The sequence below is a fragment of the Salarias fasciatus genome, chromosome 16, assembly GCF_902148845.1.
Source record: "Salarias fasciatus chromosome 16, fSalaFa1.1, whole genome shotgun sequence".
NCBI lineage: Eukaryota > Metazoa > Chordata > Actinopteri > Blenniiformes > Blenniidae > Salarias > Salarias fasciatus.
Window position 1 is genome coordinate 6,853,024 of NC_043760.1, and position 72,089 is coordinate 6,925,112.

Sequence of the window (72,089 nt, forward strand, 5' to 3'; positions counted from 1 at the left end):
CCCGCGGCCCGCGGGCCGCATGCGGCCCGCAAGCTGTAACGGTGCGGCCCACGGCTGATTGTAAGCAGTGAAAAAAAAATCGACTTTTAATGAGGAAAAAAACGTTTCTGATATGCGGACACCAGAGGGCAGTGTGTTTGACCTCCTGACAACAGGCAGATAAGTGTTGCAATTGTGGGGCTGTACCAGTTGGTGGCGGTAATGCGCCAATAGGCTGTTTGCTCACTGCCGAAAACAAAAGACTCAAAGAAGACTGATGGAAGTGGAGTTCATGGCTGCCGCCGGTAAAGTTAAACTAAAGTTATGTGATGAACACAGGAAAGTTCAACCGTCATGGGAGGAAGAATTTGCTTTTCTGGAGGTAAATAGCAAGCCAGTGTGCCTTCTTTGCCTAAAACCGTCCATTCCTAAACGAGCGAATCTTCAGCGTCGCCACGACAGCTGTCAGGAATTTATTACAGTAGGACTGCACCACTCAACCTGTGACAACACTGACTCTGTTCTGTCACTGAGACACTTCCGAAAGTTTTGTTTTTCTTATTATAAATCCTACGTGTATTGGACTTTGCTAAGAAATGTGATACATCGTCCTGATTTCAGGTGAGGGTAATTGTTTTAGCTGTGACCTTCTGTAGGGCTGCTGTTGTGCACAATTTCTGTGAGTAATGCACCCCTGTGTTTTTCTTCTGTCATTGTTCTCCAAAAAGTAAGTCACCTGCAGAGCTATGCTTTACAATGATTGTTTTTTTTTTTTTTTTTTGCCACCGGTGATCTTTTTTTGTGATGCACAAGATTTAATTTTTACTTCATTTATTTTTTGCAGGAGTAGGCCAATTATTTTTGTAAAGAATCCCTTCATTTATTTACTTTTTTGTGGAAAAAGACCTGCTTTTTTGTTGTAATTTAGTGAATTTCTCAAACGCATTGCTTGAAAAATATTTAAAATACTTATGTTTTGTTGCAAAAATTGCTAATATGTGTAGTAAGTATATTCATATTTTGTGAATAAAGCCTCATTTTATAATTTGATATCTGACTTTTTTTAAATGTCATGCCATTTCACCTTTTTGCTTTTTATTGGAAATGCAGAAAACAGCCACAAATAGATCTATAAGGCTTAGTGTAATATATTTTCAACAAAGTCTTATTTTAGTTTTACAAAAGACTAATGCAGTTGTCTTTCTATTGTAATGCATTTAAAATTTCATTATTGAATATTATTTACATTATTTAAATGTCTTTTACATAATTCAGTCATATAAATTAGCAAACCTAGGTTGCGGCCCACGCAAACAGAAATGTTTTTCTATGTGGCCCTCGAGCAACAGTAAGTTGAGTAGCCCTGCCCTAGATCCACGTATGCTATAAACTTTTGTCGTCATTTGTCACTCTGGGCACATCAAAGCTCCGGGCAGTGAGGTCTGTGCACGCTGGTACCTCTTTGAAATTGCACATTTTATTGTTTCCCCACCTGGCGCGTCCGGAATGTCGACGTAAATTGTCTATAAAACCCACGCTCCTGAGCCTTCTCAAAATTTATTGCTTTACAACAAAGCGGATTATCGTTAAGATTTTATAGTTTTCCAAAAGTGGAAAAGACAAATGTGAAAAACTTTTACTAAAAAGAGGATTATCCGATCAGGATATGCCGAGCCTGTAGCAGCTGTGAAATGATTAGCAGTCTGAGAGTAGTGGGCCTGGAAAACGCCCCCGACCTCTGCCTGCATGTGCAGCTGTAGCCTGGCTGACACACTCGGTGTCTCCGAGTCCTAGCTCGGGATCTTTGCCGTCTTATCTCAGGCTTCAGCGATAGCAAATGCCAAACAAAATTCCAGAGTAGTTCTGTTTTGATGCTGAGAGTTTAACGCAGAAAACCCAAGATTCCCGAAGGTCTGGTTTCGACATGTCTGCTGAGGAGTGACGGTGTCGCCATGAAACTGTGTGATCGCCACACATAACCAACAGATCTAAGCATTCATTTATCCATTAGTCCACTGATGTATTCAGTTATTCATTTGTCCATCCTTTCATCCACCCATTCATTCCTCCTCCATCAAGCTTCAGATTTATTCATCTTTTCATTACGAATATCAATCAATCAATCAATCAATTTATTTTTATTTTTGTATAGCCCAGTATCACAACAACAGTTGCCTCAGAGGGCTTCAAGATGTTACATTTGTCGGTAAAAGTAAAAACAGTGAATAAGCATAATGGTAATATGTCAATATTTACAGTAACGAGACAGAACGAAGCAACCACCGCCTTCGACCCTCACATCCGGCAAGAAAAAACTCCAAAAACCCAGTGGGAAAAGAAGAAATCTTGGGGAGAACCACAGTATGGAGGGATCCCTCTCCCAGGGACGGACAGCTTTGGCAACAGCTAGCATGAGACAATAAGAAGTAAAGCCTAGGACTATGTTGAGAACAGTCCGTTGGACGGTCCAGCACAAGAACCACGGATCCCAGCAGTAGAACCGAAGCCAGTCCACGGGCAGGACCGACAGGGGTGTCCTCCCGGTCCGGACGGAGCTTGTTCATAGGCCTTCGTAATAGTGGAGTCAGCAACTGAAACTGGAGAAGACTCCCCCTCGAAGGGGGGGACAACAGGTGAAAAGCAATGAACGGACTAAAGGGAATAACATTCAGACATTAGAGGAGGACAGGGCTCAGTGCACCGTACTTCCCACAGCATTCTAGCTCCTGGGGCAGCTTTGTGGATACTTAACTGTTTAAACTAGTATTTAGTTAGTATAGTTTAGTTTAGTTTAATTTATTTTGGTTTAGTTTAATTTTGTTTAGTGTAATTTGGTTTGGTTTGGTTTAGTTTAATTTAATTTAATTTAATTTAGTTTAGTTTAGTTTAGTTTTGTTTAGTTTAGTTTGGTTTACTGTAGTTTGGTTTGGTTTACTTTAGTTTGGTTTGTTTTAGTTTAGTTTAGTTTAGTTTAGTTTAGTTTAGTTTAGTTTAGTTTAGTTTGGTTTACTGTAGTTTGGTTTGGTTTGTTTTAGTTTAGTTTAGTTTAGCTTGGTTTACTTTAGTTTGGTTTGGTTTGTTTTAGTTTAGTTTAGTTTAGTTTAGAATCCCTAGCTGACCTGATCATAGGCTGCATCGAAGAGAAACGTCTTGAGCCTAACCTTAAATGTGGAGACTGTGTCTGCCTCTTTGACACCACTTGGAAGCTGGTTCCATAAAAATGGTGCCTGATAGCTAAAGGCTCTTCCACCTAGTGTCCATTTAGAGACTCTAGGAGTCACCAGTAACCCTGCATTTTGAGAGCGAAGTGCTCTGATTGGTTGATAAGGCGTTAAAGCATCTTGGAGATAGGTTGGAGCCATCCCATTTAGGATTTTGTAAGTGAGGAGAAGGATTTTAAATCTAATATCCATCCATTGTTATCCTATTGATAGTGAATCTTCTCATTGACCGATTCATCCCTTCATCATCCATCGATCCACTAATCCATCAATCTATTTATTAATTTATCAATCATCAATAACTTATATAACTAGCTGTTCTTCCATTAATCTATTGATACATTAATTTTCTTATTAATTTCTACAAAATCCATGCATCTGTCACTTTCACACTCATCCACACATCCATCTACTTTATTTATCAATTTATCCATCACAATTCATTCATTTATCCATTAATTCATCTCTCCATCCACCCAGTCATTTCTCATCCATGCCTCATCTATTTGTTCATTCGTCCATCTTTTGTAGTCTCTTCCATTGAGTGATTTGTGAGCGGCGGAGTAAAGTGAGTTCTGCAATTTTCTTTGTTGCACACTGTTCCGACAGTCTTTAAAAACTGGTGCAGGTAAAGTTACTCTATAAAGGAGCAGCACCAGCTCATTAGGCAGAGCGAGTAGAGATATTCTGTTTTGGTTCCGTCCCGTGACCATCCATGTGCAGATGGACAACACAGTGGTAACGCCCACTGACCTTGTAAAGTGTGCTGGGACTGTTAAACACTGTGTAAAGAGTTTATATGCGGGAACAGTTCAATTATAGACGAGAGCCAGGACAACGGAACATCATCAGGTTTTTACATTAACAAGACTGCTGACAGAGAAAATCCAGACTTGAAGAAGAAAGTCCAAAAAGGGCTGAATACGAGCTTTCAGTACCCTTTGGTCTTTGCTCATTGTACCTCCACCTCAATCGTGGGCTCGTGGTTAGTGAGGAAGACATGGGACCAGAACGTCTCTGGTTTGAGCCCCGCAGTGTCCCTATGGGTGATCAGCTCCATGGAGCAATTTATTATGAAGAAAAGGTATTTCCTCAAGATAATATAAATATTTAAATGAAAGCAGAGCAGTGCAGCCACTAGAAAAGTGGCAGGTGTCAGCAGTCATCTGGGAAATTTTCACCATAGTTCAGGAAAAAAATATCTTTTTGATCCTCTTTATTTGGTCCTCCATTGAATAAAATATGTCGCTCATCAGATGTGCCTCTGTCAGTATTATGGGTGGCACAAGTAGTCCAGCTGTACATTTACTGTTATGTTGTGATCACCGGCCTCGGTCACTACCACCTCATGTTGAATCTGGATGCAGGTGAAGCCACTGCAGGTGTCATCCAAGTCACACCAATACTGAAGTCTTAGTGTTTTGGTTTTCAAGAAACAAGCTCACCTTTTGTGCTTTGGTCTTGTTGAGTTTTTTTCTTCTGACTGTACAGAGTGAGTGTTTCTACTGATGAATGTAATAATCTATCACTTTCCATTTCCTGTCTGAAAAATAACAAAAACCCCAATAAAATAAGGATACCTTGGAGGTGATTCTTATGAATGTTGTGCAGAGAAAGCGTACCTGATGTCCTCCATAATGGACGTATGCAGGCATCCCTCCCCGCTGCCAGTACATTGTGATGATGCTGCACAGCATAACTGTCCAATAAAGTTTTAAGACCCATGGGGTCTTAAAACTGTAAAAGGTACAAGTTGTGGCACAATAATTTTTCATATTTCATGATTCTTCTTTTATAGGTAGCAGCTCCTGAACACTGACCCCATAAAAAATTAAGTATTGGTTAATTTTTGATTTCTTTTTCGTCTGATTTCCTCCCTCCCAGTCGTATCGGGCTGCCACAGTGTAGACATGAAGAGCAGCAGGCAGGACACTCCTTCCACCGTCTCTGCTGGATATCAGGGAGGAACTGGGGACGTGTCTGATCAGTGAGGAAGCTACCTCCCAGCCGGGAAGACACTCAGAATCCCAATGTCTGTACTGCGAGCAGCAAAGATGGCCACCTGCGACGCCACCACCATGGTCTGCTTGGGCACCGACTGTCTCGTACCTCCCAGCAACTACAATCAGACCCTCAGTACGGTGCTGAGCACCGTGCTCACCGTCATGATGGCCATTGTCATGTTCTCCATGGGCTGCACGGTGGACGCCAGGAACCTGTGGGGCCACTTGAAGAGACCCTGGGGCATCATCATCGGCTTCCTCTGCCAGTTTGGCCTCATGCCCTTAATCGCGTTCCTCTTGGCGCTCGCCTTCGACGTGCTGCCAGTGCAGGCGATTGTGATCATCATCATGGGCTGCTGTCCTGGTGGTTCGGGGTCGAACATCATCTGCTACTGGCTGGACGGAGACATGGACCTCAGGTAAGAGTTTCAGCTCGAATCCAGAGAAGCATTTAGAGTTTTGACAGCTCAGAGGTGAGTTTTCTGCTGCTTCTGTTCTTGGATTTCAGTACTGCTATAAACTGACAAATGAAAACTTGCCGCTTTTTCACTTCAGTTAATTTTGTAGCCACAAGGAATCTAAGATCTTGTACGCAGGAGAACTGTCGATTAGAGAACAGTAAATATCCGCGTTCTCCAGATTGCGAAGTTCGAGTCTCAGCCATGCATACGGGTCATGCTGCAGCCTGAAATCCGTATTTTCTCCCGGTATCAGTCTTTGGTGTGTTACGTCAAGACTGTCCACTTGATTTGACAACACAACAATATCCCGACACTCCTTATCAGACTTGGTATTTTAAGTTATTATAAATCATATTTGATGAACTGTAAAATTATTAGTGTAAAATTATGCTTCTTGCAAAATTCTTGCAAAAAAAAAAATAAAAAATTTCCCTGTCCCCGACTGGGGGCAGGATGATTCTTACAGAGTACTTTTGAATTCATTATTGTATTTTGTGCATTAATGCGATTAATCGCAGAAAAATTATGCAATTAATCGCGATTAAGAAATTTAATCGTTGCCCAGCACTAGTTTGTCTAGATTCAAGTCAAACTATCCCAAACTTCTTTTTAGACACAATAATATTTGGAATTAAAGAGTTGAAGCCTGTTGTAACATGCTGACTGGGGTTGGTTTGTAATTCATCATCCATTGTCAGGATTCAGGCTGATCACTTTCCTGGAGACAGCTTCACATTTTCTCACAGTGTTTCTCACAATTTCTTCTGAGGTGAGAGACCATGTTAATGCAAAAATGCTTGGGCAAAAGGACAGTGGAAAGGTAAAAATAAAAACCTGTGCACACACATCCACCAGTCAACATGAGGATGAGGGGGGTGGTGGTCGTGTTCCATGGATCCATCAGTTCTTGTGAGTCACAGTGCAAACAGCCACTAGATATGTGGAATAAAATCAGCACAGCAGAGTTGGGAGAAGGCATGGGGACAAGAAAGGCCACCCCCAAGCCAAGAAGGGTCTGCTGAGAGGGCCAACACTGGCCAATACCAATTAAAATATGCCACACGCTACGTTGCTTGCTTCATGTATTGTAGAGGAAAAAGATGTGAGGATGATGGCGTTCCAATGTCTGTTTGTTCCACAGTCCTTTGGCTGTCAGGCCACTTTGAAACCGCTCAGTTCTCCACCGCTCGTCAGCAGTTACTGTGCATGCGCGTTCTGGTACAGAAGGTCAGGACAGCTTCACAGGCTGGCTCTGGTACCAGGTGAACCACTACTTCCTGTTTCAACTGTCTCACCCATCCAGGAAACCTGATTGAAGAGGATGTGTTCACACCCAGATAGCACCAGATTATCAGCTGTATGTGTGCCATGTTGTTCAGGTACAAGGAAGCAGAAGGGATGGACCCCACACACTCTTACTTTCTGTGTATTTTGGTGGTTATTAAAGTTTGAGTGGAGGAAAGCTATCCACCTTTTCTCCAGCATGTTAAGCCTCCATTGCTGAAAAACTGAAACCCAAATATTTTAAAGATGAATTCCACATAGAATCAATATTTCTAACCTTTATTTCTTGTTATATGGATGGTTGTGGCGTACAGATAATAGAAACTGAAAACCCACTGTCTCAGAAAATTAGAATATTGTGAAAAGTTCAATATTGGAAAGTCGTGGTCCAGCCATCCATCCATTCATCTTCTCCCGCTTATCCGGGACCAGGTCGTGGGGGCAGCAGTCTGTATGTAGGTAGGTAGTAGTACCTAATCAGTTAATAAACTCAAAACAAAACACCTGCAAAGGTCCAAACAGTTTGTCGGAGTTGAACTGACTTCAGAAAATAAGCTGAGGTAGCTAACTTGAGTTGAAAATGTCAAAATGCTAATTAGTTTTCTTCATTTATCAGAATATGACTGTTTTCACCATAACAGTAAGACCACTGACATCTGTCTGTCTGTCAGTGGTGGTGCTGTATCAGGAAGCAGGTGGTCTTCAGAGCTTTATTTGCTGGAAGTAGAAATATCTGAGGATGGAGCCAGAGCGTCTCCACACTGCAGGTGTTTTGTGGGGCTTTCACACTCTGCAGTGGTCCAAGGAAGCGAAGGAGTCCAGGTGGCCTGGGAGCTCAAACTGCTGCAGAAACCCTCGCCGACATATGAAATAGATCACATTTTACAGCATCAGCAGCAAAAAAACAGTTTACACAATGTCAGACACTGCAGAAGAAAAAAAGAGATTTAAACAAAAACGATCGCAGGAAGAGATAAAGTGCGAGGACTCATATGAAGTAGGACTGTTTTAGTCCGTGTGTTTAAAGGAATCTAATCCTAAACATTAAAAAATAAACAAAAACATTTTCTTGTTGCATCCACAGCAGTTAGATCAAACATTTTAAAGAAATCACTGATAGCAAGAAGAACACCCAGGAAAAACAGTCCCTCAGAAAGCGCGGAGGAACGTCAGCTTAAATATTAAGATAAGAATAAATTAAAGGGTGGGGTGGGGGTCCTCATGTCCAAACACAAAGGCTGTGTCGGTCAGTCCCACCCTCAATGGCGTTAACAGTCTTCAGGCCAGAATCCTTGACAAGGAGGTGCACAGCGGTCCTGGGGCCTGCAGGGGGCGCTGTGAGTTCAGTCTTTCTGTCGTCTGGGTCTGCAGGCTCACATCATGGTGCTCTTATCGATGCTCTTCACGCTGACCTTGTCCATCTCCTGGTCGTCGAAGCCGTAATTATCCTGAGCGCGGCTCTTATTTTTCTGCATGTCGTCTTGAGCTTCGCCGTCCTCGCTGACCGAATCGCCCGCATTGCGCGAGCAGCGCTTCTTGTACCACTGGTAACCTGAAGACAACATGAAGCTTGGAATCAGAAAGACTGACAATTTAAAACACACATGAAAGACACTGTGCTGTCCAAGTGACAACCAGTCCAGTAAAACTTCAGTGAGGTCAAAAATAGCAATGCTATATGGTAAGACATGTAAAATATTATTAAATAAAAGACAATATAATAATAATATTTTTGTTTAAAAAAAAAAACACCTGTAAAAAATGGCTGTTTCCTGTCATCTGGACTCCAAAAAAGCTTCAGGATCATTAACGTACCTGAACATAATTTGTTAGCTGACATGACACAAAGGGTGTTTAACTTTTCATAATAGCAACAGTTAGCGTGACCTTGCAGTAACACATGTTAAGCTAGCTACTGTGACAGAAACCTTTTACATCTTCAGGACAGAGCTTGCCAAGACCCTCAAAGCCGAGATCAATACATTAAAGACAAAGTCAACTACTCAAAGCAGATTCCAGTCTGGTTGGTCCTGGGTTCCGTTAGATAACAAGTATTCAGATGGATGGACGAATGAATGGATGGATGATGTCCACGTGTGCGTCTTACCTCCTACTGCCAAGATGGCGACCACGATCTGGAAGATGCTGTAGATGAGTGGGAATGAAAACATGAGTTCCAGGTCCTCGGCGCTGAAGGACAGCTGGACGATGGTGCTGCAGAGCGAGGAGTTCTGGATGCCCGTTTCCAGAGCAATGGTCCGACACCTGAACAAACCATGCAGTGACAAACAACCGTGTGAATCATTTAGTATAAAAGGAAAGATTCTTTCAGACCATCTCGAATGCTCACCTGTGCAAAGGCTGACCCACAATCCAGGCCAGGAGGAACCCCAGGCCGAACCCGAAAAAGGGGTAGATCGTTCCGATAATCCACAGCGCCGGAGCAATGTCCCAAGACGACTGGTAGAGGACTCCTCCAACCACAGCGATGATAACGATGAGCAAAAAGCCGAAAATGGACCCGATCTGTGCACAGCAGGAACACAAGCATTTCAGTAAAACCAAGGCGCAGGATTCGTACTGCCTGAGGAAGCCGAGTTAGGAGAATTCAAACAACGACTCATGAAATTTTGTAGAACATGTTAATCATTCCAACCTTGAGGATCTTTTTTGCGAAGTTGGGAAACTTGTTTTTCACATATATCCCCACAGCAATTGGGATAAGAAGGGATGCAAGCGTGATGCCTGTGGACACAGGTTTCACAAGTGTAAGGTGTGGTCAAACATCAAAACTAATAGACGACATGCAAATCAACCAATCCGGAAAAAATAAATCACTCCGTACACATGGTGTCGTAGGGGATGGCGATGGAGCCACCGCTGGTCCAGACGGTGGTGTAAATGAGCAGACAGAGGGGCATCATCCCCAAAGCCAGGATGGAGGAGCAGGCCGTCATACTGATACTGAGGAGGAGAGAAAACACACTGTGTTGGTGCAACCACCTCTCAAGCAGCACATGAAGAAACGTCAGTGAGAGTCTGTATTCATGGAGGCTTTCCAAGAAAACAGGCGACGTCGTGTCACTGAGGCAGTGAGATGTGTCTGCTGTGGAGGCTGGAAATGTGTCTCTTGTTCAATGAACAGATTCATGGAGAAAACTAGAAAATTATTTCTCAACATGTGGGATTTGTTAAGATACTCTACGGAAATCTTTTAGGAACGGCCGGAAAATAAACAAAACCATGATGAGTTTATATCACATCAAATCAGATCACACTGCATATTGTGTCGTCTCACAATATATCTTGTACTCAAACGTTCCAAATGGTATTGTAGAGAATTATAAAACGCATTGCATCATAATGACACACTGAGTTACTCTAACCATCGTTTCGGGGGCCATGTTGTTGTTCCGGATGGTGTCATGTAGCATTCTGTAGTAGCTCATGGTACTATGCTCAGTGTCCCATCATATCGGCCTGGATTCATTTGCGTCACATCTTTCATCAGAACACAGCGTGTTGTCCTTCATGGCATGATTTCATCAGCGCTGGGCAAGTAAATTTTACTTTCCCAACGCTGCCGATAGGGTGTGGCAGAATTTTATGATGAATCACATTCAATTTATTATTGAACTGAATTATATTGTGAAGCATTGCTCTGTACTTCATGTTGTATCACTGCAGGAGCAATCAGGGTCACAGGGGAAAGATCCTCGACCAGGACAATTAACTGAGTTCAATCACTGTTGTTTCTGTAATTAAATCACACATTTTGTCACTAAGATTGATGTCAGTGTAATAAAGAAACAGTAAAAAGATGACGTGCAGCAACAGTTACAAATCTCCAATTAAAAACGTCATACTGCCATCAGGAGAGTTATGTATTTTACTGAAGTCATTTTTCTATTTGTGAAAAATCTTAAGGAATCTGACCCTCAGATTGAAAATTTGGAGATGTTATGGAGAAACATAGGATAGCGTGTTGTAGTGATATTACACTGCATTATGTTGCTGGGGTGTTTTCTAAACCAGATTTACTAGTCTTAGTTTCCAATCTTGTTGGGTGATTCTGAATCACATGAAGCACATCTGAAAAAGTGGTTACAAAACTAACTGAAGTAAAAAAATGGCAAGTTTTCATTTGTCAGTTTGTGACGGTACTGAAAGACAAGAACAGAAGCAGCAGAAAACTCACCTCTGAGCTGTCAAAACTCTAAATGCTTCTCTAGATTCGAGCTGAAACTCTTACCTGAGGTCCATGTCTCCGTCCAGCCAGTAGCAGATGATGTTCGACCCCGAACCTCCAGGACAGCAGCCCATGATGATGATCACAATCGCCTGCACTGGCAGCACGTCGAAGGCCAGCGCCAAGAGGAACGCGATTAAGGGCATGAGGCCAAACTGGCAGAGGAAGCCGATGATGATGCCCCAGGGTCTCTTCAAGTGGCCCCACAGGTTCCTGGCGTCCACCGTGCAGCCCATGGAGAACATGACAATGGCCATCATGACGGTGAGCACGGTGCTCAGCACCGTACTGAGGGTCTGATTGTAGTTGCTGGGAGGTACGAGACAGTCGGTGCCCGAGCAGATCGTGGCGGCTCCTTCGCAGGTGGCCATCTTTGCTGCTCGCAGTACAGACATTGGGATTCTGAGTGTCTTCCCGGCTGGGAGGTAGCTTCCTCACTGATTGTGTCTCTCAGACTCCAAGACACTTCCCCAGTTCCTCCCTGATATCCAGCAGAGACGGTGGAAGGAGTGTCCTGCCTGCTGCTCTTTATGTCTACACTGTGGCAGCCCGATACGACTGGGAGGGAGGAAATCAGATGAAAAAAAAAAATAAAAAATTAACCAATACTTAATGTTTTATGGGGTCAGTGTTCAGGCGCTGCTGCATATAAAAGAAGAATCATGTTGAAATATGAAAAGTTATTGCACTACAACTTGTACCTTTTACAACCCCATGGGTCTTAAAACTTTATTGGACAGTTATGCTATGCAGCATCATCACAATGTACTGGCAGCAGGGAGGGATGCCTGCATACGTCCATTATCGAGGACATCAGGTACGCTTTCTCTGCACAACATTCATAAAAATCACCTCCACGGTATCCTTATTTTATTGGGGTTTTTGTTATTTTTCAGACAGGAAATGGCAAATTAATGGATTTTTACATACATCAATGGAAACACTCACTCTGTACAGTCATAAGAAAAAACAAAACACGACAACACCAAAGCACAAAAGGTGAGCTTCTTTCTTGAAAACCAAAACACTAAGACTTCAGTATTGGTGTGACTTGGATGACACCTGCAGTGGCTTCACCTGCATCCAGATTCAACATGAGGTGGTAGTGACCGAGGCCGGTGATCACAACATAACAGTAAATGTACAGCTGGACTACTTGTGCCACCCATAATACTGACAGAGGCACATCTGATGAGCGACGTATTTTATTCAATGGAGGACCAAATAAAGAGGATCAAAAAGATATTTTTTTCCTGAAATATGGTGAAAATTTCCCAGATGACTGCTGACACCTGTGACTTTTCTAGCGGCTGCACTGCTCTGCTTTCATTTAAATATTTATATTATCTTGGGGAAATTCCTTTTCTTCAAAATAAAGTGCTCCATGGAGCTGATCACCCATAGGGACACTGCGGGTCTCAAACCAGAGACGTTCTGGTCCCATGTCTTCCTCACTAACCACGAGCCCACGATTGAGGTGGAGGTACAACGAGCAAGGACCAAAGGGTACTGAAAGCTCGTATTCAGCCCTTTTTGGACTTTCTTCTTCAAGTCTGGATTTTTTCTATCTGCAGTCTTGTTTATGTAAAAACCTGATCCTGGTTCCATCGTCCTGGATCTCGTCCATTTACACCGATGTTATCAATTATAATTGAACTATTCCAGCATATAAACTCTTTACACAGTGTTTAACAGTCCCAGCACACTTTACAAGGTCAGTGGACGTTACCACTGTGTTGTCCATCTGTACATGGATGGTCCTGGGACGGAACCAAAACAGAATATCTCTACTCGCTCTGCCTAATGAGCTGGTGTTGCTCCTTTATAGAGTAACTTTACCTGCACCAGTTTTTAAAGACTGTCGGAACAGTGTGCAACAAAGAACATCGCAGAACTCACTTCACTCCGCCGCTCACAAATCACTCACTGGAAGAGACTACAAAGGATGGACGGATGAACGGATAGATGAGGGATGGATGAGAAATGACTGGGTGGATGGAGAGATGAATTAATGGATAAATGAATGAATTGTGATGGATAAATTGATACATACAGTGAATGGGTGCATGGATGAGGGCAGAAGTGACGGATGCATGGACTTTTGTAGAAATTAATAGGAAAATAAATGAAAATGAATGGATGAATGGAAGGACAGATAATCCATGGAGAGATAAGTTATTGATGGATGGATTGATGACTGATAAATTAATAGATAGATTGACAGATTGATGGATGAAGGGATGAATCGCTCCATGAGAAGATGGAGTAATACTACAATAAAATATGATAATATATTATGATAATTGGAATGAAAACATGAATAAATCAGTGAAGATTGATGGAGGAGGAATGAATGGGTGGATGAAAGGATGGACAAATGAATAACTAAATACATCAGTGAACTAATGGATAAATGAATGCTTTGATCTGTTGGTTATGTGTGGCGATCACACAGTCCAGACCTCTGATGGTGTCTCTCAGGAAGCATTTCATGGCGACACCGTCACTCCTCAGCAGACATGTCGAAAGCAGGCCGTCGGTAATCTTCGGCTTTCTGTGTTAAACTCTCAGCATCAAAACACAACTGCTCTAGAATTTTGTTTGGCATTTGCTATCACGGAAGCCTGAGATAAGATGGCGAAGATCCCAAGCTCAGAGGTCAGGTCAGTGCAGCCGTCGGGAGAAAGCAGTAAGTATGAGCAGCGATGAAGAGGAAGGACTCAGAGGCACCGAGTGCGTCAGCCAGGCCACAGCTGCTCATGCCCAAGGCAGAGGTCGGGGGCGTTTTTCAGGCCCACCACTCTCAGACTGCTGATCACTTCACAACTGCTGCAGGCTCGGCATATCCTGATCGGATAATCCTCTTTTTAGTAAAAGTTTTTCACATTTGTCTTTTCCACTTTTTCAAAACTATAAAATCTTAACGTTAATCCGCTTTGTTGTAAAGCAATAAATTTTGAGAAGGCTCAGGAGGGCGTGCGTGTGTTTTATAGACACTGTACGTCGACATTCCGGACGCGCCAGGTGGGGAAACAATAAAATGTGCAATTTCAAAGAGGTACCAGCGTGCACAGACCTCACTGCCCGAAGCTTTGATGTGCCCAGAGTCAAGGACAGAGTGACAAATGACCACAAAAGTTTATTGTGTGTCATTCAGACTCACATCTGCAATCAGATCTATAATCTGTGGTTGCATAATGATCTCAAACAAAGAGAAATTTGAAGCTGTCACTGACCTGTGTGTTTGCAGATCCACGTCTTGTCAGCATATGTTACACAGAGGGAATGTCTGCTCTGAGTTTAGGGAGTTAATGGAGAACCAACACACACTAACCAGAGTGTCAGAGGAACTGAAAAGAAACCCGCTCAGTGTAATCAGAATAGCAAATCTGATTCGTCCTCTTATGTGAAGGGAGAAACGTCGGACGCAGGTTACAGAGCCAAGCTGCTGTTGACGTTTAACCATTTTAAAGTACTTAAAAGCACAACACAATCAGCAAATCAGGCATTGAGCTATTGGAAATAATGTTTTTGTCAATACTGACCAATGAAGAAACGGACGTAAACATGGTGTTTATGACTCAACCTTTTGCTATTTGCAAGCTGTAAACATTATTAGGACAAAAGACAGTGGAAAGGTGATAATAGAAACCTGTGCACGCACACATTCACCAGTCAACATGAGGATGAGGGGGGTGGTGGTAGTGGTCCATGGATCCATCAGTTCTTGTGAGTCACAGTGCAAACAGCCACTAGATATGTGGAATAAAATCAGCACAGCAGAGTTGGGAGAAGACATGGGGACAAGAAAGCCCCCCCCCAAGCCAAGAAAGGTCTGCCGTGAAAATACACTTTGTGTGTATTTTCGTAGTTATTAAAGTTTCAGTAGTGGAAAGCTACCCACTTTTTCTCCAGCATGTTAAGCCTCTATCGCTTAAAAACTAAAACCCAAATATTATAAAGATTCTTTCCACATAGAATGAATATTTCAAACCATCAGTTTTTGAACTATGGATGATTGCGGCTCACAGATAATGAAAACTCAAAACTCACTGTTTCAGAAAAATAGAATATTATGGAAAAAGTTGAATGTTGGAAAGTCATGGTGTCACATCCTAATCAGCTAATAAACTCAAAACACCTGCAGACGTTTCTTGAGCCTTTAAATGATCTCAGTTTGGGTCTGTAGGCTACATGGGGGAGGCTGCTGACTTAACAGATATTCAGAAGATAGTCACTGATACCCTCAATAAATCCACAAAAGGCCATAGCTAAAGAAGCTGGTCATTCAGAGTGCTGTGTCCAGGCATATTGATAGAAAGTTGAATAGAAAGAAAGAGTGAGGCAGGAAAAGGTTCACCAGCAGAAGGGTCAACCACAGTCTTGAGAGGACTGTAAAGCAAAATCCATTCAAGAGTTTGTGGGAGCTTCACCAGGGGTAGAGTGAGGCTGGGATCAGCGCACCAAGAGCCACTAAACCAAGATGGATTCCTACACATGGGATACATGTGTTGCATACCCGCCCAAAGGTACCAAAGACTGGTTCAGTGTCTTGAATTCTGATGATCACATCTTAATACTTACGAACAAAACCAGTGGAATATGTCCACGAGTTGGGATTTATGATCAAAACAGACAGCTGGACAAGTTTATTGCGTCGTCGCTGTGAGTGGAGGCCTTCAGAGGATTCCTGGCAGAGATCCACAGCTAAGCCAGGTTTTATCATCCAAACACAATAATCTGTGACACGTCGGGCTGTCTCCTCATTAAAAAAGTGGCCCTTTGGTCGCACTCGTTAAAAAGCAGTTGACACAGGCGGGCCGGGCCGTTACCGTGGTTATGCTGTGTTTTGGATGGGCGATAACACACAGCAGTGGAAACTCCTGTTGGGAGTTAATGGTAAAACTGAATAACCTGCACGGTTTCTGCACATTTTACTCTCTGTTGTGAGTTTCGCTGTGAAACACCTCAGGGGAAAAAAAAAAAAAAAACCCACGTGTTTCCTTCTGCAGACATGGAACAAAGTCACACCATGTTTCTTCAGTGGATCAAATCCCTTTCTAATGACTGCTAACGACATGTCTCGCCGTTCATCACGCAGCAGACAAAGGACAGAGTGTGCAGTGTTTTTTCAGCAGGTCATGCCTTTGTAGTTTTCATTATTTTTGTTTTGGTTCCATGTGTTTGAAATGAAGCCAGCTCACTCATTAAAATCACTTTCCCATGAACGCTTACATGAGACAGTGCTCCAAGTACAAAGGACAGAACATCAATGTATAATTTTTGGTTCAATAAGTCTGTGATGAAAAATAAGGAAAGAAAAAAAAATTACAGGGTAGGAACACACTATTAAAAAAGAGGATGTGCAGTTTTACTCCATTGGTTTGGCTTGTTCAAAAAACAGAAATTAGGTTCTCAAAACAACATGGACAAATCTCCAAACTACTTGGCAAATCCTTGACAACAGGATGGCGTTTCTCATTCAATTCATCAAACTGCAAATATCTCAGATCATTTCTCAATGTCTCAAATCATAAAGTATAGTAGCCGAGAGAAGGCAGAGTTTGCAAACATTTAGTAAGTTAATAGATCGTGTTGATCTAAACTGATTAGTCTAACAGTTGTTCTCACCAAAACATGACAGCATCATTTAATTTAATCAGTCATCACATACATAATCACCTGTTCAACTGTCATAATGAGTCAAGAACATACTGCAGTACAGTGAAAAGGATATACCTGAGCGGAGAGGGAGGCTGAGGACAGCAGCCAGTGAAGACGTGAGCTGTGAAACTCAGCTTTTTGCTGTTTAGATTCCAGTATGTTGCTCTGATGCATGAAAGTTACCTTGTGTGAGAATGAAAGTAATTATAATGTCCTTGTCAGAATGAGGGCAATGTATGAAGTTAAAGTGGTGCAGTCGTATATAGAATTGTATTCTGTTAGATAAACAACAACACATACTAGCACAGTAACCACTGTGAGTGAAGGAGGGGGCCATGGTGAAAACACATCTGAACATTTTGACTTGCAGTTCTTACACCATGCCAAAGGAATGATGCATTCTCGAGCCAGTTACTATTTTTAAGGGAAAGGAATTTAGCTTTGAAGCATGACTGAACAATTTTGGGAAAGATATGAGCGTTTTCCAAGTGAGCTATGAGGTGCTGAACTGTGAGATTGTTTTACGGGTTTGAGAATGTAATTTCTGTTTGAAGAAATGAGTGAGTTAGTTAGTTAGTTAATCAGTTATTTCAGGCAATGACATTACAGGTTACATAAACACAATTGGCATAACAACAATAACTGAAAAAAGGAACAATGTATATTTACACACAAAAAAAAAACCAGAACAAAAATAGTGCCTGAAAAGGAGTGGGAAGAAGAAAAAACTTATTTAATCCCACCCCAATTTACGTCAGTATTAAACATAACTCTCATGTCACATCCTGTACATTTCTGCGACACAGTGGAAGCAAAGCGGTTATCACTGAAAGGATCTATATAAATACGGCTGATATAATTAACAATGACAGAAGTGTTTGAACGTGGTGATGTTACCATAGGCAACAGATGATTATTACATTGCAATATTACTTACCAACAATGGTAAGGGGTTATGAACAATACCAACAATGGTAAAAAAGACTATACCAGCAATGGTAATGGACAATATACCGATCAGGTAAGGAAACACACATATGAAACTGATGCAACAAGGTAGAGTTGTCAATTTAGGATCCACTTTTTTTTATATTGTGACCAGATCATGTGTTTATAGAGAATTTTAAATCTATGAATATTTTGGCATTGCTTGTGTTGGGTATCCAATTTGTTCCAAAGTTTCACTCCACATACAGACACAAAAAAACGTTTGCGTTGAGTTTGAGAGAGTGTGAAATTCCCATATCCTCTCAAATTAAGAATGTATTTTTTCCTTATGAAGAATTGCTGTAAGTTAGATGGCAGTAAATTATTGAAATCCTTATATAGCGTGATTAAGGTATTATATTTTACCAGATCATTGAATTTGAGCAGCTTAGACTGAATAAACAGATTGTGAGTGTGTTCCCGAAATCCAACCTTGTGAATAATCCGCACTGCTCGTTTCTGTAACTTAACTATACTATACTATACACTGGTAGTTATTTCCCCATACTTCAACACAATACATGAAGTATGGGAGTACCAAAGTGCAATATAAAGTACGGAGTGCATTTTCTTCAAGGTAAAATTTCACTCTGTTTATAATTGAAATACTTTTAGAAATTTTTGTTTTTATGTGTTTGATGTGAGCTTTCCATGATAGTTTATTGTCAATCATAATTCCTAGAAAGGCATTCTCTTTTACAGTTTCAATTTGGACACCATCAATAATTAATTCTAGTTCTAAATTACTATCAAAAGTACTAAACATCATTACTTTAGTTTTGTTTAAGTTTAAAGATAGTTTATTTATATCTAACCAGTGTTTTATTGTTCATTTCCTCATTTACTGTATTCACCAGCTCATAATTTTCACTACTACAGAATATTGTCGTGTCATCTGCAAAGAGAATGACTTTCAAGGATTGGGATACATAAAAAAAAAAATAAATAAAATAAATAATATATATATATACACACACACACACACACACACATATGTGTGTGTGTATATATGTATATATTTATGTTTTATAGTTTATATTTATTTATATATTTATATATATGAGTCAAACCAATGAAGAAACACTTTAACATGCTTTTGCTTCCTCATACTCATTTACCAGCATATTGTGCCTTTATAGCATTTGTTAGTTTTATTTTAGTTCCATGTGGTTGAAATAAAACCAATTCTCACTGATTCAATGTACTCACTTTGTTTTTGTCATGAAAAGTTTCCTTGCGTTTTAGTTCTGCCTTTATTTAGTATCGATAGGACGGCTTTTACATTCTTATAAGCGACACTAAGGAACTTTTCAACCTTAATAAAACATTTTAATATCTTTTGTGATGATACATCGACTTACTACTAGTTGAATGACCCTCTGTCACGGGCTGAGGGCGTCAGTATTGCTTTCACTTGGACTAAGCAACTGTGAGGAGGGTGGTAGGAACCCTGCTCACTAAAAAACTCCAAATGTCCAGACTGCTTTACGGCACGCGACATGTCTGTGGTCTCCGAGGGGGGGAAAGCGGTACAAAAACGAAGTTACGTTTACCAAAGTTAAACGTTTATTTTCAGCATCATGATATAACATTGTTTAGCCAGCATTAGATTCATTACCTCGTCGCTATCCGTCCTTCACACAGCCAGTGGAAACAAATGTAGGTGAGTTCAGTCCGACAGCATGCCACCGGGAGCAGCATTTTACGGCGTCACGGACTAGCCCTCATGGGACTGTAGTATTCGTTCAGACAAAACACTACTGCTTTTGTCCACTGGCCCCGCCAAAATCAACAAAAACTAAGTTCCTTAGTGTCGCTTTAACTCCATTTTTTAATTTTCAGATAAACATTGAACATTTAGATTTAATACAATTCTATACTGAAAGGGAAGGAGAAGCACACATGACCTGTTGGCGCCGCCCTCTGTCTCCATGATTGTTTTAGCTGGAGCCTTCTCCAGCTCCCTGTGTGGACGGATGGAGTGTGAGCGGCTGTAGAGCCGAGCGGTTCCTGGATAACCCGTATTGAGTCAACTCTCTTAATCAGACATCAGGAGTCAGAAGTCTCTGTGAAACCTTTATTTTGGTTTGGTAGATGGTGAACAGTTCTGTAGATCCTTTGATCAAATGTTTCTTCTGTTCGTCACTTCTGAGCCACAGGTGGCTGATGGGAATGTCTGTCATTTAGGAAGACTCGCGATGCTGGTTGAACTCCCAATCCTTCGCCTGTAAGATCCTTTATTCGCCCTCCTCCCACTCAGTGCCACAATATAAGGCCAAACAGGTTGAATGTAAAGTCCACTGGCTTAATGCTAAAGTAAGCAGGAAATCCCATATATAGGCTAACAAATTAGCATTAAAATCTTGAACATTAAAATGTTGTGGTCACATTGCAGGAAGAAGAACCATATTTTTAGCAGTAACTCTGAGTAATGTGTTTATGCCAGTCACATGACCAACCATAGCAGCTACTCATGAAAATACACCAAAACAAACCACCTGGGATGAAGAGATGACACGCTGTTCCCACAGGTGAGACTCAGATGTGACCAATAATCCTGAATATACAATAAACATCTTTGGACATTTGTATATTAAAGCTAGGGTTGGCGATCTTGGAAAACTAGCATGTAGCACGAATGTAGCATCTCCCCAAGGCTCCGCCTAGCTCCGCCCAGCTCCCACCCCATTGGAGGAGCTCCCGTTGGGAGCTCGGATGCACCCGCTTACATGCACAAGCACCGCTGTGTCCTCAGCACTTCGTTTCTTCGTTTTTCTTTATTTGCACTACGCCAAGTTATGGCGCACTCAAAGGGAAGTAAACCCCCAAACATTCTTCTCCGCCATTCTGCAATGACGCTCCGTCCTTCTACACACACACTGAACCAGGGTCAATGCACAACATTGACATGTACGCGCAGGGGGCAGGTCGAACGGCGAAGGGATTTAATTGGTTTAAAAAAAAAAGGTGTCCCGGCAAGACTATTGGTCGCTGTTTTTCCCGTTTTACTCCTGCTGTAGATAGCGGATATTTTCCAAACTACTTTCAAAACACGCTATGAATTGCTTCCCATCGGGTCATAAAGATAATTTTAAACAGTATTTTAAAAAATGTATCTCATTCAGATTGCCAACCCTAGCTTTAAGAGATACAAAACACTGAGTAGAAGCCTCAGGACCCAGCGGACATGAGTGGAACCACGAACTCCTGCCTGTCTTCAGTCACGGTAAAGAGAAGCTTCCCAGCTAATCATTAAACACGTTTCACTGAAGCAGGAATGTTTCAGGCTTGAGTGGATAAAGTCAAAAGTACAGCAGCGGTGTGGGGGTTGGATTGGTGGTGGGGGGGGGGGGGGGGGGGGGGGGTTGAGATGATTCGCACAGCACTTCAGACTGGTATGAAGGTTGTATGAATGGAATAGCTGGGGAGGTTACAATAGAGAACATCCAACTTCCCAAATCAGCTCAACAAAACCATACAAAGTCGACGACTTTCCGGCTTGGCAGCGGGGCCTTCAGACTCGTGCTGGACTCATGTCGGGGGGTCTGGGACTGTCTTATCAGTCTTTATCTGTCAGACTCGTCCTTCGCTTGTTCTGCAGTAAACTGTCAAGGATCTTTGAGCTCCTGCTGTGTGAATGAACGTGTGAGAGCTTCATCATGGTCGTTATCCTTCCAGACGAGGCTCCAGATAAGAGCCTGAACTCAGGCCAACAGGAACGATCCCCAATAAGAACACAAGGCAGATTTTCTCTCCCTGAACCAGGAGCAGAGGAGGATTGATAGAAGGCGTCTCGGAGTTTGACCTTGACCTGCAGCAGAGTTGCTTCTATAAAAACTCTTTATGGACATATGCTCATTGGCCTGCTGTGTTTTTAATCCTTAACCTCACATTATGATCACATCTTTCAATGTGCAGCGTCTCCAGAGGTCATCCGGTCCATGTGCGGCATATTCCCAAAGGACTCTGAACCGACCCCGGCGACGGAGAAACACACCAAGAAACATTTTCCAGCCACAAATAAGGACGTTCAAAGGGTTTTCTGAGCTGCATGACTTTTATATATATAAATATATACACACACAAGGTAGCACATTCTGTGTAGACACAGTAAACCAAGCAACATCGTTATCTTATCTGAAATCAGTGGTTGTCAAAGTGTGGGGTGGGGCCCGAAAGGGGGTCATAATGACTTTTTTCCATCACCTTTCAAATTTTGGAAGAAATCTTAAAGAGGTTAAACGCAAAATAACTTCATGAAAATCTTACATGAGTAATTTCTATGGCTGAAACCAATAAAACAGTCCTTTAAAAGTCTTTGGAGTGACAACAGGAGCAAACAGTCAATCTCTGGGCAGAAGCTAAAATGTTTCATTTGTCTCTACACGTTCGCTGCCATCTGACCTGATCCGGCCGGTAATGTTACTTTGGGTCAAGCCAGCCTCGTTCAGTTATGCGGACAAATGACTGCAGAGAGCGAGCATGACAGGAAATCCAGTCATCGGCCTGATAACAATCTGCCCCGTCAAGCTTCACACTTTCCACAGTCTCGGGATTACGATGCGTTTGCACGTCGTCTTCAAAATGGAAACAGGAAACGTTTCTCTCGCTGAAAAAAAGTTACATAAGTGCAACATTTTCAAAATGAAGCAATGTCAGGGCAAATACTGGTACTTTCTGCACATGTTCAAGCAGATCCACAAGTAACAGTGAAGGACTCAGAGTGTTAGAATTCAACAGCTCTTTTCCAACAAAGTGAGCAGAGGCGGAAACACAGATGAAGATGATATGAAGCATTTGAGGCAAAAGCTTCAAAACATAAATGTCTTCATGAGGCTGAATGGCAGCGTATGGGCGAGCCCTCACACCTCACACGGAGACCTTCCCCTCTGATACTTGCTTCCCCTCCATCGTCCATTTCTGCCCGGTGGCTCTAATGTGACTGAAATGTAAAAAAACAGCCCTCTCTGAGTACGGTCCGTGTTTGCTGACATGCAGTCATGTTCGAGGCCTGTTGGCTCAACTCCTTCCTCTAGTTTTCTGGGCCACAGCCTGACCTCCTCTCCACACTCCCACATGTCACCACCTTCTCCTGGAATTCTTATTTTGTCGAACACAGAGGTCACTTTGACCTCTACTGTCTTTCCCAGATCCTTCAACTTGTTGCTCTTCCACGAATGTCTCGTTTGTGCCGGGTGGGCGTCGCTGCAGCCGCCCTCACAGAGCCTCTCTGAACCGGTCCGAGCCAGACCGGGTCAGCTCTTACAGGTGTCCTTTAACGTCACGCTGCCCGTCACATGAGCGATGAAGCACCGCAGCAGGTAGATCCCACTGAAGTGCAGCGAGCTGTGGCAGAAAGACAATGAACCGTCCGTTACCCTGCTGGGTATCTGTGTGTTTTCCCTTCCTGCCTGAGGGGGGCGCTGTTTTCCTGCAGAAAATTCTTCAGGTGTGCAGATTGAATGTTTCCTTCCTTTGAGCTCAGAATGCTGCTAAAGACAATAAACACCATGACTGTGTGGTTTTCCTTTTATTGCAGTTTTATCGTCTTTTTAACTCTTTATGAAGCAGTAATTTAAATATGTGAGATGGAACCTATAAAAAGTTTGTTTTTTTTAAAACTTGGAAAATAAAAAAATAAAATGACAATAAAGAAAATTGAAAAGAAAAACAAAACAGCTTAAAATAAACCTACATTTACAAGATTTTTATCTCTTATTTTGCAAAATCAATCATCATCGTTTGTAACCGTTGGAAGGACAGTCACTAAAATACTTTAAAACTTTTGGAATAGTTCACGTTAGAACATTAGAACTAAAAAAAGGATACATTTATTAATATTTTGTGAGAAAAAAACACTGAATAGTGTAAATTTAAGTTTATATATACTTTTTAAAACTTAGATTTACATTAAAAACCAAAAACAGTCCAAATGGGAGACATTTCTCCTCAGAGATTCTTACAACTGTTTGACAAATCTCATTCAGAATCCTCTTTAATGATGTATTAATTATAATATCTGATAAACAAGCCGTCAGTCTTTCTATTCTCTCTTGTTTTATGGGGAAAGTTTCACAGAGCAGCACGAAGGGGCGCATATTTCAGGCAGAACTTCAATGCTTCTGTTTATAAACCAGAAGTTTAAAGCAGAAGCATCATATTTTGTCTTTATTTACATGGATTCGACAGCAGTCACAGATTTTATTGCGTTACTGTATTTTCACATCTTATAAGATTGTAGTCAACTAAAACAAAGATCCTGAAGAATTAAGAAGAGATGAGACCAGTTTTCCAATCGGATGTTGGAAATGAACAGTAAGCTCCACTGTGGACTGATCTGATTTTGTTCGTTCGAGTCGGGGGAACAATGCGAGTTTGACGTTTATACTAGTTTCTCTAATTGTGGGTCATCTTATGTTGGATCAACCGCTGGTTTTGGGTCTGATGATCTTAAGCAGTGAAAGCTCTGCAGGGAGGAGTGTTTAGGGGGGAATCACCTGATGAGGAACGGCTGCGGGAAGCAGCTGCTGGTCTGAGTTTCCACCACGCGCTGAAGATTCAGCAGGTTCGTCAGCAGAACCCCGACGCCACACTTGTCCATCTTCGTCACGACGACCTGCGACGCCGAACAAGACGGAAAAAAAAGACATTTCAACCATCAACCCACAAGTGGAGCAAGTTGATGTTGGGAGGATTCCACTTCCTGTTGAGAAATTGCTTGTTAAAATACTTTTTTTTATGTTTAAAGCGTAATAAAGCACGATAAAGCAAACAAGCCAACACAAGGTCAAAAACCTCTGAGTAATGCACGCATAAAAACGGCCGTCAATGCAACACAAATTTACGACAGACGTTGTGAAATGTTCCAGAGAGAACCACGTTTCTCAGATTGCTTTCTTTGTTGACTTTGTAAATCGCTCAATAAAAAAAAGATTATCTCCAAGAAGAGCTGCAGGTTTATTCAAGCTGTCCTGTTTCCTATAACCACCAAACATGTTGAAGTCGCATTTCTGCAAGTAGAAGAAGAACAGAGAGACGGCATATGGCAGAACCAGACTCAGAGGAGACTTCCTGCTGTCCTGGTTTTAGGTTTGAGAACAGAGAATAAACCAACTGTTGTGAAATTGGCTGCAGATTTTGGGGAGTGATTAAAATCCCGGTTTGGGTCGAGTTTCAAACCGTGGTTCCAGTCCTGGGGTCGGATTCTAACCCTGGTTAACCCGACACAAGTAAAAGCAACAGACAGAATGTCATAACAAAGCCGAACCTGTGATTTAAGTCGGAATCTCAGTATTTTCTTTCACATGCCGGCTTTTGTTGGTCCTCCTGGCGTCTCTTCTGCGATGCTTCGGGAAGGCTTGCTTATTGCACGGGGAAAAACTTCCACAATGAACCAACTGTGGGACTGAGGCATCATTAACACTGCTCATGTTTTATCTGACATGACTTGAACTGAACTACAGCCACTTTAAATGAACTTCAGCTGCAAACTCAAATAACAACCGATCAGTGTCGGAGTGGAAAAGGTACCGGGCATCTGTGAAGACACCACATCTGTGGTGGACCTGAGCTGTGACCTCCATCACTCTGCTTCTGCTTTCCAGTCACATATGGCATTAAACTGGACCCCAAAGTAAAATAAGGCACAAAGTGAGATCAAGACTGTGATTAAACTTTCTCTCTCTACACAAGAGGATAAGATGACTTAGTGGGGTCGTTATTCTGGAGGTGTGACGTTCACAAACGAGTCGGCCGCTTTCTTCACGTCTCCTGTGAGCCTGATGAATCCGAGCCGCCAACGTTGCCTTCATGTGAACGAGTGACGACAGTTTCAGTTTTCCACAGCACGCTCCAGTCACCTTAACGCAGCAGCCAACAAGCAGAGGAGGAGGGACTGGAGAAGGAACCGGGGTTTCGGACTGACTGGTTTCCCTGTTAACTGGTGACCGATGTGTCTTTCGCTTTACTCGTTTCTGGCAGATGTTAGAAACCAGACAAAAGCTGTGTCGGACCTTTGATGAGTCTGATTTCAACATTTGTTACTAGCAGCAGCAGAAGCGGTGGCTAATGCTAAAGGACATTAATCACCAGTTAACAAGGAAACCAGTTCATTCATAACACCATATTGCTTGCGTTAGCAAAGAGGAGATTTTAGCAACGAACACAAAAAAACCCCAAAATACTTCATCAAAGGAAACGTAGCTACTGGGAACGACAAGTCAAGAAAGGTGAAGCACCATGTAATATGTGTCAGAGAAACATCTCTTTCAAATTCAGTTCAACAAACAACTTAAATCACTAAATGAAAACTCAGAACCAGACAGTAACCCCTACTGCCCCGCTGTGGCGGCGGCGCGGTGTGGCTGCGTCACATCCTCCACAGCGGCGTTCTGCCAATCCTCACCGGAGGCATCGGCTGCGGAATCTCAGCGGAGGAGGGACTCGTTGCTAGATTACAGGATCGCGCGGGAACGGCATCATCTCGCTGGATTTCACCCGCCGAGAGAAAGCTCTCCACAAAATACATCGGCGTCGCAATCGTACAAAATACAGTGGTTTTTAACTTCCAGAATAAAAATGTCGTCCATGGTTGGAAAAACAATTAAAAAAAAAAAATTCCTCTGGCAACAACAGTTGGGAGTTGACAAAAAAAAAGTTCTGATACGACCGGAAGAAGAGTTTTACTTTGGAGGACTGGCACCCAGTTTTCCATGGCATCTCGAATCCCTGTCTGTTTTCTTTCAGTCCTTTGTGTGTTTGCTGCAGCATGGAGAGAAAACAGACTCGCTGTCTGTCATCTGCGGTGCTTTGCAGCTGCGTTGCGTCTTGCCGCTGTTAAACTGCATCAAGTGTGAATACAGCCGTTCATTACAACAGCCACGTTTACACGGGCCCCGTATCATCGGATTGTACGGTGAAGCGGATTGTATTTCGGATCCGATTGTACGAGGTCATGGATAATCCGCTCCATGTCTCATATGTACGGTGATCATTTGTTCTGCCGCATGCGTTCCCTCGTACGTAGTGACGAAATGGGAAGCAGGACAGTCAAAAACAAGCAGAAGAACTCGACGGTGGTTGTGGAACACTTTTTTAATAAGAACCCCGAGAGAACAAACACTACGAAACACAAACGCGCGAGATGGCTGCAAATCACACAACAGCGAGTTGTTCAAAGAGCTCCGTGGTGGACAAATGGACCGCACAGTCGGTGTTATGAATGAACTGGTTCCCATGGTAACGAGTGACGGCGGAATTCTGTGTAAACAGATGTTGGTAACAGCAGGATGATAAAATAAGACTCACAGAAGACTGTAAACTTATAAATTTTACTGTAACTGTAGATAACCGACGTTCGCTAGAACGACTACAAGTTTCAGTCGGTATTTCAACACCTGTTGGTCACAAGTTAACATGGACACCAGTTAATTTGAAACATCGGCCGGCGGAGATGTGCCGCTCGGCGGGGTAGTACTCTGGCCGGGGGAGCGCTCGCTCTTTGAGCAGCGTATCATGGAGATGTTGGAACATTTTTTGAGCAGATATCCAGCAGATAAAAACACATTGCTTGGCGCTGAGGACTGCTGCTGCAGAGCTAAAGACCTGGAAGTTCCGCGAGAGACTTTGTGTACATGTCACAGAATGCTGCATAATCCGCTTCACCCAGGGCCCTTGTAAACGAGGATTCATCAGGGATCGCTTTGTATGCCGTACATGTATACATGTGCGTTTACCACGATTGTTTTCAACTGGATTGAAAAAACACTCATATAAACTGGGCCAATGGGGGCCAACGCTAACGGGTATGGCTGCATGACACGACGCTTCCACGTCCGGTGTACACTGGGTAATAGTGTCAGATGTCAGAAAACGGACGATTCCGTCAGTCCCTCTAACAGAGATCATGTGACGTTCGTCAAGGAGTCGCTCCTCATGAACCGGCTCCCAGCAAAGAGCCACCAATCCCAGCTCTACTTTATTCATTTTTCGTGAGTGAAGTTCAATTCTTCTCAGTATATCATGAAAATATGAGCTTGTCGTAGCAATATCTAAGATGTAATTCCATTATTGGTGTAAAACTGAGGAACGAAAACGTCGAACTGAGGTGTTAATACTCAAAAAGTGAGGCAGACGTCAGTTTTTGAAGGCAGAATGTGATTTCTTTTCACTGGCTAATAAATTTTTAGGAATAAAGCAGAAGATGCCAAAAAAAGCCCCTGCCTCCATCTGTACCTTGCAGACCCCCCCCCCCCCCCCCCCCCCCCCCACCCCACCCCCCACCCCCCCCCCCCCGCGTGCAGACAGGTTTATTTCTGTGGATAACCTCGATCTTTGAGCAGACGGCTGAAATAAACTCCCATCAAAATGTGATGATGCCTGAATGACCGCACCGGGCGTGTCCTGTGTCACATGGAGCTTTATCTTTTCGATATCTCTCTGGAAATCTGTTGAGTTTGATGTTTATCTCCGCTGATACGACCTCGGATTATCCAACATGTTATCAAACACCTGCAGCTCAATCAACCCTCCTTTTTATTCCTTATGTAATTTAAAAAAAAAAAAAAAAAAAGCCTTTTCTGCTAATGGACATGCTTCAATCAAAAAAAAAAAAAAAAAAAAAAAAAAGAGGGGGAAGAGGGTCTTCTGCCATCTGCTGGCCAGTTAAGATAACTTCATACCACAGCAATAATGCTTCAATAGATCAACACTGAAATTGAACGTTCCGCAGGATTTCCTCTTCCAGCTCTCAGTCTTCTCTGTCTTGGTTTAAAGCTCTGCTGTCTCAGCCTTAATGTGTTCCAGTGTTTAATAACCCGGGAACATGAATAATTGAGTGGTAAGCGTGTCCAGAGGGATGCTGCTCTCGGTGCAGCGTCACAGCCGCGGTACTTCAGTTTTTAAATAGCCGAGTGGGAACGTTCAGCATTAATTCACTGTGGACATAATGATGAGGACCTGGGAGAAGAATGAGGCGGGTAGGGGGAGGAGTCAGGGTCCGTCGTTTCCCAGCAAAAGGCGGAAGCCATGGCAGGAAGGTCAGAAATAACCCTGAAGATGGCTGTAGTGTTTGCACGAAAAGAATAAAAACACGTCCTCCTCTCCCTTTAGAAAAAGCTGGAAAAGGGAGAACTTCCTACCGCGTATGGACTGCGGGTCTCCTCGCACATCTCCAGGGCGATCATGTCGGCCTTCTGAAGACCGACGCTGCCATCGACCAGCAGGAAGGTCCTCACCAAGCTGCCAGAGGACAAAGACATGGGGGGGGGGGGGGCTCAGAGCAGCACGGCGAAACAGACCTGAGGAGAAATCTTAAAGCTGCACTTCTCTGAAAAGCTAGGTGTGCAAAGTGATGCCCGACTGGAAAAAGGAGGAAAAAGATCCTCTTGACTTTCTGGCTGGATTGAAAACCACATACATTTTCTGAAAAACAGCACCGCTTTGTGGCCAGAGTCATACTGTACAGGTGATTGGATGGAGAGGTGTGTGTGTGTGCGTGTGTGTGTGTGTCTGCTATATTAGTCACCATCGGTTAATAATCTACCTTCAGATGTGATTTGACACAGAAAAGTTGACTTATCAGCACTGGATGTTTGAGTCAACAGAAAATTGACCTCTTTATGTAAGAAGTGAAGCTCTTCCTTCCTCTCATTCCTCCTGCTGTGTTCGTGCACCACGGCTCCACCAACATGCTAGAGCTTCACTCCCCAGCAGTAAAACCCGCCGGACTCTCCACTCCAGTCCTGAATGTGAGCCATCTTACTTTTTCCTGGTGTACAGGTACGGCTCCACCATGTCCACGAAGTCCTTGGGCGCTCGGTGGCCGTAGCCTGGCATGTCGATGACGGTGAAGGCTTTGCCCACTCTGAAGAAGTTCATCTTCCTAGTGTGACCCTGAAGATTACGAGAACAACGACCTGTTCTTAAAGGTTCTTTAATTAGGGACCGAGCCCCGGAGGGCATGGTGGCCGCAGGCCACCATGCCCGTAGGGCAAGGTCTCTATTGTTATTCGTGTGTTTCTCGTTCTCGTTCTTCTTCTTCGTTATTATACTGACCTACCAACTAAACGCAAATTTGACCCCCTAAACATGCACGAAAACTCACCAAATTTGGCACGCACGTCATGACCGGCGAAAAATTTCATAAAATGGAAAAATTAACCTCATCTGCTCTCTGGCGCCACCTAGAAACAGTAAAATTGTCACCACGGCCCGCAGGAATGTCGTAGAGAGATCAAACCAACACTCACGCGTTCGTCTCACCGAGATCTAGAATTCACGCGCTGACACCCCTGACCTAAATCCAACAGGAAGTCCGCTATTTCCCTTTCAAAGTAAAATTTTGATCAAAATCACTCCTCACGAAAAAATTATCTCCTCCGAGACCGTTTGTCGTACAGACATAAGAGTCACATGACGTGAAAGAGGACAAATTTCTCTACAAAAGTTGTGAACAACTTTGTCAAAAGTCTAACGGTGTGGATTTTATTAGCGTACAAATTTGGAAGTCTGAAATCCTGCCTTGCTCCGGCCCTCATCCGTTATAATGGGGAAAAAAGGAAAAAAGTCGCCTTTTTTTTGCACCTCGAACAAGTGGCGACTGCGACTAAACCGTGACTCCTATCAACAAACCGAGCACACGTAAAGTCTCACCAGATTCTCTCGAACAAGATGATGTAAAATAAGTGGGAAAAATGTCATGATTTATGTACGTTTTCACAGGTATAAGTTGGTGTGCGCTCTGCATTTTTTTCCCTCTCAGTTATAATGGAGCCGGATGGGGAAAAATCTTGCGCTTCTCACAAGCTGAGGCCTCTGGGGTCCAAACTAAAAGTCTGACTTCTCTGAAAGCCTCACCAACTGAAAGACGACAAATTTTCCTATCAAACGGGATATTTTTTGTTCAGTTATGCCAAACAGCAAAGGAACAAGGAGCAGTTGTTTCCCCAAAAAAGACATTAGTTTTCTCCTCTCTCCACTCTAACTGAAATGACCATATATGGGCATACAGTGCAGTTACACAGCTGACAGCAGCTGTCAATCAAACTCTGCCACTGATTGCCTTCATTCAGTGACTCTCAAAAGCAGATGGCAAAAGCTAACTACTCCATGTTAGTGGATGGGAGATGCTAACAATTCCATGTTAGTGGATGGGAGATACTAACTACTCCATGTTAGTGGATGGGAGATGCTAACTACTCCATGTTAGTGGATGGGAGATGCTAACAATTCCATGTTAGTAGATGGGAGATGCTAACTACTCCATGTTAGTGGAAGACAGATGCTAAGAGCTCCATGTTAGTGGGTGGGAAATGCTGAGAACTCCATGTTAGTGGATGGGAAATGCTAACTACTCCATGTTAGTCGATGTGACATGCTAAATACTCCATGTTAGTGGATGGGAGATGCTAACACCCAAATGTTAGTGGATGGGAGATGCTAACAACTCCATGTTAGTGGATGGGAGGTGCTAACTACTCCACGTTAATGGATGGAAGATGCTAACAATTCCATGTTAGTGGATGTGAGATGCTAACTACTCAATGTTAGTGGATGGGAGATGCTAACAACTCCATGTTAGTGGATGGGAGATGCTAACTACTCCATGTTAGTGGATGGGAGATGCTAACTACTCCATATGAGTGGATGGGAGATGCTAACTACTCCATGTGAGTGGATGGGAGATGCTAACAACTCCATGTTAGTGGATGGCAGATGCTAACTACTCCATGTTAGTGGATGGGAGATGCTAACACCCAAATGTTAGTGGATGGGAGGTGCTAACTACTCAATGTTAGTGGATGGGAGATGCTAACAGCTACATGTTAGTGAATGGGACATGCTAACAACTCTATGTTAGTGGAAAAGTGATGCTAACAGCTCCATGTTAGTGGATGGGAGCTGCTTACAACTCCATGTTAGTGGATGACAGATGCTCACAACTCCATGTTAGTGGATGACAGAAGCTAACAACTGCATGTTAGTGGATGGGACATGCTAACAACTCTGTATTAATGGAAGACAGATTCTAACAGCTTCATGTTAGTGGGTGGACGTCTCAGTCGCTGGCCGGCGGGGAGGCTCGGTCCCGACCAATGCCGCTTGCGGCTTTAATTTCCTTTTGTCGTTCCATCGTCTCCAACTGCAGCTCTCTGGATGTGTTCATAGTTTTAGATGGAGCGTGAGACAATCCCAGCAGATCACCACGAGATGACCATGACTACGTTCAAAGTGCTCCGTTAACAAGGAGATGAACAGCTGTATACATATCGGGATTCTTTTGTTAAATTTGTTAATTTGACCCCTGCCCTCTCAAAATAATTGAATGAACAAACAAATGAGTAAATTCTTAATTTTAGTCTCATTTTTAAAACCCACTTTTCAAAAAGTTCCTGCTTTTGTCCAGCAGAGGGCGAAATATTTTTCCTTGACCATCTGGCAGTGATGTGAAATTCGTTTGCGGAAAAAAAGGAAGTGGAGAACAACGGACAACTTGCCAAAAAAAAAAAAAAAGAATGCAGATAAAACTGAGATAAAACCCCCACCATCAACAATGATAAATCCAAAGTGTGGACAAATTCTGAATGTTTTACTTTGAAGGGAAAATCTGAGCTGAACTCTTGGAAAAGAGGATTGAAGTTCACGTTATGATGGAGTGTGTTAACCTGAAGGATTCTGTTTGTGTTGTGAGCAGATAAAAAGAGCAGCTGACTTAAGAATCTATATTTTTAAGTTCATTCCGGTCGAAAGGTTTCATATGTGAAATGATCTTCAGAAAACGGTTTTCTATGCGATTATTTTTGACTCTTTTAGATGCATTCCTAGTTTTTGAAAAGGAAATGAAAAAATAAGCTAAAAAGAAACAACTGAATCGGGTGTGGTGTGAATGCTCGGGGGTTATATGGCTGTAGACAACATCCAAAACATTAAAAAAAAAAATCACAAAAATTGGCAGAAGCAAAGAATTGCAACATAAATCAACTCAGGATTAAAAAATAAATGCAATCAGTACATCATCCCAGCCCTATTGGAGACGTTTCTACTGAAACTAAAACCCAGATGAGCTGCAGCCTGCTATGTCCACAGAAATGAACCCGCTTGTCTTCATCAGCGTTCTGGTTTTACTCACAGGGGTTTTCGAGACCCGGACCTCCACCTCAGGAGTCAGGGAGAACAGAGCTTTGATGAGAGACGACTTTCCCACGTTGCTCCTGCCGATAAAACACACCTGGAAACAAAACAGCAACAAAAACCAGTCAGCTGAGGACATGTCCTTCGACTTTATTTAATTAAACCTGCTGCCTGGAATTACCCTTGTTTCAGTACATGTGGGGAGATTTCAGTTTTGAAGTAAAGCACGTCGCCTTGCCTCAGGAGGGGGGTGGGGGGTCTCGCTCAGGACGGCGGCTGCAGCTCATCCATCTCCTCCACACAAGACAGATGGATGAAGGCTGCGAATGCATCAGAACCAACCCCGCCGTCCTGTCAACACGACGCTCCCTCCGGTGAGCGCGGCTGTCTGCCAGCACACAAATCTACTCCTTTATTATCCGCCGTCCAGTCCGGCTTCACTATGCATGAGGCCGCGCGAGCGTGAACACACACCGCCACGCATTCTTCACACTCCGAGGCTCGGGGTCTCACGGCTTTGTTCTGCACGAGGTCTCCAGGTCGCCTCGTGACAGATGACTTATTCTGCACTTGGCTGGAGGCCTGCAGGCTCTGGACCTGCTAGAGACACGCGGGAGACGGAGAGCAGAGCCGAGCCGCCAGATTTTAGCAGGACTGAGAAGCAGAGGCTTCAAACCACTGAGCATCACTGCTCAATGGCTCACTCCAGTATGCCTGTGCTTCACCACGGCTCCTGGTTTCCCTGAACATGAGGCAGATTCTTGAATTAAGAGTTGGGTTGTGTTTATAAATAGTGGTGCAACGGATCATCATTGATCCGTTCGGATCAACGTCATCAGTTCGGCACATACGTGAGCCGCGGATCGATTTCTGAAAGGTTGTGCTCAGTCTGCACACAGCTTGTGGCAAGTGGAGAAAGGAGGAGCTTGAACGCCCCGCAACACTTAAATCCCCTGCATTTTGGTTTCCCTGTCACATATGACAATGAAGGAAAGAGGTCAGTGGGTAAAACCGCGACGTGCGTGTCGGCACTGTGCCATAAAAAAGCCATATGAAAGTGGAAACGCATCGAGCATGTCGCACATTTGAAGCGACACGGCAGCATTTAGCAGCCTCTCCCTGCGCAGTCCGACCGGTCAGGTTCTTTCATTCTCCTTGTTTCAAGGAAGATGTCTTCTTATGTTTACCTTTGAGTTTTATGTTACTAATGGACTTTTGAACCAGCCTTTTTATGTTGCTGTAGCACTTTAAATTGATTTTTGGTTCATAATTATATTTTAAATGAAGGAGATATTCTTATAAATTGCACTTTAAGTTGTTTTTCAATAATAATTATGTTACAAAGAAGCTATTTTGCCTTGTGCACTACTTTTATATATTTAAATTTAATAATATAAGTTCCTAATAAACAGACAAAACAGATTTTTTTTTTTTTTTTTTTGCTTTTTGCCGATCCGATAAATGATCCGATCCGTGAGTCTTGATCCGCGGAACGATCCGATCCATGAGTTTAGTGATCCGTTGCACCACTAGTTTATAAAGTCTGTACCGTGCGAAAGTGTGTATCAGGTTTTTCTCCAATCAGACCGCAGACAGCTGGACTCAAAGTGAACTCACTTAAATACCTGTGACTGCAGAGAAAACTTTATATTCTGCAACTCTTAACACCGCTTCACTTTCCATCAACACTAAATGAACAAAGACAAAGTTTAATTAAAGCTGTGCTCATTTTATGACTGTTCTCCTCTTCATGTCTGAGGAAAACTTTGACTACATTAGATCTGCATTCGTTTGTTCTTTTCAACTAAAATCCCCTCCGCAGGAAGAGAAGAGCTTTTCCTCAACATCTGGAGGATTGACTGAAGGCTCAATGCAATGGGACAATTATAAGTCGATACCAATGTTAACATTTAAAAATCCAGACATCAAACTGAGCAGAGCTGAGTATTTTATTTAGATTTTTAGTAAAAGAATCACGCTGATGATGATGTAGTTGCACTGTAAAGAATGATCAGTCCGAATCCTCCAGTGCTGATGTTGTTCCCTACTTGACCCTGAACAGGATAAGCGGTACAGAAGATGAATGAACTTTTACTTGATGAAACACGGTCGATATATTGCATTCATCCATGCTTTGCCAAACAATAGGAATAAGCGAATGATAACGATGAGAGCCGCTCCACGCTGAACCAGTCAGCTCACAGCACAGTCGCAGCAAGACGCAACACGAGTTAATGTCTGTCCTGCTGCAGCCGAGTAGCTCAGCAGTGCGGTGACCACCCGCTCTGGGACGCACAGCATCCCAACCTCCCCTCCACCGATCCGGAAGAAGAGACTGCGCCCCGCCCAGCGATACCCGAGGACCACTGAATCTCCCAAGAGTTTTAGAATCTGTGACATTTTTAAACTGCGTGACAGATTTAGAAGGTCTGATACAAGGCTGGGCGATAAATCTACATTTCCCTAAGATTTAAAATTGAAAAGTATAATATGGTTTATATCACTACAGCCTTTTAAACTAAAACATTCTGTTACTCTCAGTGAACTGCATACCCACTCCACTTCTCCCTGATCGCTCGACCAGAGGGTTCAGACTGGTTTATGTTGCATTTTCAGTTACAGCAGAAAAAAACAAAGAAACATTTCACCGTACTTTGCACGATAGAGTTTAAAACTGGCACAATCTTAAAATTGTATTAATGTTTACTATATTACCTTTTTATGCATGTATTCTATTCATTACCACTAAAACATTTGGATTTGCGGATGTTTCTGCATCATTCTGCTACCATTTCACTGGTCTCCCTCTAGTTTCTCCCTGAACTTAAAGGTGTTTGACACAGCTGGCTTAAACCTGACAAAAATGGATTATTCTATTGCATCATGCGTGTTTTTTCGCACGTTAAATTTGTGCAGCTGGTCGTGAACAAAAGTGCCGGTACTGCAGTTTGTTGGTGACTGTAACCCAGAATTGCAGTACAACTTCATTCAGAAAAAGTATGAAGAGTTTATATCATACATTTGGATAAAAAAAATATTGAGATAAGGCCAAACACTCCCAGACTCCATCCCATTCTCTCAAAGCAGTCTCAATAGTCTGACGTAGAGATTACAGAAAGTGTGTTGTTGGGCTAATATTTTTTCTTCAAATCATTTTGTGTGAACCTTCCAAGCCTCTGGATTCCCCCCCCAGCCCTCCCCAGAACCCAGGACTGGAGGCCCCTCCCTCCTGTACACTCACCTCCGGCTGTTTGAGAGCGGGAGCGTGCTCCATCCTCTCTGCAGAGGTGTAGTAATCGATCTTGTGAGCCGGCGAGGAGCAGAAGAGCTTCTCGGCCTCGGCCATGTCCTCCACGCTGGGCTGGAAGAGCTGGAACTGTGTCCTGTCCACAGACCTGGAGAGGTAAGAAGAACACGTTGGCCACCAAGTCACCCAGCAGAGTTCCAGACCGGGACAGGCCCTAACCTGTGCAGGTAGGCCTCCAGCTCACTCAGCGGGTATAATAAGTTTCTCATCTTCTTCTGAGGGAGCGCCGTGACGCTGTGAAGCGAGGCCAGTTTGTGGACATTGTGGCGGGCCACAGCGTGAACCACAGCTCCAGACTGAAGCCTCAGTCGCAGATGGAGGCCGAACATCTCGTCCTGATCCAGACACACACAGTCAGTACAGGACAACAGCTTCAAACAGGATGATCTTATGCCAGGTGCTTCAAATCTGGCTATCATGTGACAAAAACAAAGATTCAAACAAACACAGTCCTGTGACACATCCTCTCATGAGGTGGGGCTACACTCAAAATAAGAAAAACTGAGGCACTTTTCCAATATCCAGAAGAAAAAAAAATCTGGGCTTTTCTTAAACTTACAATTTTTATCTTCTTAGATTTGGTGAAGCAGATCCACTGGTAGCAAGATTTGATTATGTGTTACTGTTTTTAGTTTATGGCATGTTGAAGTCTCTGTTCATCACATGTAGTACTATGTTCTCCATCATTAAAGGAAAATCACTATATAAAGTTGTATTATTACTTGATACATTTATACAAAAATGTGAAGTTAAAATTTCAACAACTCTACAAAAATATGTAGATAAAAAAATAAACTACCAAGAAAGATATTTACACAATTCCCACAGATTTTCAAAGGATGAAACAAGCCGAGATGAAGCAGAGCAATATTCTCACGAGTTAAAAAAAAACTCACTTCTGTGTGACCCTCATGCAAACAAATATGTAAAATGTAGTTTCTCTGCACAACCTCAATCCACCGAAACAAACTAAACAGACCTCACGTTTTTGCTTTTCTTAAATAAACAGGACCTGTCGTGAAAGTTAAACCTTCGTAGCAAGAAGTTTCACCAAACATTGTGTTATCACGATCTTCTAAAGCGTTTACAGCGGGCGACTGACCGGATGTTCGCGCTCTTCGTGTCCTCACAGAAGCATATGAGTCCGCAGATCGCGTCAAAGAGGCTGATTTTAATCCCAAAGTGACTTTATTTTCATATTTGTATCATTTTCTCCTCCAACTGGCAATACGTCCTCCATGCTGCGTGCAGCGATTTAAAATGACCGACTGAAACAACTTCCGGTTACTCAATGGTTCCGCTTTCTTCCGCTTTTTCTTCTTCTGCAGTGTTTAAAAGCAGCTTGCATTCCAATGGTTGCATTGTCGCCATCTACTGGTCGTTATACTCCTATCTCATCACACTCATAATCTTCTAGATTTGTGCGTATTTTCCCCATCCCGTTTCTTTTAGGAAGGTGATCAAATAACCCCCCCACCCTTCCTCATTTCAATATTTCTTTCACCCCTCCCCCTTCCATTCCTTCTCGCCTTAATCCTGCCATCATTTTCCTTCTTGCTTGCCCGTATTTCCTGCAGTTCCCTGGCACATGCTCTACTATTTCTGGCTCCTGTCATTCATCACCAACTCCTGTTGGATGTTTCCCCCATTAGATGTTTTGTGCTATTTAGATAAGTATGCCCAATTCTTAGTCCAGTTCCAGTTGTCTCCTCCTCCAATCCTTGCACTTCCCACTTCCTTTTGAATACTGTAAAGGTGCCTTCCTCTTTTGTCTTTGTCCCCTTGCAGCTGCCACTTTTCTTTTCTTTCCCTCCACACGGTGGACTTCCCCTCTGATCCGGATAGTCTGATGAGTGTATCAATCTGTCCTGTCCTCAAAGCTTCTTAGGCCAACCGATCAGCTCTGTCATTTCCTCACCTCCACATTTGACCCAGATGAATACAATTTCCATCCCTTGTCCCTTAATTTCTGAGTATTCCAGCATTAGCTACTTCATATAGTCATGGTTCCACCTCTTTTGGTAGTTCTCATTCATATTCATTTATATTATTAATAACAATTCTTATTATTATTATCATCATCGTCATAATCATTATCATAACACTACTACTACTACTGCTACTACTACTAATAATAATAATAATGATTATTATTAGTAGTAGTAGTGGTAGAAGTAGTAGCCAGAATCTCACTAAATCAATAAAAATTAACAGAATAATAAATCTAATATTTTTCTCTTAGAACTTGAATTGAAATAAGCCTGCTTTGCTATTGACAACTGATAATTATTTTTAAGGGGAAAACAGAAGTAACAATTCATTCATTCATTCATTTCTTTCATTCATTCATTGAGTTATGTGTATCATATCACATTCTATCAATGTTTGTTCTGTTCATGCCCAAAATCATGCATGTGGGTTTGACTGGTGACCCTAAACTGCCCCCAGGTGTGAATGTGAGTGTGAGTGTGTGTGTGTGTGTGTGTGTGTGTGTGTGTGTGTGTGTGTGTGTGTGTGTGTGTGTGTGTGTGTGTGTGTGTTCTTGTATTTCTATCCTTGTCGGGGCCAAATGTCCCCACAAGGATAGCAAAACGTGGAACGACGTGCCTTGTGGGGACCTTTTTCCGGTCCTAAGTAGGAGAAACAGTGTTTTCTTGACCATGTTGTTGTTACTGAAAAAAGTAAAAGTGCAAAAACATTTCTTTAGGGTTAGGCTTTGTTGTGGTGTGGGTTAGGGTTAGGGTAAGGGTCAGGGTTAGGGGCTAGACATGAATGGGAGTCAATGGACGGTCCCCACAAGGATAGAAATACAAGACTGTGTGTGTGTGTGTGTGTGTGTGTGTGTGTGTGTGTGTTGTCTGCCTTTCTGTTTGTCCTGTGATGGACTGGAGACCTGTCCAGGGTGTGTTCTGCTCTCAGCCCCGTTGTAAATTGGGCCCTGCAGCCGTGCACAGGATTAAGTGAGATAGAAGATGAATGGGTGGAAGTTATGCACGTCTTCCTTCAGACAAAGACAGCAGTTTATGTGAATTAATGTGCAATCCTCAGAAGATAAACACACAAACTGACATGAGCTAAGAGGTCAATGAACATTAAAAAAAAGAGTTGACGTTAAAAAGAGCTCTATATTTACAGCAGACCATTAACCACAGCAGTATTTCACAGTAAGACAACAAACATTTTAGTTGAAATCTATTTTTTTCAGTTCAGTTCAGTTCAGTTCAGTTCAGTTCAGTTCAGTTCAGTTTATTTGGACAACGAAAACAATTAAAAAATAAAAATAAAATAAGAAAACAGTCAATTTAAGGGTACATAATACCACAATTGTTCATAAGTACTAAATAAATAAATCATTTAATATGTCCAAAAAGGAGTAGGAAGAAGCAAAAGCTTTTCATGTCCTACCCCCACTTACTCTCCCTCTATATTAACGAAACTTTTTTTTCAGTACCCCAAAAAACTTGAATTTGTATGTAGGCCTGGATGGAAACATACACTCAGGTATATGTGTGTATGTTTGTATGACTCATGTCAATAAAAGTGAGCACAAGAGTGTAATTCTTGGCAAATTTTAAATCAGAAGTGGAAACCGGAGTTTTATATATTTGTTTGAGACCATTCCTTGTGCCTGTGTGTTTGGATGAGAGAGATAGAAATAACAATTGCAAGAGTACTAAAAGTCACACTTTAACATTTAATTTCTTATTGCTAATAATTGAATTCAACCAACTGGGCTTTAAATGTATTTCAAAGCTTTTAAGTTATAATGTGTGAAAAAAAACCTATTAATTCTCAGTTCTGTTATAAAATTTCCAAATAAATTCAGAAAAACTCAACGAAAACGCAAGTGAACCATGTTTTTTGCCACATTTTGTCACACACTCTACACACAGATTGCTGTCATTGTCTGTTGGTTCCACTGTTATGCTGCTTAAGTTTGAAAAACATTTCACTTATAACATTTTTTAGCTCGTCAAAGCTTCAGTCAGAGGAACTGAATCCGTTCAGAAGAAGAAAGCTGCTGCCCAACAGGCTGAGAGTTCACCAGGAGTCTGATGGGAGTCAGAGTTCTGCTCAGGACACACAGACAGAGAGAAATCTGGGACTGAACAACTAACTTCAGGACTGGAAGATGCACAAACCATTGTGTTACATATATATAAAAAAAGCTAATGTTTGTTCAAAAATGAATTTTACAATGTTGGTAAAAGCTCCCCTCTGATTGCAGCTCCTTTTTTTAAGATGTCATCATGTGGTGAGGAACGCGGCTCCCCAGAGGAAGGTGAAGCGATGGGAGACGGTTGCGTCACGGGGACTTAATGAACGGGCGCGAGTCCCCTTTTTTTAGATCCCAACGCATTCCTCACATTGATGCATGGCTGGTGAAACCTACAGAAACATTCCCGGTCCAAGAAAGCTCCTCCTCATCCGCTACCTCTCCGCCTGCCACAGACGCCCTCCATCACCCTCTCGGAGGGGATTATGGGGGATTACAATCCTGACGTCTGCTCGGAGCACGCCAAGGAAACGTCTTCATATATTTGGTTACAGGAGGTGGCAGTGATAAGCAGGACGGAGGGCTTCTCCCCGCCTCCGCATTCTTTCACTCCCGGTCTCCCAGGAGGGAAACACACACTCATCAATAGTAATCAGGTCCTCTCTGCCTCACACTATTCTTCACTCTCCCGGTGTGTGGAGGGTCTTTAATATTCATGTACAATGATTAACGTTTAAAAACAAACATTTTTCACAGGACATGTAGATAAGGGGGTTCAACATAAAGCCCACAGGCCACAAACCGGCCACCCGGAGGGTCCAGTCAGGACCATTTAGGTCCATAGAAAGGTCAATACACGCAGGATATGGACTTAGATGTGTTTCTGTAAAAAAACAAAAGAAAAAGTTACTTATTGTGTTTCTGCTTTACTCATGTGAAATTAACACAAGTGTTAGCAGTTAGCATGAGCGTCAAAGCCTGTGTGAAAATCTAAAAACATGCATGCTAATGAATACAAAATGACAGATTAACAGAATCTGACTGTGTTTTGCACCAGCATTGTTAAAAAAAAAAGCTTTTTGTTGAAAATACACTTGTTTTCTTTAAAATGTTGAATTTCTTCAGGTTTCATGTAATTGTTTTTTGTTTCTTTTTAGCTTGCACAATCCAGTAAAACAGAGAAACCTTGCACTAAATGCTCTAACGTGATCATTTTACTGATCTGGGCCTCTCCTGATCACATTTTGCTGCTTGTGGCCCTGAAGTGAAGTGACTTTGTGTGAATTTTCTGATCTCTGTGTGTGCGTCCACACGGCGGCAGTGCAGACCAGCGAAAGCAGCGCCCCGCTCTCGGCCTGATGCATTCAATATCTGCCTTCCCCACCTTGTGCCAACCCCTCCGCCGCTCCATCTGGGTCCTTTATGACCCGATGTGAGTCATAGCATGTTCACTGAACAAATTAATTCACTGATACCCAATTACAGCTCTCATATTCTCCCTGTCCTTTAGCAGCCGAGCCTTTTTATGTGGCGACGCCTGCAACCTTTTCATTCGTCGCCCATTTAAGAAGATCTGCTGTGATTCATGTGCATCAGGTGCCTTATTAAAGCAGAAAATGACATATGGAAGTGATTGACTCCCCCAGTCTTTGTCTTTCACTCCCTTTATTACATGTGCATTATGGCACATTGTTAAATGAGCGAGAGCATGTGTTCATATCAAGAGGAAGAAGAAAGGGAGGAGCTCAGGTTACTTAGCAAATTAAAAGCTCCTGGATGCATTACCTTACCATTTTATTATTTCACAGGGAGGTGACACCAGGAGGAAGAGGAGTCTTTAGCGGTGGGTCATTTATACGGCTTTTAGCACAACAGAGCGCCGAGCTGGAGAGCCACATTTCACTGAGGTTTTTAAGAGGCACTTAGTCGGAGGGGAACAAGACAGTGAGGGATCTATAGCAGCAGCAGGGATGGATAAATGATGGAGGGTGCAGGGAGATGAGAAGGGGGATAAGAGGGAGAGAGGCAGGAGAAAAGAGGAGCCAGGGCGGCCATGGGTGCTCTCATGACTCCCAAAGCCCCCATCCTTCACTGTGAGCCACAGGATCAAATGCCAGACCAATCAATCGCCCACCAAGCAGACATCTATGGAGTGGGGCCTTGATGGCATTTACCTCCGCAGGGCACATATCAATAAGATGAAAAAAAAAGAGACAATATCATACAGAATTGATTGTCCTCAGACAACCTGCACAACGCCCACATTTGAAGCCGACCTCGGGCCACCAGCAGCATTCCTCCATCAGCGGTTTGGGTTTTCTTCAAATAAAGACATTTCAACACATTTGTCCACCAAAAACGTAAGATCTATTCCTCCACGAGCTACGAGTGAATCAGAACTTTACACTGCAAGAAGTAAAGGAACACAGTGAAAATATATATTTTTCTTCAAACTGATGCATTTACCACTGAAAACAGGATGATCTGGCCGAACATTTTCTCACTTTAAAACAGTTAACTCATGAAGGCACAGGGGTGGGTTGGGTAAACTATCTGGTTAACAGTAATTTGAGTCACTGGATTTCATTGGTATTTGAGAATCTGACCACTTCAGTTAGGCTCAATTTGATGGGTTTGGCACAAAAAAGCTATTGATTAGGTTTAATATCCCAAACTTTGTGGTTAGATTTAGGATGAGACATGAGACATTGGCCTCATTTCCCAAAGAGAGAACAACTCATGCAGGTTTTATGAACGCGAACCGACGGTTTGCTTGACATTTCTTTACCAAAGTCATTTGTCTTTTTAAGGTGCCTTAAACCCATCCCACCAATTTTGAAGTCCTCACCACAGCCACCAGGAGATGACGTCTCCACATTAATCTGGCAGATCAACACAAAGCAGTCCCATCTGCGGCGTTCACAAATCAGGGAAAGATTGATGCTTTTTTTCATGAGTCATGGAGGTTTTTCTGATTTATGACCTGCAGACAGCATTTAAAGACCCCAGTCTTTTTTTTTCCTTTCTCTTCGTGTCTTTTTAAACAAAGTAGAAAAAGAAGAATAAAAGCAGCTGCTGACCAAGACAGTCACCCACGCACACTTTCAATCTCCCCTTCAATTATCACAGTGCTTGACCCGGATGACCTTTCCACAGCCATTAAATAGCTCATTAGCATGTTAACCACCACAGCCTAGTTAACCCCCCTGATACCCCCCACCGCGAAGTGACAGGTCCACAATGATACACGCCCCCTCCCTTCACGCCCGGCTTTTTGTTTGCCTCGAGGATGAAGTGCGGGAGGAGTTTATCAAGTCAAGAGGTTAAGATTAAGACACGGATTGGTGCAAACGCCCCCCGGCTGTCACAGTCCCGCCACCAGAGCGAGGAGCCGAGCGTGGGCGGTGTTTGTTCTGCGGGCTGATGATCGCAGCACCTGTGGCGAGCCGCGGTCAGGAGAGGAGGGGACGCGCTGTTTAATCACAGCGAGCGCCCACCATCATCACTCTTCCTCTGTCTGCGCTAAGTAAACACAACAATCAGAGGAATGGCCGCCCCTGCTCTGACGGAAAAACAGGCCCTCCTGTTATGAATGAGGTCATTCATCCAGCTGTGCGTTAAACTCGCACTTTAAGAAACCGAAGAAAAAGTCTGCTCAGCTCGCCGCGGCTCGAGCTGCATTAGCTGCTGAGTTTCCAGCTTCGCCCCGTGAATACGGCGTCCATGCTTTGGCAGGTGCTGCTCGGAGGACGCCGGAGCGCCGGCGACCTGAGGGGGATCGATTCTGCTTCAGAGGCCAAGAAACTCTGCTGAACGAGGAGGAACGACCTTCAGCCAGGAAGTAATCCTGGCAAATAAAACCCGGGGAGAAACTAAACACCGAGAGATGTCAGAGAGGGGGACGATGCTAGGGGCGGGGGCGGGGGGGCACTGGAAAACACAGAAGTCAGCTCATTATTTCACTCACACCCTTGATCTCACTTATGGTGTTCACAGCGTCACTGCACTTCTTCAAGCGGCAGAGTTTTCAGCTATCAGGCTCTCCTCATGTGGAACCAGCTCCCAGTCTCGGTTGGAGAGGCCAACAGAATCTCTGCTTTGAATGTTTTCTACTTTAAGTTTACAGTTAGCGCTGCTTCAGAGCACCCTGGACCATTTTCTCGTGAAGCTGCTGTAGGTTTCGACTGCTGGGAGGCCTTAGCTGCTCTGAGCTTCTTTCCTTTCTCACTCTCCATGCAGTGATGTTTAACTATTAAAACGTCACCCTTTAATGCTCTCGCTGTCTCCCCCTGGTTTGATGTTCACACTCCAACAGAAACCAGAAGAGGCGGCCTCTGAGCCGACGGCTCTGAATCAGCGTCTCAGCCTGCTTTGCTGTGGAGATGAAGCTGAAGCTTGTCCACACAGTTGCTTATCAGCACGTTGCTGCTCCGAGCTCTAACCTCCAGATTTATGAGGTTTCTGGATCTTGAAGGAGAACATTAGCGCTGCCAGCACCTCTCTTCCTCTGTCTTTCTCCTGATGATTTATCGCCCCCCCCCCCCCAACCCACCCTCGTCCCCTCCTCGGCGGCCCTCGGGGTCAGTGCCGAGCTCCATCACTCTGTCTGGGCTCCTAATCCCCTCGCTGGAGACGCCCGTGCCAATACAGGAGAATCACAGATTTAAAAAAAAAAAAAACTCTCAACAGATAGTAAGTGGAAAAATAAACGGAGGCTGAGCTGCGAGGCGAGCCGGGATGACGGAGGAGCATAATGAAGGCCCCTCTGAGTTATCACCCGGGGGCCTTGAGAGGAGGAAGGTTTCCACTTGGCTGCAGTCGTCTGAGGAAGACACATCGCCGACCTCCGGGTGCAAACACAAGTGGAAGAAGTTCAGAATAATGAAACCAGCGGCTCCATTTTCACATAAGCAGAAATGATCGTGAGATTCGGAGGTCGTTCAAAGTGAAGGGAAGGAGGAGGGGGGGGAGGGGTACTCCGTCTGATGAAGACCAAAAATACAATGTCACTGCTGTCCTGATAAAAGCCACGAGGAGGCTGAGACTCCATCCGTTTGAGTTTTTTTTTTTTTTTTTTCACTTTACCTCAGCGGTTTCCATTTTCCTTCTGACAAAATACCAACAATACTTCCAGATTGCACACTATCTCAGTTTAAAAATTCCCAAAAAGTTACATATGACTGATAAATCATCTGAAAAAGCGATTTCTCTTTCTCCTACTATGAAAACACCGTCGCCATCTGACTGTTGTTCATTCCTCATTGAATTAATCATTTATGTTCAACTCTAACAGGATTTTCTCTTCAAGGTGAAATCAATATGTTTCTATTGCTGATTTACACACACACACACACACACACACACACACACACACACACACACACACACACACACACACACACACGCCTCCCCTCTGTCTCTTGCCGTCTTGTTCCAGCTGTGATTGATTGGTGTCGTTGGAGGTGGTTGGCCGTCCCGAGCCCCCCTGCTCGGTTCATTTCTAGTTCATAATCCATCTGCTCTCACCTCTTTGCTCATTCTTCATGCTCCTTTTGTATCGGGGGTCATTTCTTCACAGATAGTTTGGAGTAATTGCTCCGGATAGTGGGAGCGCTCACACGTGTTTGTCATTATTGCCCCTGATTGATGGAGTCCTCCATGTTTGAGACATTCTGAGGCATCACAGAAAGAGAAGATCCCTCTTTCTTTCTGCCCCCATGTGTTCATGTGGGGTGGCTGTGTTTAACCAGCAGGTGGCAGTGGAGCACCATGCATGAACGAGCAGAGGCTGAGTCATTCACTTCACCATCTGTTGCACTGGGAGAGGAAAAACCTCATGCTCTATACTCTGCTTTTATTATTCTCTTTTATCATTATTATCATTATTATTATTGGTTATTATTCCCCCTCACAGGCAGGCTGAGGCTCTACAACCTTCAGGTCCTCAGAAAAAGTGTCGCAAAAATGAAGCGAAAACAAGCCTGGATTACACAATTTTAATTCAGGCTTGCTGTTGAAAGAGAATAGAAAACAGAGGTTATGAGCTGAGCTGTAGAGCAAAGCAAGAACAAGTGGTGTGACAGAAGTAGTAAAAAAAAAAAAAAATCTTGTCCATTCCAAAGAGCACGTCGGAGGAATTCACTGCTCATCCTGGACCAAACTCAGCTGAAGATATCTGGGATGAATGCAGATTTGATTCTGATTTCAAGTCTGCATCTACATGAACATAATAAAATCAAATGCTGTTTCACAACTATGGACCATCAAGGAGCTTTTATTTTGAAATGAATGCTTTTGATTTCAAATATGCAAAGCAACTGTTATGATTGTTCACTAATTTTTTTTAATGCTCGAAAGAAAGCTTTCAAATCAACTCAAATCAAAACTTGATTCCTTTTGTATTTCACTTCTGTTTTACTAAATGAATGAATGAATGAATGAATGAATGAAGGAATGAACAAACAAGCAAGCAAGCAAATAAATAAATAAATAAATAAATAAATAAATGGTGTGTGCATGCATGCATGACATTATAACTCAGAAGTGGTCCCAGTATTGAACCCTGAGTCACGCCACATTAAATTAGTTTGCATTTCATTGAACATTTTCAAAGATTTATTCACTATTTTGAAGGGTTCATTATGCAAAAACTAATTTGAATGCATGTGTGCTGATATTTGTGAGGTAATACGGTTTGAATGTGTCCCTTTAAGGGCCTTTAAATGTCTTCACTTCCACCTCAGAGTGCACGCCTCTGTAAATTTTGCTGCTCCTTCGTGACAGGCTGTTGGCTTTTCTGCACCCACAGCACAGACTCACTTTTGTGGAACCAGACCGTTCTTTTTATATCATGTTAGAAATCAGTTAGCTTTCTCAAGGGTGGAAAGCTCAGGGCAGAGCCTGAACCTGAAAGTCTCTCCAGAGGGCAGAGGAAGCCCGGAATTACTTCTGCCATGACAGGAAAATCTGAGTATTTATGAATGAATCTGACGATGAACTAAAATCAAATAATCCCATAGGCACCACAAATGACAGCGATCTTATGTTATGTTATGTGTCGTTAGCCAGTAATCACAAGTTAAAACTTTGTATTTAATGTAAAAAAACAAACAAAAACTCCTCTATCTTTATTTCTTGGTGTCTTGGAGAAGGGTGTGGCGTCTTTCCTCAGTGATGGACACATTTCATGACTGCGACTGTTTGATTGAGCACGCGCTGCCATCTTTCGACAGAATTTCAATGTGAATTCATGTGGTTATAGGTTAAAAACCCTAAAGACTGAGATCCAAATATGGCCAAAATGCTGACTGAACCTCAGTTCAATTTGATCCTCAGACTGCAACGTTTTCTTTCAAACTCATTGATTAGTCTGAAGTATTTCCAGGCGCAGCTGGTGACAGACCTGCTGTTTACACGACACCAATCCACTGGAAAAGACATTGTTATCACGGTTCTTCTGTGATTCTAGTTTCTGCTCTGAATTCTTCTTTTCCATGTTAGCTGATCGCCAGTCTGCCTTGCGGAGAGGAAACAAACAAATGATGTCGGGACAGAGGAGCTATCATGGCAGCTCTTTCTGCTCTGGGTTCAGGACCCATGCACAGGCCCTGCAGTGGATATTGTAACCGGTACGGATGGCTGACCTCCCTGTGTGAGTGACGGAGGTGTGTAATGAGAAACTGGAGCTGCTGGACTGAAAGCACACATTGGTCCAGCTGTGGCTCCTTTCTCCCCCCTTTCTTGTCCTCAGTGTTCCAGCTGAAAAGGAACATTCATGTTGAGACAAATCTGTCCTGTTACTGTGTGATCCGCGGGCTGCAGCTCAGACTGTTGACATGGCACAACTCAATGAAAAGGTGAAATGATGAAAGGATCAACTGCTGCAGGAGGGATGTTAGGGTTCTGATCCAGTGATGTAGCATCCTCATTTAGTCACATGGCATTAGGGTTTTTATTTATCTTTTAATTAACAAATAAAAATGTACATACACGTTTGACAAAGTATAGCTATACCAGAGATGTATCTTTTCAAAATTTTAACAAGTCCTAGGGAAGATATCAAATCATCCCGGCGAAAAATTCGATAAAATGTATACCTCCACAGTGACAGATCAACACTGGCTCAACAGCGCCACCTACAATCACACCCCTATGGCCCACACAGTGGGCATATTTTGACGTAGGAACACGAAACTCACACCAGTGACAGAGCATGAGGGGACAAACACAAAACTCTCTTGGCTAAAATCTGTGGAACCAACAGGAAGGCGGCCATCTTGGATACAAAATCGCCGCCACTTCGCTATTCATTTTTCAAATGAACTAATCTCTTACTTCCTTTCCTCCAAATGAGCCCAAACTCAGCACGCTGCATCTAGACACATTGACTTTCAATAATCAGCCAGCTTTTTTTGATACGTCGCTCGGTCTCCTCACAGCACGCCGTCGAAAAACGCCTTCATTTCCTGTTATTTGGACAGCCCCTCACGAGCTCAGGCATTGTCCTAGAACACTCAGACTACAGTCAGTTATGTGCCATAATGGTCCTCATGTAATGCACTCTAAAGTTTAATACAACTCAACTCTATAGCGCCCCCTACCATAAACCTAAAACATTAACATTCTTCCACAGTAACCAAACTGTGCAGTGAAATTCTATGCCTGAAGACAAGCAAAACATTATATTACCATTTTGATGCATTTATAACCGTTGGCCAGCAGGGGTGCAAAGACCCCCCCCCGAAAAATACATAAAAATTTCTTACAAGCACATACTTTGTCCAACTGTCTTGAAATTTTGATCAATTATACACAACATGATGCTGATTATATTGATGTATGAATGACTGTGATAGATGCTACAGCGCCACCTATGGGAGTGTGCAGAGATTACAATGCAATTTAAAAAATTACTTTTACCAATCTTTTTCATTAAAGCTGGTGTCCGGAGTTTCCTTCGTTTCCAATGTATGTATCATTTTTTAACAGAGCTTAAATGTGTCAGTCTGGTTCGATACTACAATATAATATTAGCATAACGCAATATAAAATTTTATTTATGAGCTCCACCTTCGTCTCATAGACCCCAGTGTTATCCGAATAAGCGCCGGTCAGCTTCAGCCAATAGATTTCGAGCTTCCACCTTGTCGCGCTGTCAATCAAAGTGTGGAGCAGCCAGAGAGCACGCGCACTCGCCCAGGCAGAGGTGAGTTAGCTCCGCAGCAGCCGCCGCGCTTACCTCGGATATATCCACTGTCTGCTGAACATCCACCGTAAACAGCTAAACATGGAGGATGCTGTAGGACTCGGAGGCTCTCATTTTCACCCGACAGATAATGCGCGAGCACAATTGAAGGGGCGTGGCTTGGTCGCTCATGAAAGCAGAGGGAGGGCGGAACCTCCAGACGTTGGATAAAAAAAAACCTCTCACTTTAAAAACTCCGGACACGAGCTTTAATGTCAATTTAGCGAGCGCGAGACATCGACGGCAATAGCAGAGAGTGAAGCATTAACAGCGATGGCTTTCATCGCCGCGCGCGGCTTTAATTACTCTTGATTTTTCAGAGGACTGAATTGACTGGATGTATTGTTTGAATTCCCTGCAAAACAAACAATTAAAGAAGGTTTGTTTCCCCCAAATTTCCAAATCTCAAATTTATTAACTTGGTATTTTGCCATGATGAGAAGATTTAAAATGTAAGAAGACGCATTTTTTTTCCTTAGTATATTATTCACAAAGAACACAAACAATGTGATAGTGTGTTTATTATGTGATAAATATCAAATTATATTAAATGGCATAAAGCAGACCCATAGGGTGACCTATTCACCCAGTTACATGAAATTTAACTAACCAATGGTGTGAACTCTGCATTTAGGGAGGTTCCACTCCAGCACTGATTGATCTGGACCAGAGGTGGCTCACTTTGTTTGGGCTCACCCGGACTCTGATCAAAAGAAGCAAACTCCAGTCCGCCTGGGTCTGGGTTCACTTGTAAGTGAACTGCGGTCTGGTCCGCAGACAGGAAGAAAGCTCAGGGACTGTCCAGTGGACTTTACCAGCAGACCAAGAGAGGATATGACACAGAGAACAGTGCATTGTGGGTAGTAAAAAAGCAAAGCTAACATTGTGAATCCGAACAAGCAGACACTAAGCATGTGTCATGGGCATACGTAGCGTAGTGAGGAAGTGCAGGTGCTCATTGATTTATGGTCAGAAGATGACCATGAGATGACCACAGAAGATGTGATAATTCTAAAGATCTCTGAAAGCCTCCCTCCAGATTGTGGCCCTAGGAAAATGACTTCAATGTGGTGTCAGACAGTCATTCGGGTAGCACGCAGTGTAACTTCATCTGTAATTCATACCTTAGTCCCTCATGTTCTTACTCAGTTTATTACAATTCTTTTACAATTTCATTCATGTCCAGACTCAAAGACCTGATCAACTGTGAATAAATCAGCCTTCAAGGTGTTGATAGTTGATGTTGCTCTTAGCCAATCTAGAAAGTTTAGCTGATGGGATGCAACGTGTGATTGCAGTGTCACCAGGTCCACCACTCAAAAATCACAAGCGGCACCGAAAATAAACACTCTCTTCTGCTATTCTTGCTATTTCAATTGGATTTGACGCAGTGAGAATCCACCCTGTAGAAACAGTCATATGGCTGCATGGCCATGTCCTCCATGACAATTACTGCACCATTCTCCTTCTTTTTGAAGGTTACGAACAACGTTACCCAGACGTTAGCAGCACAAAACCTTTTGTGAAAAGAGTTGAGGCGGGAGTCGTGCAGGCTGTGATGTTTCCCTGTGGGCTGGCCATGGCTGTCTGTGTCCTGCATGCAGGGACGGTCTGGAATCAGTGTCACAAACCCGTGGAAATCCACTCGGCTTGCAGCTTGCAGCACTTGTTTCACATGCCAAACAGCACAGAACAGTGAACAGACTGGATGCTTTGGGCCTCCCTGCGCAATTCAGACCTTAATGGTTCCTGCAGGATGAATCCTGCTACTTTGATGATTGACCGAGTTTTAAATACCACTTTGCCAGATACTTAAAGTCCCTCTCCACAAGGAAATGTGTTTGGCTTCGTTTTGCCTCACTTGAAAATTTAAAGTAAAAGGCTGTTGACAAGACTTCTCCATTCCCACTCGAGATTTTTTTTTTCTTTTAGAAGATTTTTTGGACTCACAGCCAGATACTATAATGGCCCAAAAATATTATTAGAACAACATGGGGACTATTAAAGCTTGTACAGCACAAACAATTTCAGTCGTTACTTTATTTTTTCAGTTGTGATTTTTTCCAAGTCGTTAAAAGGAGACAGTTGTGCAAAATGTTCAAGCTTTTATTTTTTTAAGTTGTTAAACTCCAGTTAGACTCGTTTATTGTTTTTTAATTATTATCTGCTGTCCTACACAAGTCATTTCAGCTTTGGTCCTCTGATTGGTAGCTTTCCACGGAACTTCTCATAACTGCATAAAACCTGTGAAGCATCAAGCAATAATAGTTACAAACCTGATCTAATATTTTTAACCTTATTAAGGATCAAAAAACTATTGCATTAAAATAATGGACCCGTGGCAACAAAACACAATGTGATGCAGCAAACTATTCTTGCTATGATTTTCAGTCGACAAGAAAGTGAATTAAAATGCCGTAAAAGTTTAAGCAAATGTATCGAGTCACAACAAAGGAACAATAACCCACAAAGCCACAGCAATGTGACTTTAGAAACAGTTTAAACCCCCCAAAATAATATTTTTTCAAATGTGAATAGCACATTTCATTTGGTAAGTCTGGGTTCAGGTGGGCTTTTCTATCTGGAGTTTGCACCAATTTCCTCCCAGTTGGTGCAGACAGTCTCCTCCTCTGAGTCTGGTTCTGCAGGAAGTCTCCTCCTCTCAGTCTGGTTCTGCAGGAAGTCTCCTCCTCTCAGTCTGGGTCTGCAGGAAGTCTCCTCCTCTCAGTCTGGGTCTGCAGGTCCTTTCCACAGTCACTCATATTGCTCATGTGGAAAATGCTGGATTGTGTTTGTAAAAATGCCTTGAAATGATTGTTTGGTGCATAATATATACAATTGAGTTGGATTGAACTAATGATGTTATTCATTGGCTGCATGAATATGGAATCTTTGGGCAAAACAATTGGAAGAGTTTATGCGAACGGATTCATTTACATGGGCTTATGCAATACTTCTCCTGTTTCTTCCACAGCTTTAGCTTGGTGACAGATTATCACTTTGTGCTCGGGGGGCACAGCGGGGGATCTGATCGCTCCATGGTGAACACAAGCAAGCACACATGGGAAGGATACCAGCAGATCATTCTCGCGCTTTATTTTAATGCCAAAGAAATGCACAAAATACCAGAGTTTCGAAGCCGTCCCTGAAAGCATCCAGGTAACAAATGATTTAAAGTGGACCAGCTTGTTCGCTGCAGGTTGAAACACTGCCGAATGAAAGGCAGCCGTACGGCTCTTTGTCGGAAAAGGCCTGAGCTGTGGGAGTGACATGGATTTTCCCTCCAGCTTTATTGAACAGCGCAGCGCTGATGTCTGAGGCCTGTCACCACTCTGCGGCGGACGCTGTCCAGGCGCGCCCTCAGAGCTCGTTTATTTGTTCGGCACGTATAAATAGAACAGTTTCATCTTCACCCACAACAGGGTGTAATTCCCTCTGTTATTTCATTACACTACATTTTTGTCTCTTTAGTAATGCTTAATAGGTTTAGCAGATTGACAAGTCGGGGAGCCAAAAGGAGGAGGATGGAGGGGGAGCCAAAGGTGGAGGCAGAAACTAACAGGGACAGATGTTAGTGAGCGGCTGGAGCTGGAGGAATGAGGGCGGTTGGCTGAATGAGAGGGACTGAGCGGGCGGTTCGCTGTGGTTGTGGGTGTCTATCCAGGCTTAGCAGCCTGCTAAAATGTGCTGCTAGCTTTGGCCGGCTCGCTCTGCCCCATTTTGGCTCTGCGCTGGCCTTCTGCTCCGTAGCAGCAGAGCGCTGGCTAACATCAGCGTGGCCACACTCCCTCTGGCCCAGAACAACCCCTGGCTCTCTGGACTGCTTACTCACCACCATTTGGCACCCACCAAATACCCTCCAACCTTAAAAACCCAACAAGCTCTGACAGATTAAGCCTCACTCTCTCATGGTTAAAAATCTCTCCTTAAAGCTGCTGAACTTTCCAAATCTTTCTGTCATTTTCCTTCCCTCTCATCGGTTCAGCACCACAGAGCAGCTGCAGCTGGAGGAAGAACCTCACAGACATGCAAGGACATGCTCCAGTAGTTGTGCTCACTGAGCAGTGTACAACAATTCTGGATGTCCCGGGATGAACATTTATTGACACCCAACAGCATCAGGTCTTGCTTTTATTAGACCCCGTTTACATGACACTGAAAACAAGTGAAAGTGTTGATATTTCAATGCATTGTCTACAAGTAAACAAAGCAAGAAATCTCCCAAAAGAAGTATCTCTGAAAACCTGGGCCAAAGTAGAGATTTGGAAAAGTTCTGTCTTTGTGGTTGTATGTCGACACAATGACACAAACCTAAAGGAAAATCAGAAAACCGTTATGGACTATACATATAGAAAGCCTCCACCAAGCACCAGAGGAGCTTTTTAACTACAAATAGATTGTAAAATCCATTTCCAATTACAGTATATTATTAATATGAAAAATATGAGAAACATTCACAATAACTATTCGCCGTTAGTCTCCTCGCTCCACACTGCAAGAACTTTCCACTTTCAGTAAAAATTTACATTTTAGCGGAGTCTTATAGTCTATTAACCAAAATGTAATTTGCTGCATGGTTACATTTTCAGCACACCTATAACATCCATGGTTTCTCTAAAGTTTAAGTAAACATGTCTCGTTTTTGCAGAGAATTTCCATTAGTGAGGAGTGAGGAAACACGCTTCTCTTCCACCCCTCTCCGAAACCCAAGTCTTTGATTATTATAATTATGTTTAGCTTTCAGACGTGGTGGTCCACTCGTTTGAAAAGGCTGAAAATCTGCTGGAAAAATGCGGCAATGCTCCTCTCCCTGTCACACACTGGCTTTATTTCAGCTCTTGACATTTTCAGTATTAGTGCTACTTTCCCCTGGTGTGACCACATTGTGGTTTCTTAAAAAGAGGCAGCGAAGCAACACATCGACGACTAAATAAACTGAAGTCCACTTCCCCCTCCTACTCGCCGGGTCTCGATTGTGTTTTGTGCGCCACCTTTGGATGAAGGGAGGAACCACCTTGCCTGTAAAACAATGGTCGCTTATTGTGAATAAACGGGGGGGCGCGGATGGAGAGAGCACCATTTCAGCCATGTGCGACATCATGTGAAGAACCAGAATCCCTTCTGTCATTCATCAGCCTCCCAGCGGTCTGCCGTTGCCATGACTCCTCGGCCACCAACACTAAGACTTTCTCCTTTATTTGACTCCCACCTCGTCGCGGTCCAAGACGTCTGCTGTGATTTGTTATGAGCCCCTTCTGTTAACGCGCCCTGTGTCTTCATCCACAGAGGAAGTACGAACAGCCTCCTTACAGGTAGGACCGATGTACTAAAAGTCTCTCAAGCAGCAGTCGTGGAAGTTTACGCTACATCTCAAGGCCTCGCCGATTCCCCGCTGGCTGAACGTTGGCCGCCGTGCTGTGAGGCGCAGACACTCGTGAATGAATGACAGCTTCTTGACAGCTTCATTAGGACCACAGATGGCCGGGGAAGTGGAGAGGAGCTGGAACAAATGCGGAGCTGGTGAAATGTGAGGGGAGGCCGCGGGACCTTTTCACAGCTCGAGCGGCTTGGACGGAGCCCAAGAGGGCCGTCTGGCCAACCCGTCCACCATGTCTGAAGTCTGGCCCGGGCCGGGGCCCTCGGAGCCCCTGCAGGTGAGATCTGATGCCACAGTGGGAAGTGAAGTGCTGCTGGAGGATGAACGGGAACTGCTGCCCCTCAGGACCAGCAGTGGGGGTGGGAGGAATCGACGCCTGAGCTCATAGCCATAAGGTGGGTGGAATATATCTGCCGATAAGTGAACATTTCGTCCTCAGAGCACGCTTAAGTCTCCCTTTATTTCACAGGTTTTTCTCAGTCACGTTGTTACATTTCTCAGATCAGGAATGAAATTCTCAGAACTAATTCTTCAATCTTCACATCACTGTCAGTTGTTTTCATCAAAAAAGTAGTTTCTCATTTCTTTGAAAAAGTTGCAAATGATGTGGTACATTGATTATGTACACTTGTCTGCTGTTTCCTGCATTATCAATTGCTGATATCATGTCGATCAAATCATATCATAATGGCATTCTGTTGATTAGTCCTCAACATTTTTTGCATCAGTCATTGCATCAGTCCTAATATGCAAACATATCAAGCATATTTCTCCATATTCCAAGTTTTTTTTTTTAATCTCTCCTGAATAAATTGCTTCCAGGTGAATCTTGAGTGTCTATAATGTAGGGAAAGACTTTAGATCCACCAGTGATCAAACAGTTTTCTGAAGTGCGTCTCCTCAACCATCAACTGGGAGGTGTACTAGGAACTGGACGGGGTCACCAGTCAGAGAGAAGAAGAGGAGGAAGAGGAGTGAGGCAGCGTGGTGGAGGTAAAATAAATGAAGAGGAAGAAGAGGCCCAGGATATACACACATTAACAATAAGATAAGAGCCACACTTGTTGACCACGCTCTCAATCCTGGGCTTATAACGGCCGAGGCGGGTGGAAGGATGCAGCCAAATGTGAGAACAACTGTGTCCTCAGTCATTCAGACTTTTCAACAGAGTACGTACTTTAACAACAGGAATCCTTCAAACAATACTACAATACTCCACCTGCACTTTAAAATGTACAGAAATTACATTTTGTACAGTGACTTTTTATCTTACTCAGTTTTGTGTTTGGCATGCAAGATTGCAAGATTTTTTCCCACATGGCATTGCAAAAGAACTTGACAGGAAAGGGAACCTTTTCAGACCTGAACAGGAGAGGGCTGTTTACATCTTGACTGCAGAAAACAATGCCATATAAGAGAGACAAAGAGAGCCATTATAGAGGACAACAACACCTTTGAAGACATCCAAACAGCCAGTATCTCAACCACTGACAGAAAGCAAATAAATACGACTAGCTTTACACTATTCCATTTGAAATAAATGGTGAAGGAGTGAAGGAGCTGAGTTTTCAGTATGTGCAGGTAAAACATGTATGAGTATGCTGTCAACAGTACAACATTGCATAGTGATATACCGTACAGTAGGTGAGACCTTTACACATTTGCGATGGCTGTAGGAAAGAAGATGCAATATGTGCTGAATATACTTGATGTAACATGCATTTTCAGTTTGTATCTTGTCCAAAATGAAAATGTATCTAATTCATGAAACTCATTTCGTGTCTTCTGGATATTGCATTTGATATAAGTGGAAGCAAGTGAACCACCGCACAACTTCATCTATTTGGATGACGGTTGATGTGCTGGGCCGGCAGGACGGGAGCAGCTACATGGGTTCTGCTATCTCTGAGAAGGGTGTGTTAACACACATTTCCATTATTGGCTCATACGATACAGAGCATCTTGTCATCTTATTCAGCAAAGATTTCCTCCCTGAACAAGAGAGGGGTCAGATTGGAGATGACTCGCCGAAGTAAGTGATAGTTTGGGACAATGTCAGTTTCCATCGCTCCAAAATCACCCGGCAGTTTTTCTCCGTGTGGAGATGAAGAATATCTGATGGCCAGCCGCAGACACACAGACGACCCTTCAGGATGCCATAATGCAGCGTGTGATAACATCTCAGAGAGCTGCAGAGGACATCCAAAGACACCGAATCGCAAGAGAACATATCCGTTATGATGTGGATGAGAGTTTGTGGGCGAACAGACAGGATCGTCAGGAGGTGTCGGAAGACAGCACTTCAATTCCTGCAGCACTGCTTGTTCTTCCTTGTTTTTTTTTCCTTAGTGCTATGCAGTGCTGTCTTTTCCGTTCTGTATCACGAGGACATGGTCTGTCAACAAGTTACAGTACAAGCAGTAAAAACATGAATGTGAATCTTATCCCATCTTAACCCACAATTTAAAGTCTAACTTGATAAATAATTAGTTTATCTCATCCTAAACACAACCAGGTGAAAGTGAGCGCTATGCAGCTGTTTTTAACAACTAGTGTTAAGGAAATAAGACCTCACTCGCACTATACATGATAAATGTTGATTGTAAATAGTACATGAAAGTAAGCTGACAGGATTCAAATGATCCTGGTGCCAAATAACACCGCACACCGGCAGCGATCTATGGAAGTCGGCGTGTCTCCGGGTCCAGGCAGCTGTGGACGACGTACAAAGCGTCAGACAGATGGTACTAATGTTAAGGCTGATCGTTGGAGGTACTGCACACTGAGGGAGGTCCTGTCAACTCTCTGCAACATAGCAATCAATCTTGTTCAGGCAGCAGAACAGCATTCTGACAAATTAATTCAAACACTGAAATGTTTGTAAAGCTTACAAACTCCATCTGCTGCGGTTCTCTCAACATACGCTGCGAAAGCAGCGGCTCTGTCATTTACTCACAACTAATAACCCCCATGGTACATACACCCTTTTTACATTTTTTGATGGAAATACAAGCAATCGAATCACCATATACTGTCGGGAATCTTATCAGCAGAAGATGATGAATCTGACAACATCACGATGAGCAACTTGATGTGTTTTTCCAACATGAATGAAACACAAAAGAAAATCTTGGTGTAAAATCTGACCAATGTACCCTAAATTACAGCTAAATTACATGCATCTAAACACTTCAGAGGTTGGCATCAGCAATCACGTGAGCTCACAATGTCATGTGTTTTGAAATAGCCCACAGTCTGATGTTATTTGGAGATTTATCAGTTAAGAGTCATTCCAGAGTCGTTGAATATATAATTTATTAACTTGTATAAAATACTTGATTCAGTTTTACCCATAAATTCTGGGAAACCAAAGGTCAGGTAAACTGCAAAGTGTGTAGATTATTATCATAAAAAATGGTCTGAAGTCCCAGAGACTTGATTCTTGCAAACTTATGCATGCTTTCATTTTGCAAATGTGATGTTTTAGTAAACTTGATCAAGTGTCTTAGGGAATATGATTCCTATAACTCAGAGATGATCTGGGGGTAAATGCTGAAAACCCCAGGCGTGATATTGGTAACTGTTGGTGTTTAGACCACATGGTTCCCAGCATCATTGTGCTGGTGCCTTGAGCCAGATCACAAAAATCATAATAGGCTCATGGTCATTTTAAGCACATTTGAATCTTATATCAATTTAAATTGCTCCAAATTACTATATTAATGAACTTATAAAGAGAGGTGAAAAAAAAGCATGCATATTGAACAAAATCACAGACATAAAATTTGGCATTTTCTTTAAATTTACTACAATGGTTCCCTGAATACTTTATAATCGATATAACTGATGAAAAACTGGCTCATTGAGTGAGAGGATGACACTTCTGGAACCCTCATGATGATCCAAGTTGCCCATCTAAGCCCTCAGAGGACAAAGTGGACCTGTACGTGAAGCCAATAGACGATAAACTAAAAAAAAAAATCTGAAGTTATAATGTCAGATAATGTCATTTAAAATGAAAGTGTGGCGTGGGTTGTACAGGAGAGTGACAACGCTGTGTGAGTTTTGGACATTGTTAAAGAGAAGTTAAAAAACACCACTGTGCCTGAAGCTACAATAAAATGCCCAGAAGGCAACTGGTTTCCAGAAGTGAGAAACATGACAGCAAAGGGGGAAAAAACACTGTCAAATCTGTCAGAAACCAGACCTTTAAACTTTCAGACACGGGCGACAGTAATTGACTGAAAGGGATGAACTAAACAATCAGGAAATACGTGTATAAAGAAGACATGTAGACATGGACGGGTTGGAAAGGAATGCATGGATCAATAATTCATTTATTGACACATTTCCGCAGAGAAAACATGTTTTGTGGTCAAGATAGGATCGACCAGTCGCAATTCAATCTCCTTTCCCATTGGGAACTTGGCCACGCTATTTGTAAAGATTGTTTTGGATCAAAAATTATTTGAAGCTGACAACTTCTGCTTTTGAAGAGAGGTGACAGAGTTTATCTAAAACTAGAAACCCGTGTGAGCTCTGCTGTGCACCACTTTGATCTGAGCTGTGGCCGAGCTTTGTTAATATACGTACGTGGCTTATGTGACACATAAAGATGGACAAAGTGGCAGCTGCCCAAAAGTTAAGTCCACATCACTTTCAACCTCCTCGCCTCCTTAGTGTAATGGATGGGGGGAAAAAAAGCTCAACCTAGACGAGGTGAAATGTATTTTTTGGCTGGACCATCTCATTCATTTGGACAACAAGAATGGACTCGATCATTGAGTATTCAGTTTGCCAATGTAATGTCATCAGTCACCTGCCTTTTCACTCACTCCAAGACTCCAATAGAGCGAGGAAAGTGTTGTCAATGAAGCTTTCCTGAGAGAAAGGTCCTGTCTTTTTAAGTGGTTCTCATTAGTTATGCTTAAATGTTCAACTTTAATTTTTTTATGTCATTTTTGAAGACTCCAGCACTTTACTCTAGCACTGTATCAACCCTTTCATATTTTCTGTACTGAAGAACAAGCAGAGACATGCTGTCCATCCTTCTATATGGCCCTGGTTTTCAAAGTGAGCTCCCTGGTGTGAATGTGAGTGTGCCTGGCTGTTTGTATCTGTTCTGAGCTACTGATCTGTTCCACCCTGCCTCCGCAGACTGCTGCACTGATTTGGGTAAAGCAGCAACATAACAGATGGTAGATAGCATCCACTATTAGACACAATCAGTGGTTTTGACGATGTCAAAGAAGTTCAGCATTTGGCTACATGGTTTCGGCTTTCTCACCCTAAATTGGGTCACAAACTGAAAGACCCGGCGAGAAGAAAGGCTCAGCGAGAGGTGAAGAGATGAAGGCAGAGATATGCAGCCAACTGTACTGCAGACAAACAGAGAGCGGAGAGGCAGTTCAGCTACAGAGCAAATCAAGAGTAAAGGAAAGTCAAAGAAAGTGGACAAAAGTTTAACTTGTTCTTCCACAGTACAGATAAAAGGGACCTCCAGCATTTTCAGACGTCTCGTTTTATTTATATTTTATATACTTATTTTTGTCTGAGAAATGATTAATGCTTACAAAGGAGGCCATGAATAACCAGGGTTTTCAGACACACCTTTAGAGGCACCTTCATCCGTACAGGCAGAGGGCCCAGGAGGAGGAGGGGAGGGTTATCAGACAGAGGAAGGGATGAATAAACACGTGTCGCGAGGCAGTCGAACTAAGAGGAACGTCTCAGGGGGACCGCAGATAGAGTTGCCAGGGGATCTGTCGAGACTCCTTCCTACCACCTACACAGCATATGGTACAGGCTGATAACTGAGGCGCCGATGAAGGAACCTGCTGCATGCTAATGAGGGAGAAATGACCAGATATGCTAATGCAGGTGTTCGGCGGTGGGTGAGGGCGGAGGGGCCCGAGAAGAGAGGTGGAGGACTGGCAATCAACAGGTTTCTAAATCCTTCCAGGTGGAGGGTAAGCCAGATTGTTGTGACATTTGCTATATCTCTCATTTTCCCCAGACGATGATGTTATCTCCTCTAAAGAAATCTTCCTTTGAGCCATGGAAAAGAAAAGAAAAAACCCACCCCTGCACAGGCCTCCTTTTCATAATTGTGTTTTCTGGTCGTTATACTGTATTTTTGCCTCGTATAAGTGGCGGAATGAGGCGACGTGGTGAACTTGGCCACGATGCCGGCCAAAGATGCCTCATAAAAAGTCGGCCGCAGTCGGCTGCACTGACCATGAGTCGACACCCGGCCAGTGAAATTAGTGGTTACAACGTTCCGTTGTGTTGGGCGCCCCGCGGTCCACTGTAACCGCTGCGTGAAGTGTCCCACGCTGCAGGATATTTTAGATCTCATGGATGTGACCATTCCTAAATGATTGAAATAACAAACCTTAACCAAGCATGCTCACATTTTTATGAACTTATTTAGTTCATTTTCACTGTTTGTCAATCTACCAGTGACTTTTAACTAACGATCCATTTGTTTCTTCATGTTCATAGCTTGCATTTGGCGCGGCATGTGAGGATCATATCTAAACTAAAAGGCAGAGTGCATTGAATAATCTCCTGCAGGGTTTTGCTGCTCAGGCGCTTCTGCATACTTGAGAGTATCCATGTGTATATACAACCAACTCATATGTACTATATCTATAGGAAATGGTCCTCGGGGAGCCGACACTCCACTGTTATCGTCCCACAACTTTGTCAGCACATGCAACCCAGTCTGTAGCCCGCCCTGTAAGCTAGCTCCACACATGACCTGCAGCAGCAGAAACCACCAATCAACTTCTGTTAGCCCACTTTGGTTGGAGGAGTACAAGCAGCCTGTCCACCACAGAAGTCTCCCAGCCATGGTGCGGGGCCACACCAGTGACTCGTGTCAGGTCTTCATCACTTCTGTCTCACTTGCCTGTTTGTCACTTATTTTGTCCTCACTTCTCTGTCTGTGAGCTGCGTGAGTCTCATCACCTCCATGTCTTTCACCTGTCCCCCCCTCACCATCCATAGTCTATAAATATCCCTTTCTGTTGCCAGATCATCCTCGTACACTGTCGCCTTGTGTTTCTTTGTATTTTGGACTTTTGACTGTTCTCTGACCCCTTTCGCTAGCTCTGCTCCACATTTTTTTGAAATAAACTCCGTAAACTCAGCCTTGCTGTTGGTTTCACCACAGTGCTGCAACCACTCAGAAGGGAAGACGCAGTTTAACAGCTGAAGTAAGATTAACCCTTTATCACCCATGTGATCATATTTGTTAACTGAACAGTCAGAAATCCGATGGCTGGGCGGCATGCTACCTGTGTTGGTATGATAGTTAGTTGTTATAACTTGTTTCCAGCATGACCCTCCTGCTGTTACATGTGAGCTTAATGCTAACCAGATGGATTTTTATCCAGATTTCAATCACACTGATTGGAACACAGCCACAGATAGCATTAGGCAGAGTGATGCATCCTTTATAATAATGACAGCGATGCAGCGCTCTTGTTGGAACGAAAATGCACAGAGAAATCAGAGAACATTGAATATCTGCACCGTCTTAAGCACAGATGCTGAATTTCAAGCATTTCCGTGTGTATAACACACTTGATATGCTGTGACTTTGTATGCATGAGGGAAATGTGCTGCACACACAGAAACAGGGAGCATCTTGGATGTCCTTGTGCATTTCCTGATGCATTCCCTCATTTCACAGTCGACCCACCACGCCGTCCTTCGCACTCCCTCGGACACCACCTATCACTCCTCCCCCTCCTCCTCCACCTACCTGCAGGACCTGAGCTCATTGTTTTCGTCCTGCTGATTAACCTTTCTCCGCCCCGAGGAACGTCTCACATTGGGCTTCTGGATAAATATGGGCTGCGCCGGCACCAAAACACATGGCTGGATTTTTCTAATGAGTTCCAGCCGCTTGGGGCTGGAGGCGAGCTGGACCTGCTGTGATTGGCACCTGCTTAGGAGGACAGTGTGGCTGTGCAGCGGGACGAGAGCGAAGTTTAGCTGAAGGCACATTGAGTTCACAGGAAACAGTCCAATGTCAGAGTGAAGTGGGATGACTGAATGAGATGATGAAAAGTCAACTTGGTGTTTAAAGACGGGGATTCCGGTCCTCTAATCATCATCCTACCTTTAACTTCCATTCATCCCATGCATTACCTCAAGCTCACCTTTTCCTGTGTTAATACACACCCCTCATTTCACCCATTCATTCTGCTTGTATTTATGTTTCCATTTACACATTTCTTTATCTTCATACATTGTAGTTTCCTGTCTAATGATATATATATATATATATATATATATATATATATATATATATATATATATATATATATATATATATATACATATATATATATATATATATATATATATATGTATATATATATATATATATATATTTTTTTTTTTTTTTTTTTTTTTTTGCTTCAGTTTTATTTTTCCTTTCCTTTAATGACTGACTCTGGCTCTGGTGTTTCATCACTGCAGATGCCAGGCAGAATTTCCTCACTCTTTGTTGCCGTTAAATTAAATTTTGCACTTCTTGAAAAACAAACGTATCAGATCTGATCTACTGGCGGATTGCAAGTATAAAATGGGCACAAACAGTTGCAATATTTAAAATGTTCATTTTTTTTTTCACACTCTACTAAATTAATAAGTGGAATGTCTTGCAGATGTTTGAATTTGAATTAATTTTAAATTTATTTGTGGGTGAAAATAATCGTATCTGATAAAAGTCTTTTACCGTCTTTGACTCTTTCCTCAGCTAACTCCTCATGACTTTTACTGGTAGACTTTTTATTGGACTGATTCCAAATTATTTATTTGCCGTAATGATCTAACAGGTTTTACAGCTTCCTGCACTAATAAGTCCAGCAGTCCAGCCAACTGCCCCATGGTGCTCACCAGCAAACCATCACAGGAGTGAATCTACTTCCATATGACTGTTCTCAGGTAAAACAGAGTTTCAAAAACCAATCATTTTCCTATTGGCACAAAATGGTCAATCAGTGTGTTGATCTTCATCAATCAAGCTGTTCTCATACACTCAAGCTGAAAGTGCAATCTGTTTGCATGAGTGTGCAATTTATAATGCTGTGAGCAGGATGTTAAGCGATCAGGCCCATTGTGTGAATCCACCTTAACAAACAGTACCAGACAAGTATAATATTACGACATGTTTCACTGAAGTTAGGACTACAGAAGACAATTCCAAGAAGCAACACAGTGCGTATAGTCAGGTAAATACATGAAAATTAGGAATGTGTGATATATGTGCCAATATTTTTCAAACTGGAAGAACCGGTTGCTCACTTAGAAGAGAAAACAGCATGTGCTTTCAAGTCAGAGTCTCCATAATCGTGCGTTCACACCGGACGCGAGTAGCGCGGCGCAATTCGCTCCTGGTTGGCCGCTTGTGCATTTTGTGACCCAACAGCGGCTGCCGCTGAATTCGCATCTCTGTCGCCGGCGGTCTGCTTAATTGCTTGATAAAGCCCGACAACGTCGTCGTCGCGAGTCCAGGCGACGTGTCTGGATTCATAATGTTTTGCAGAGGCGTTCAGAGCATGGTGAATTTCACCATTTACTCCAGGAGCTGCGGCAGGATGAAGGACGCTTTCAGCGGTACTTCCGTCTCTCCCGGGCCCAGTTTGACGAGCTGCTGTCCCGCATCGGCGCTCGCATTCCACTGGGGACCCGACCTCTCAGTAAACTCACGGTTTAAGTAACAGTAAACACTGTTTCACCACAATCTCTTTACTCAGTTTACCCGAAGACCCGACCTCCTCACTAATCTTCCTCCAAGCAAGCTCCTTTTTATTCCTGTCCCTATAAAAATACGACGAAGGGAGCTCAGGGCGAGCGCCGACCGCTGTGATCAGTTTCTCATCCATTTCTGGTGTTTCCCGAGGGCTCCGGTACGTCATAAACAATGTCATATAGAGCAGCTCTGTGATTGGTTCGCCGCTCGCGAATTCGCTCAAAAGTTCAACATTCCCAACTTTCAGCGGCGCGAGTAGAGCGGTTCGCGCGAGTAGAGCGGCGGAGCGGCCGCCGCTCAATTCGCTGAATTCGCGCCGCGTGACCGCTTGCCGCTTCCTGGCCGCGCGAAAACCATATATTTTCTATGTAAATCGGCCGCTCTCGCCGCGCTATTCGCGTCCGGTGTGAACGCACCATAGTCCCCAATAATAATGTGAAAAGTCGTTGGATTGTTACTAGTCACGTTTGTGAAAAAGAGTCACAGGAAGAGTCTGAACAAGTCCTTCTACTTCTAGCTCAGGATCAGTTCTGTTCCACTCGGATGCTTGCACAAGTTCTGAAACCACCAACCACCCATATCCACAATCAGTTGAGTTGAAAATATATACCCGTGGTGAGCTTGGAAGACTTTGCTGAGCTCGCATTCTCAATGAAACACCTGATTTGTGATTTGAAATAGAGCAAAGCCATCATAAGACACTGTCTCGATGATGAATGTACAGAAGACCAGAGTGTAGTGTACAGGCTGTATGCTGGCATCAATGTGTTTCTGCCATTGTTTGGCTTTGGAACAAAAGCAAAAAGGTTGAAAACCACTGCGTCAAAGTACAATCATCCAAACGCAGACCGCACATGACTCATGAAGTCAACTTATGGCTGCATATATGAATACATTTGCAACAGCAGGTGGGAATATGCCATTCACCCATCCGCTCTCAGTCAGTCCAGACCAGTCACATGGAAAGGAAACTAATCACAGTCAACAGTGGGCATAAAGCAGATAAACCCTGGACAGGAGCATTCACTAAAATGTGAAAGAAGATGTTGTTTTATGCATAAATTTAGAAAAAAGGTAAACGATTATAGATATCTTAACCTTATGAACTGCACACAAGTAGGATACATATAACCTAATCAATATATATTTACTCCTCCATAAATAAGAAGTTGTATTCCTGTTTTTTTGTATTTCGCTGTGTCAGTGTAGTCACTGAGAAGCAGCAGGCTGCACCAAGACGATAACCATACTGGCAGTGTTTTCACTCGTAAACTTAAAGAATCCAGCTGAACGTGGTCTGAAGTAGGCTGGCTTTGAGAAGAGGAATCCTCGTGAATGATATCTCCATTCTCACAGAAAAATATGTGGCAGAGCTTTGCTTTGTTTGCAAAATGGGTTTTAAGGAAAAAAAAACTAGGCCTTGGCTGCAGTTCTCATCAGCAAAAACAAATGAGATGTGTTGACAGTCTCATACCGTCAGCAAGGTTTTTCTTTTTTATTTATGGCTTTAGGTATAAATGTTGCATTCCTCTTTAAGTGACAATTTTACATTACCATTAAGACTGGTGTGCACTTATAACTGATATTTCATGTAAGAAATCATGATTAACAGAAAATGATGGGTTTCACAGAGCTGGAAAAACAAAAGACCTGAAAACAGATCTAATAAATAAAGACATCTGGGGGACAGAGACATGCCTTGTCTAAGTTCACAGAGTACTACATGTAGACTTGGTAATCTCAGTGTGAAAAGTTAATCAATTATTCCATGACGAGGAAGAAGAAATGCATCCTTCCCATGATGTTTCTTCCCAGGAGCCCTGCATGGACTCATCAAGGTGAGCAATGAAAGTATTGATGGATTTCAGACAAATAAAAATGTAGTACAGAAGCATGAACGCAGAGACTTAGCATAGCTCGAGTTTTCAGAGTCAACCACTGCCTCAGCAAAAATCATGGTTCAGTTGTTAAAAATGATACATCTCATTTTGAAAACACTGTATTTTTAGCAGTAAACGAGACTTTACTACTGGACGTAAAGCAGACGGCGTGAGGTCTTGCTGTTGACTTAATCTCGTCTGTTTCATTGTCCAGACAACAGCTCAGATTTGTTTTGATTCCTGAGGTTTAGATTCTAGCATCACGGTACATCCAGTCAGGTGTTTGATATGCTGGAGAACATGCTCAGAAAGAAAGAAAAACTGTTGAAGGCTCAACATGCAAATCATAGTGGAAGAGCAAACATTCAGTCATCCAGTGTCATTTCTAAAAGGGCTTTGCTCAGCTGGTTCTCCTCAGCTCTGGAGATGCTTTTATATTGAGCTCTAAATGAAACATGCTGCATTTTCCCACATGGTTTCCTAAAAAAATGGTGCTTTGTTCAAAAAATATTGAAAAAGCTTTTCAAAAGATGGAATTTATTTTCAAATTTGAAGCCCATTGTGAAAATGTTGATCTTTACTACTCCTGCCTCAAACACTTGTGAAAGAGAAAATGTGGAACTATTGTTCCCGTTTCAGAAGTGTCTCATATTTTACAAGGGTTCAGAGACTTGAGATCAGTACAGAAAAAAGTTATGGAGTCCAGTGGTAGTATTTGGTTATTTTAACGGTATTAAAAGGTGCATGATGTGTTAATTAAAGACATAATTTCACTTAAAAAATAATTTAAAGGTACATTAGGTAAAAGGTGGTTAAAAATGGAAAAGCCTTGTTAGCAAAGGTTTTGATAAGGTTATTTAACAATATTTCCAAGAGTGTTTGATTTAAAAGGTGTTTGAAAAGGAAGAAAACAGTACATAAAAGGTAGTAAAGGGTTTAAAAAACTAGAAGATGTTTGATAATCTGTTTTATTTATCTTTAAGTACAACTTTTAGGTGTTAAATTGAGTATGTTGTTTACTGTCATTCTCAAAGAGATTGTACTGCATTGCATTTTTATTTTTCCAAATACGCGTTGAAGGATTTTTGCATTTAAAGGTTCAGCTGCTGCATCCTTATTAGGGTCACTGTACACTAAAGTTTACTTTGTACTCAGGCCCATCCCATCGTACCAACAACATTCTGGTGAGATCGGAGTTAAGTGAATATTCCTGTCTTTCCCACCGCAGTGATCACTTTCTTCTTTCAAGCAGCAGGTCCAAACCCTTTAAATCACCACATTAATGGTGTTTAGTTGCAGTTTCAATGCAGTAAAAGATCTCACAGGCAGATCTTTCAGAGTGTCATGGCGAGGGGAGGTGTCAAGGTCACATGGCCTATCAACAGGGGTCCCTCAGGGATCGGTGCTTGGCCCCTTACTCTTCTCTCTGTACACCACCTCACTTGGTGCAGTGATTCGCTCCCATGGCTTCTCCTACCACTGTTATGCTGACGACACTCAGCTCTTCCTCTCTTTTCCACCTGACGACACGACAGTCTCAGCTCGGATATCAGCATGTCTGGCTGATATCTCCACCTGGATGAAGGAACGCCACCTTCAGCTGAATCTGTCTAAGACTGAACTCATGGTCTTTCCAGCTTGTCCATCTGTCCAGCCTCAGATCAGTGTCCAGCTTCACTCGAGCCTACTTGTGCCCACTAACTCAACCAGAAACCTGGGGGGTCATGATTGATGACCAGCTGACCTTTAAGGTTCACGTGGCCTCAGTTTCTCGGTCTTGTCGTTATGCCCTCTACAACATCAGGAAGACCAGACCCTTCCTGACCCAACAGGCCACACAGCTTCTGGTTCAGGCTCTCGTGATATCACACATTGACTACTGCAACTCTCTTCTGGCAGGTCTCCCTGCATGTACAGTCAAACCTCTACAGATGATCCAGAATGCAGCAGCACGTCTGGTCTTCAACCAGCCCAAAAGAGCTCATGTCACTCCTCTGTTCATCTCCCTTCATTGGCTTCCAGTTGCAGCCAGGATCAAATTCAAATCTCTCCTCCTGGCTTACAAAACGCTTACAAGAACGGCTCCGGCCTACCTGGACTCCCTGATCCAGGTCGACTCTCCTTCACGCCCTCTTCGCTCTGCATGTGAGAGACGTCTGGAGCTTCCAGCCCAGCACGGCTCTAAATCTCCTGCCAGACTCTTCTCCTCTGTTGTTCCCAAATGGTGGAACGAACTTCCTAACTCGGTGCGTTCCATCAGGTGTTCTAAAACCCAGCACTTATGTACCACTGACTAAGTTGACACACAAAAAAAAAAAAAAAAAAGAAAAAAAAGGGGGAGGGGGTAGTGGCTCCTCTTCTGCAACTTGATGGCAGCTCCCTTGACCAATCGCACTTGAAGCAATTGAAGCATTTACTAATGGTTTCTTTCTTTCTTATGTCTATTCTTGCTCGTGTTGTACGTCGCTTTGGACAAAAGCGTCTGCTAAATGAAATTGTAGAATTGTAGAATTGTAGTAATATCAACCCTGACCAGGGGCAGCTGAGCTCTGACCACCACCTTCATTTCAGCCAGGCTGGGAAAGCAGCAACAGAACCAACACAACACAACCTTCCGTCTAAAGTCGATGTTGTCACAACTGCTTGCTGGCGTTCATCCGGGCTCACAGGGAAAAGCTTGATGAACACGCTGGGCCCTTACTGAACTGTGTGCATTCCAAGAAAACCTATAAACACCAGTCCATGCTCAGAACAAACACTGATCCAGCATTATCAGCTGAGTCGCTCAATGAAACATGCATGAAACATGAGAAACAGGCCTACTGACCATGATAATTATTATTTAAAAAAACCAGAACAGAGGGTTTGGAAATAATTTCTCCATTCAACTGTGGTTCTAGAAAAATAGCAACAAATGTGACTGGATTCTTGGAGCAGCAGACATCAAATTGAATCGTTTTGAATTCATCCAATCACACTTAAGTCTCGGTGAATCTATCAGAGCAGGTAATCCTCCAATTTAGCTTAAGAAGCTCAGCAGTAGGAGCTTTGGGTGGGCTTGCTTTCCATCCCTGGCCTCTCCTCACTGCCGTCAGGTGACTGTGGTGGGGCAAAAAGGTGTCCCGACAGCATGTCCGCGGTGTTTTGGGAAGTAGAACAAAGGATCAGCAGCGTGGAAGCAGCACGGCGTCGGCTCTGCGGTTGGACTCGTCTGCTCGCTGCCTGGTCGCCCCGTCAGGACCTCCCCAGCAGGAGCCACGCTGCACATAATGGGAAATCAATTCTATTTTTGTTGCCTGGGTAGGTGGGCTTAAGGAATAATTACTCAGTCAAAGAGCGGGAGGCAGAGGAGAGAGGTAGGCCAGGAGAGGCTGTCCTCACTGCTTATCCACTGTGGCTGTCCTGCTCCTGCGCTGATGTGAAACCAATACCATTATCCAGTTAAATCCGCCTCGGACCGCTAAGAAAAACAGCGACGCGAGGCTGCATCATCGACGTGTGCAGCTCCTTAATGAGATTCCTTGGGGTGCATTCTCCAATTGCCGGGATTTCATGACTCGTCCAGCGCTGACTTCTTGCCGTCCGCCTGGTGGGTCTACAGGGAGCGAACAAATGATCACACACTTAAACACCACAGCGCCTCACCGGGACACTTCATTTGTTACAGTCGTCCCCCGAAGCCCAACCCTGCTAACCCTCAGCATTACACAGGGGCCGCCAGCAGTGGCCAAACTCTGCTTTTAAAGACAAAACAAGGAAAAGAACACACTTTTATTGATATATTTCGTGGACTCAGTGAATGGCATGGTGAAACTTGAGGGCAATTACAAAAAGGAAACGGAAAAAAGTTATCTCTCACCTTGATTACTTGTACCTGTGAGTTGACAACAACAAATATTAATTAAATGTAATTAAATGCCGTTCCAGATCATTTTTACATATATTTACATATATGTATATAATATGTAAGCATATTTTTCATGTGAAATATGTCACTGCTGTACTTGTTAGGTTTGTTTTTTTTCTATTCTGTTTTACACATTTCTAACCTGCAACTCCACAAAGTTCCCATAACATTTTCCTCCAGGGACAATAAAAGCACACTTTATCTTTTCATGTCTTATCTTACTGGGTAAACATCTGGATTCCTATTTGCACAGTACATCTGGGGCGGCTGTGGCTCAGGTGGTTGAAAGGGTCGTCTTCCATTCTCAATGGTTGAGTTTTGATTGTCAAAATTTGACTTGAGTTCAAAACATTCTCACCATGAGACAAGGGAATTTTATTGCTTTTCTGAACTGTTTTCACAGAAAGCGTGTTAACATATGGGGGTCAAGAAGCTTTCGGCAGCAGAAAGGGCAAACAGACCAGGCACAATCTGGAACGACTGATCATCCTGATGATTTCCACCCCTGAGCGAATCTTCCTGGTTCACCCAGAGGTGCCGATTAGCCCACCTGCAAGGAGAAAAGCCCACAGACGAAAACTGAAAAGAGGCTCTGCGAAAGTGGGAGAGCATTTGTTCACCTCAGCAGCTTCCTTGGTTCTAGAAATGTGTTTCACAAGATGTTGATGAGGCTCTGTGATTATGAACACACTCAAGAGTTTGATCCCAGCCGGTGCTAAACTCATCCAACTGACCAAATGTTTTCCCAGAACTGGATGCAAGAATATGTTAAGGAAATCTTTGTGAGAGCAAGGATTTTTTTTTTCTTTTTTTACAATCAACCCAATCTATTCGTGTCTCCATGTATTAATAAAATGGTATTTATACTTTATGTAATTAATAACTTATATAATAGCATTCATAGGTTTTCAACATGTGACCCATGTCATGAGCAGCAATAAGAAGTTGAAGTTTGAAGGAATAAAGGAATTTCATATCTATACCCCCCCACGGGGGCAGGTCAGCGCCTTCCTAAAGGCATCAAACAGAATTCCTGAATCACACTGTGATGTGGTCTGCCAAAGCTTCAAAGTCATTTAATGCTATTCAATCCTCAGAGTATTAAAACATTTAACTGTATATGACCTTTCACATTACTGAAAAACGCCCTACATGAGTTTTTCTCATGTCTGATGTTTCGACATCACAAAGGAAATTAATTATTGGTGCTGTAAAAGCCAGTAAAACAAGTCAAGAATTTAGAATCACTTGTTTTTCAAAATGATCAGTCTGTATGGGATTAGCTGGTTTCAAACAGAGGATAAAAACTGCTGCCTGTCCTGGCGAATGCTCTTTAACCATATTTATAATAAAGTGTTGCACCTTTTATGAGTCTTTTTTTTATCACCTGCTGTTACAAGCAGCTACAATGGATGCTAAATCGGTCACCAGTTAGCAGGGAAACCAGTTAATCCAAAACCCCATTCTGGAAGTCGATAACATGGAAACGTAGTGCTAATTTCTTGTAGCGCTGCTATGACTTGAGACACTGGCTTTGCAAACGTTACAGTTTACTGTTGTACTTCCCTCCTGTTTGACAGTAAAATCATTCCACACAGCAGACTTTACTGGCGATGTGATGAAAACAGACA

At 43.0% G+C, this 72,089-nt stretch overlaps 3 protein-coding genes across 3 annotated transcripts; 1 reads left to right on the forward strand and 2 right to left on the reverse strand.

Annotated features, from left to right (window-relative positions):
* Nucleotides 1-5,254: 5,254 nt before the first annotated feature.
* LOC115403340 (ileal sodium/bile acid cotransporter-like) lies at nt 5,255-5,626 on the forward strand. Its single transcript, XM_030112201.1, has one exon. The coding sequence runs from the start codon at nt 5,255-5,257 to the stop codon at nt 5,624-5,626; it is 372 nt and encodes a 123-aa protein (XP_029968061.1).
* A 2,695-nt stretch (nt 5,627-8,321) lies between these two features.
* On the reverse strand, nt 8,322-11,568 carry LOC115403341 (ileal sodium/bile acid cotransporter-like). Its single transcript, XM_030112202.1, has 6 exons — nt 11,201-11,568; nt 9,794-9,912; nt 9,605-9,693; nt 9,299-9,474; nt 9,056-9,213; nt 8,322-8,500 (listed from the first exon to the last, which is right to left on the reverse strand). Exons 1-6 carry the CDS (start codon nt 11,566-11,568, stop codon nt 8,322-8,324), a joined length of 1,089 nt encoding a protein of 362 aa, XP_029968062.1.
* A 10,332-nt stretch (nt 11,569-21,900) lies between these two features.
* gtpbp8 (GTP binding protein 8) lies at nt 21,901-37,526 on the reverse strand. Its single transcript, XM_030112839.1, has 8 exons — nt 37,387-37,526; nt 36,444-36,619; nt 36,219-36,372; nt 32,976-33,074; nt 29,610-29,740; nt 28,987-29,086; nt 24,346-24,464; nt 21,901-23,194 (listed from the first exon to the last, which is right to left on the reverse strand). Exons 2-8 carry the CDS (start codon nt 36,611-36,613, stop codon nt 23,104-23,106), a joined length of 864 nt encoding a protein of 287 aa, XP_029968699.1. The 5' UTR covers nt 36,614-36,619; nt 37,387-37,526; the 3' UTR covers nt 21,901-23,103.
* Nucleotides 37,527-72,089: the final 34,563 nt, after the last annotated feature.

Bases quoted from the DNA above. Each gene is read 5' to 3' on its own strand.
- LOC115403340 (XM_030112201.1), top strand. From the start codon at position 5,255: ATGGCCACCTGCGACGCCACCACCATGGTCTGCTTGGGCACCGACTGT.
- LOC115403341 (XM_030112202.1), bottom strand. From the start codon at position 11,568: ATGGCCACCTGCGAAGGAGCCGCCACGATCTGCTCGGGCACCGACTGT. The intron at 9,214-9,298 runs GTGAGCATTCGA...TGGTTTGTTCAG, and splicing joins GTGGGTCAGCCTTTGCACAG to GTGTCGGACCATTGCTCTGG. The intron at 8,501-9,055 runs GTAAGACGCACA...TGTTGTCTTCAG, and splicing joins CGCCATCTTGGCAGTAGGAG to GTTACCAGTGGTACAAGAAG.
- gtpbp8 (XM_030112839.1), bottom strand. From the start codon at position 36,613: ATGTTCGGCCTCCATCTGCGACTGAGGCTTCAGTCTGGAGCTGTGGTT. The intron at 36,373-36,443 runs GTTAGGGCCTGT...TTACCTCTCCAG, and splicing joins CTGGAGGCCTACCTGCACAG to GTCTGTGGACAGGACACAGT. The intron at 29,087-29,609 runs GTAAGATGGCTC...GTCCTCTGGCAG, and splicing joins TACCTGTACACCAGGAAAAA to CTTGGTGAGGACCTTCCTGC.